The following is a 72,089-nucleotide window of genomic DNA, read 5'->3' on the forward strand; positions in this document are numbered from 1 at the left end:
CACCATTGTGTAGAGAATGAAAAAGAACTTAGAAGAATTAATACGATGAGACATGATAACAAACAACATTGGTCAGAAAGCAATCATGAGCCTACATGATGTAAACATTAATCTTAAATTCTCAAATTAAAATTTCTCATTGGTTCCATTTTAATAAGAGACATAAAATAATTTTCTTAGTGCAAAATACATCAGTATTAGACAACATTAATTAAAACAATATTGAAAATGGAATTAAACATTAGAAAAAACTGAAAAATATTAAAGCCTATTATTTTAAATCGGCTCAGCCAAAAACCCACCCAACAGCCTACAACTTCCGCGCACCAGCCCACAAGCGTGAAGGCGGCACACTACGCGTGCAGCAACCCGCGACATGTCCCCCCCCCCTCACGCTGGCCCGAGCGAATGTGAGCGTGGCCAACGACGCTCGCCTAGCCTGTAGACGCGCTCGACGATGGCAGTCGCCTGATCCGGATCCAACGGTGTACGATGATCTCCCTGGAACAAAACGCCGTCACCATAAAAAACGCTAACCCTTGCCTTATTTGCTTCCTCCACCTTTAGAAAACCGCGCAGCCACAGGAGAGAATGAGAGTGACTATGGGAGATGTGCGGCGGAGCGGCACTGCCGTGGACCTTCTCTCCGGCGCACACGTGCGACTTCTTTTGATAGGATCCATGGTGGCGCCTTTACGGCGGTACGCGAGGGGCAAAATGGAAGGTCCACAACACCGTGCGCACGGGAAGAAGAAGGCAACCCGGGGCGGCGCACACGGAGCATTAGAGGATCCCGCGCGTGGCTGACACGTAGCGGTGGGCAAGAAAACCCGAGAGGCGGATCCGCTAGGGTGGGAACACGGTGGGTCTTGCAAGCTCAATAGGTGACAAGAACGGTAAGTAAGGGTATGTTTGTTTCAGCTTTGGATTGTGGCTTTCAGCTTTTACAATTCGAAGTTGAAACAAACAAACTGCTTTTGGTTATAGCTTTTTAAAATCTGCTGGTTAGATTGTGTGAATCGGAGAAGCTGGTTTTTCTCAGCTTTTGATAGATTGTGAAAGTTCATTTTACTAAACTATCCATCAAAGGTTTTTAGAATCTACAACCTAAAAGCTTTTTACAATCCAGCTTTTTACAATCCAACTTTTATAAGCTGCTTTTCAGAATCTCCAGCTGAAACAAACAGACCCTAAGCCACCGCCGCTTAGATTTGGGATTTTTGGAGATTTTGCTTAGGTTTCCAAAAAAAAAAGTCTAATTCCCCTCCTTGATGTTGCCCAAGCCTAATTGGTCTTGATCCGAGCCGAAAACACATTTAGTTAGAAGCTAAATCATGAAAAATAGCACTAACAGAGACTAATTAGGGTCGAACTATGATTAATCGACAACTATTGGCACTAAATCGTGAGAAATTAGAGCTTAAACATAACCAATTAGTGTTTAATTGACATTAGTTAGTAATAATAGTTCTGACCTGAGAGTTAATTGGGTTTAATCTAGGGCTAATTGGCTTTGATACCAAATGTTAAGTGCTAATTTCATCTAGAGGACATGATCGCTGGCACTGTGAGTTGAACACCTAGTCCATTGTGGAAGCGTGAGTACTAACCCGAATTGGAGGAAGCCATTTGTTTTTGAAGATCCAAACAGTGACATGGATTGGTATGAGTTGATGAAGCGCAGAGCATACCAGGGGTGGTGATGTCGTCGGCGTCGGTGTAGTAGCGGCGGCCTTCACTCTATTATCAGCACATCTTAGAATCGGTTAGGTATCTAGATGTTTGGGGCGAGGCTAGACCTCACGGGAATGTTAGTCCCATGAGGCGCTGGATGCCCCTTTTATCTTGCGTTGCACGGAATGGGACTGCAACTAATTTGTTGGTTGCGCCTCCGATCAATGCATGTAGGTGAGAGTCATACCCCTCAAATCTTGAATTCAGTTAGCCGAGATCAACACCAACATGACACAGTGTAACCGACAACAACCACTAGAACAGAAACAGTGCAGTTGTAAGAAGCTCCCAAAGAGAGGGCATGCAAGTCCAAGAAACAAAGAGCTGAGTGATGTGGGCTGAAAACGGCAACCGCATTGGAACGAGACTTGGCGCCAAACTTGAGTGCTCCAAACCAACAGTTCTGAAGAGGGCCCTCCATGATTGTTGCTACATTAGACTATATGAAACCAGCGGGATTTCCTGGCCAGTTGGCCCGTCCACGTCGGCAAAAAGGTTCTCGGTCGCCCGATGCGCATCGTGCGGCTCTCAGCGTGGGCGGAGGGTTACGGCTCGTGCGGCCGTGCCGGGCCCGCGCCTCAGTTGCTTGCGTTCCGCCGATCTGTCTGGATGGGGCATCGCTCATCACGCGCCGGTTGGCTCTTGTGTTGCTCAACGCTGGTATCCGGTCTCTTGCGTTGCATCGGCTCATCGGTGCGCGTGCCTTCCGGTGGGCGCTTTCTTGGCCTCGACGCCGGCGGATAGAGCTGGACACTCCGCCTCGTTGCTTTTTCCTTCTCCCTTTTGGTTCTTCTGCTGTGCTTAGGTTCTTGCGTGAGCATTGTTCTCCCTTCTGGTCAGTGTCTGCTTTGTTGTCTTTGCTCAATGCCTGCTCTTGCATTTCGGATCCTTTGCCATGCCGATTTTTGGCTTGCTTTTGCTGTCGCTCCCCCCCTGGATTGGGTCGCTGCGCTGGTTTTCTCCGCTCTGGATTGGGTCGCTGTGCTGATTTTCTTCGCCGCTACAAGATCCATGACCTTTTCAGTTTGGTTTCGGTTTTTGGTTGTGCCTTTGTATAGCGATGTGGTCGGAAGATGGTTTTGCTCGTTCTTCTATGCCCTTCTTTGCCCTTTTCGCGTTGCTATCTGGCGCTCTCTTGATGTGGGTATCGATTGCTTTTTGTTTCTTTGCGCGGTTCCTCTGCTCTCGCTTTCTCCCGTATCGTCCGATTTTTTTGCCTTTCCAGGGTTCCTGGATTCTGACAGCTCTTTTCGCGCAACTCCATTATTTCAATCACTGCTTTATGGTCCGTTGTTCGTCTTCCGCTTCTCCCATTGCCTCTCGTGTTTTCTTCCAATGAGAGAGAGAAAGGGAAAAAGTTTAAATTCCCCTTTTATGTCTAGATGCATTTTTCTTGTTTGTCTCTTTTTGTTCTGAGTGCCTGCTTATTTTTTTGCCATTTTGGTCTGATGTATTTGCTCTGACGTTGCTTTCTGCTTGCTGCTTGGTGGTCCTGTGCAAAGACTTGGCCTCCTCAGTCGCTCCAGGTTGTTCTCGTCTGCAAGGAATAGAGAGCAGAAGGAGGTAAGGAAACAAGATGGAAAGGATGGCGCTTTTCGTTGCTAATATTGTTGATATATTAATTTATTTAAGATAGGCGCACAGAGAGCAATTGAAAATGACTTGCTGATATTGTTGATATATTGGTATGTCGTTATTAGAGTAGAGGGTATTCTTTCTTACATGTGGATTTATCATCTCTTGCAGCTCTTCGTCTCATTTGTTTTGGGATAGGCTTGCCACTGGATTGAAAAGCTGGAGTTTGGTAAGATATACAGCTCTCTCCCATTTTATTATCTCTCGGTAATATGTTGTGTCTGTATCATCTGAACTTCTAATTGACACTTAGTCTATGGTTGATATTACTACCTCTATCTAAATGCCTCAGATTCTTTTTTAGACATTGCTTCTTATCTCTTCCAGCTCTATATGCTGTTTGGGCCATTTCTAAGCTGTCTCAGGATTGAAGTCAACTTTTCTGGTGAGATGTGGCTCTCCACCCTTCTCCTGCTTTGTTGCTCTTGAAATAATTCATCCGTAGTTACCTTGTGTATTAGTCAAGTCTATTGCATCATGTGCTTATGCATACTATATCATCTGACGTGCTGGTTTCACGTTTTGTAGCCCTATCCGTTGTTTGCTCAGCAGCTTAGTTGTCATAGGATTGAATTTATCTTTCCTGGTAAGATGTGCTTCTCCTTCTCACTCTCCATTCCCATGCACCCCGTCCCTCCTAAATTGTGAAAGACATAAACAATGAAGATTAGTAAACTGTGCTTACTTTTTCGTTGTCATACTCTGTTACACGATTCGCTTATGCATAATATACTGTCTAGCATACTGCTCCCATATATTACATTATGTTCTATCTTTTAATGCCTGCACATGGTGGATATAATGGTGTTTGTTAAATTAACAGGTACTTTTGATTAACATGGTGGTTTTTATAGGTTGAAGCTCTTTCTGTTTTTTAATCCACAGCGAAGTGCCCCTGAGCTGAATTTGCTGCTTTCCGGTAAGATATATCCCCGCAAAATGTCCTTGATTGGTTTATCTGTGTCCCTATCATGTGAACATATTATTATCGATTGCATTACACATAAAGTTATTAGCCGTATTTACATTATGCATGTTACATTATACCACTATGGAGAATACAGCAACTGACACATTGCCCTTTTGTTTTTTATTTTTTTTTGTTCCCTTCTCCTCCATTCTCATATTACGTTTTCCTTCTTCTTCTTTTTTTGCTGCTTTTGTTTCACATTCTGCCTTTCCCCCTACACGATAGGAAAATATATATAGCGTACTCAAAACAGCGTTAGTAACCTCATGTTTACTATTGGAACCTCTTACATCTCCCTCTTGCAAACTGTCGCGGCTAGATGTCGCTTGCCCTACGTTTCATTGATCTGCGAGGTTGTTGACGATGGAAGTATTCTTTGTGGAGTAGAAATTGAATTACCTTTGCTAAGCTTCTAGACTACCCCACGGCGACTTTTTTTCTGGTCATCTTGTGAGGCAGGCTGCATGTCTGCTTATGAGCAAGCTGCACTACAGGCTGTCGTTTGTCTTCAAAGTATATATGGTTTCGTTGTGGTTGATTACAATTTTGGAAGGTTAGTGGTATGCAAAAATATATGCCCGTCCTTCGGTTGCTAATCTACACGTTCAATAAGCATACATCTGCATATTATGTCGCTTTATTATTAGCATGTCGATGATTCCTATCTTTTTCTTTATTTTGAAAAAAAAATCAACCTTACACCACCAAGATTTTCTTCTTTGGTTACTCTCTTGATTATATCATTTCCTTGGTTTGGTTCTGCAACTGTATACGCCTTTTCTTTCTTCACGTTTCAGCTACTACTTAACAAATGCATATCAGCATCACTATGCGCTATCGTTTTTCCCTTTTAAAAAAAATGAGTGGGCACCAGAAAAAGAAGAGAGGGAGCGAAAGTAGAAGCCGCATTTCGCCCTGTATGATTATTCTCAAAAAAAAAAAATTGCTGCTTCTCCTTTTCGTTGTTATTTGTTTCCTTGTCCCATTGGCCCTGTGTAGACCCATGTTTTTTGCATTGGTAGCCAATGGAGCCGCAGCCATCCCGGTCCCAGGATACCACTAATGCTGTACCATGTGCGTCCACCAACTTTTCCCTTCCAATTTGTATCTTGCTCCCTGTATTTACAATGTGCCAATGCCAAACTCACCCGATCAACACGTTTCTGCGCTTTTTTTTGGCTTCTTTATCTTCTTCTGGGTTCTGTACCCATCACTTTGATGCCACTCAGCATCTTCGTCTACCGAGCATGCATGCCCTAGGACTGAAACTCGCAGAAGACAAAGTATGTTTCTTTTCCATCTGTTCCTAAACTTAAAACACACACTCTCAAAGCACTAAATATATTTGTTCGTTATTGGTAAATAGGAAACTGTCGACAAGACGCTGCATATCACTGCCCTTTAACTCTTAGTCCAGCTGAGTGCCGTCGTAGGCGGCGGAGAGTAATAGATCAACAGAGATTGAGATTGGCAGGTGATTGGTAGCAATCTGTGGCATTGATGATACATACTTCTTTCCATTGATGATAATCTTTGCCTGTCGTGCCTAAGCCATGTTTATTACCACATTTTCCTAGGACCATTCAATAATAACAGTCCATCCATAGAATTTGGTCACTTCAATCAGGATTACATTGATGTGCTGAAAGGTACGTGTGCCTGCGATGCTATACCAATATTTTTCATAATGTCGCCATCTCTTCTGATCTTCTGCTACTCTTCCCTTTTCTTCGCTCTTTTGCTCATTCTGTTGCCCGCTCTCCACTTAATACAAATAAATACTAAACATATACATTTACAATGTCTTCATATCCTAACTAACTATTCCTTTTCTGTGTTTGTGCCTTACTATGGCAAATCTCTTTGCTGTTGTGACATATGCAATATTCTAATTCAAATATGTCACTATATAGCTTCTTATCCGCACCGCTCCTATTTTGGCTCACCCGACTATGAGTGCAGGCATTGCCATGCTGTATTTTGGCTTGCAGAGAGAGTTAAATATGATTCATCAATCAGGAATAATAGAATTATTTACAATTCTTGCTGTAAGGGAGGCAAGATTTCCATACCGCCTTTTAGAGCCCGCCCTGAACCTCTTAATACCCTACTTAAATTCGATGGCGATGCTCGTTCCAAAAAATTCCTAAAGCATATTCGCCAATATAACTGTTTATTTTCCTTCACATCAATGGGAGCCAACATAGACCGCTCTATCAATGATGGCCGAGGCCCCCCGGTTTTCAAAATTAGTGGCCAGGTTCATCACCGCATTGGATCTTTACTTCTGCACAATGGAATGCCTCCTAAATTCATTCAGCTATACATATATGATACTGCTAATGAAATTAGAAACAGATTGCATGCTTTAGATCCAAACGAGGCTCCTGCAGATCCTTTAGATGCAGAAGTAATTGAAAATCTAATACAGATTCTCGATAACCACAATCCATTTGTAAGAGAATTTAGACTCGCAAGAGATAGATTAAGAGACGATGGCAGCGAAGAATTTACCATTAGAATTATAGGCGCAAGAGAGGGTGATCCAGTGCAATACAATTTACCCACTACTGATCAGCTTGCCATGCTTGTTGTTGGTGACTTCACATTAGACACTTTCAACCGAGACATAATAATAGAGACACATGCTGGCCAACTGCAACAGATATCTGCATTACATCCTGCCTACATGGCACTTCAATACCCACTTCTCTTTCCATATGGTGAGCGTGGTTTCCAGATTGGAGTACCCTATAGTGATACAAACCCAGCGCATAATACAACCCGTACCAAAATGACAATGCAAGACTACTACCGCTACATGTTACACTACAGAAAAAATCAGCCAAATCCCTACCTATGTTACGGTACTTTATCAAGCCAGGCCAAGGTTGACGCTCGCGCTTGTATAGACGAAGGAAGGTTATGGTTCGTGCTTAAAAATCAAGCTAAATTGAGAGTGGAGAATTTGCAAGGCATAACTGATGCTGTCAGCCGCGGTTGTATAGATGGCAATGAGCTTGGCAAAACGGTGTTGCCGGCTTCACACACAGGTGGTAGACGATACATGATCCAAAATTATCATGATAGCATAGCAATATGTAGAGTATATGGCCCACCAGACTTCTTTGTAACATTTACATGTGATTCCAAGTGGCCAGAAATTACTGAAGCGCTAAGTACCGAGCCAGGTCAGAAAGCAGCAAATAGAGCTGACATTGTTGTACGAGTATACAACATGAAACTTGAAGAACTTTTACAAGATATTAAAAGCGGCGTCGTTTTTGGCCCCATTGTCGCAGGTACGTTGGACTAATTAAAATGCCTTTTCGCATCAAATATTTTCCCATACTAGACGAACCTGCAACGATACTAACATCAATCTTTTTGTTTTTACTGTGTCTCTGCATTCCTCCACGCTATACCAGTCCTACATACCGTTGAGTTCCAAAAACGTGGTCTCCCTCATGCGCACATCATAGTGTGGGTTTCTCAAGACACCTCACAACCAACAGCTGCACTCATTGATTCATTCATTAGTGCAGAGATCCCTGATCCAAACACTGATCCTCTAGGATATGCACTGGTCGTCGAGCACATGACACATGGCCCATGTGGGCAAAATTACCATGATAGTCCTTGCATGAAAAATGGCAAATGTTCTAAAAGGTACCCTAAAAACTTGCAGCCTGAAACTACGATTGAAGAAAATGGCTTCGCAGTGTATAAAAGGCCTATCAACGACAGATACATCCAAAAAGGGAACACAAGGCTAAATAATCAATGGATAGTTCCCTACAATATGTGCTTGCTAAAAAAATTCCAAGCTCATATAAATGTAGAATGGTGCAACAAGAGCATTTTCATCAAATATTTATTCAAATACGTAACAAAGGGTCCAGATTGTGGCAAGGTTTATATTGAGAGAATAAGAAATGGGCACGATGCACCATACGATGCTGAGACTCAAACCATAAATGAAGTTAAGGAATACTTAGATTGCCGCTACATCTGCGAACAAGATGCGTGTTGGCGAATATATGGATTTGATATTCATAGACATTTCCCGGCGGTTGAATGACTCCCTGTCCATTTGCCACATGAAAATAACATAACATATAATGCTAATGCTAATTTATCCGCAATAATCTCACAAGAATTTCTGCGCAGAACAATGTTAACTGAATGGTTCGTCGCTAATCAAACATATCCTCAAGCTAGAAATTTAACATATTGTGAATTCCCTTCAAAATGGCGTTGGAATGAAACACTAAGAATATGGCAACCTAGACAAATAGGATCAAAAATAGGCCGTTTATATTATGTGCACCCATCTGTTGGTGAACGTTATTACCTCAGAATGCTGCTAATGATAGTTAAAGGAGCGCAAAGTTATAATGATGTCAAAACATACAACACCATTACATATCCAACGTTCAAAGACGCATACAATTCCCGTGGGCTACTTGGCAATGATCAAGAATGGTACAATGCTTTTGACGAAGCAGCAGCCTGGGCTACCTCCCCACAACTAAGGCAGCTATTTGTTACAATGTTGCTTTTCTGTGAGGTCAATGACGAATACACACTCTTTGAAAAAGTATGGCGGATGTTAGCCGACGATATTCAATACAAATTTAGACAAGCCATCAACAATCAAAATTACCAAATGCCTGATTCTGAGCTTCGCAATTATTTATTACATGATCTTTCAACTCTATTTGCAAAAAATGGAGGCAGAATTAGAGATTACAACTTACCATAAAGATCTGAAAACTTTGAAATAACGTGTGCTAATCGATTTATAGTCGAAGAATTATCATATAATATCGAAGAACTAATACTTGAATCAGATCATTTAGTTTCAAATCTTAATGACCAACAGCACCATGCCTTCAAATGCATAACAAATGCAGTCCTAAATAACACTCCTGGATTCTTTTTTGTTTCTGGTTGTGGAGGTACTGGTAAGACCTATCTATGGAATGCTATAGTCGCATACCTACGAGCACGCAGAAAAATAGTGCTTACTGTTGCTTCTTCTGGTGTCGCATCATTATTGTTGCCAGGCGGTAGGACAGCACATTCTCGATTCAAAATCCCTTGCGACATAGATACCACCAGTGTTTGTGATATCAAACGCGGCACAATGCTTGCTGAGCTTATTGAGGCAACTTCGCTGGTCATTTGGGATGAGGCCCTAATGACACATAGAACAGCGTTTGAAACCCTCGATAGAACATATCGTGATTTATTATCGTCTCAATCACCGCAAATCCAAGATGTTCCCTTCGGTGGCAAGATTGTTGTCTTGGGAGGTGATTTCAGACAAATTCTACCGGTCATCGAGGGTGGTTCCAGAGCACAAATCGTAAATGCAACAATAGTAAATTCTCCTCTTTGGAATAGCATATCGATTTTAACATTAAACAAAAATATGAGGCTCCTTTCACCAGGTTTAAATCCACAAACTCAACACGAGATTGCTGACTTTAGCAAATGGGTGCTAGATTTAGGTGAAGGCAAACTAGAGGCGATTGCACATGAAGATGAATTAGAGCCCACGTGGATACAAATACCTCATGACCTGTTACTTATGCCCAGCGATGACAAAGTCGCTTGTTTAGTTGATGCTATATACTCAGATCTGAACATAAACTTTTCTGACATTTCATACCTTCGTGCAAGAGCTATACTAACTCCAACACATAGTATCTCTTATTCCTGGCGATGAAAAAGAATACCTCAGTTATGACAGAATATCAAAAGCGCAGAGTGTTCATCATTCATATGACTTACTATATCCCGTTGAATTCTTAAATTCGTTAAATGGAAATAATTTCCCACCTCATAAACTCCACCTTAAAAAAGGAGTTCCAATAATGTTACTTCGCAATTTGAACCAGTCCGGTGGCTTATGCAATGGAACATGCTTAATAGTTACAACTATGGGCGATATGATTATTGAAGCACAAATAATCACTGGTACTCATACATCGCAAACTGTATATATTCCACGTATTTGCTTAATGCTAAAGAATTCCAAATTACCATTTATACTCGAACGCCGTCAATTCCCTATAAAAGTGTGCTATGCTATGACCATTAATAAAAGTCAAGGGCAAACGCTAGATAAAATAGGCGTGTACTTAAGAAAACCTGTTTTCAGCCATGGGCAACTATATGTCGCAGTATCCCGTGTTACCTCAAAAAAAGGCCTAAAAATATTAATAGAGGATGACAATGGAAACTGCACCGATACAACGCGTAACATAGTTTATAAAGAAATATTGCGATTTATTTTACCTCCATCTACTTCATCATAGAATAAATGTGCATTCCTTGACAAGGCAACAAAAAATTAAAAAAGAAAAAAGCCACATGCAAGGGGGGGGGGGGGGGAAACCGCCCCTCCTATACTGCACATAACTGAACATGCATGTTGCAGCATCACAAATTAAGCACGGAATTTATTCTTTCATTCGAACACTCAGATATCACAAATAAGCTCCATCAGTTATTTCTAAAAATCAAAGGTACACCTAAACAATTATTTATAATCATCTCTTTTTCATCTGCATACATTATTTATATCCGCTTCACACAAGTAATTTATATTCATTAGTCGATTCAACACTTCTATTACCATCTAACATTTTGAATAAGTGTACAACTTCCAGGTTTCCAAGATGCCATTCGATTTGCTCCCCACTCTGCACCCAAAATCTAAACACTGGGTGATTTGTGTTCGTGCTTCACGCAAATGGGAGTACCGTGGTGGCACCGACGATGGACCAATAGCACATGTCGATCTCGTCCTCGCAGATGAAAAGGTGACAAGCCTCTTCTCAATGCATCCTGCGAATTCTCCTGTCATACATCTTATTAAACACTCTGTTTAAAAACTTCCTAGATTTTCCCACACAATCTGAAATAGTTGCTTCGTAACACAAATTGCTAACCTTCTCTTTGGAAAACGCAACCTCATATCACATACACTGAAGCAACCAATTTTCACAAAGAAATTAAACCTACTCCATAAATACCCACCTTATGCTTTCGTTTATATAATTCGTGGTGAAATATTCAGTAGGCTTGCTTTCAAAAAAACACAAGAGCATACGCATATACTAAAATATTGAATTTTCAAATTAAATATTAGAACTACTTTGTAGGTGTTCATCTTATTCTTGTGCATACAAATATAGCAACACACCTCTTCACATATGCTGCGCATTACACAACCATACATCTTACCATATCTTTCATTCATATAATTCATACTAAATTTACACCCATATTACCAAAGCAATCACTTCCTGTCAAAAGATGCTACGCCGCTTTTGCATCCACTTTTCCATAATTTTTTTTATCATCCATGCCACTGGATCTACCGTTTAAGATCTTTGCAAATTTTTCCCCATGCTCTAAAATACTTCCTCGATGATACACAATACTGGCTTCCAATTTCAGAAACACAGCAGCATATCGCATATACTAAAATACCCAGCTTTCAAATTCACATTAAAAATACTTTGCGCATGTGGGCTTTATTCTTACACATATAGATATACTAACGTTGCTAGATTTTCACACCAGGTCTAAAATAGTTACTTGACAATACGAAACACTAACCTTCGCCACAAAAAAATACAAGCCCGTACCGCACATGCTAAATTTCTAAATATATACCTTATTGTTAGACGCGCAGACATCCTAGCACATTCCTTTACATGCTTTCCACTCTATACCGTTGCACATCCTAACATATCTTCCAATCATATAGTTATTACTGAATTTACACACATAGCTTTGCGTCTTACTACCCATTGCATTTAAAGCCTAATTGAATTTTCACGTATCCTCTAGAATTCTAATCCCGTAACACAAATTCCTAACCCTCAATTTCAGACACGCAAAGATACACCAAATATATTAAAATATCCAATTTTCAAATTCACATTAAAGCTACTTCACAGATGCCCATCTTATACTTCCACATATAAATATCCTAGCACTCCCAAATTCCTGCACACGCTCTAAAATCCTTACTTCATAGTGAAGAACACAGCTGTTTGATTCAAAAAGCGCAAGAACATACACATATAACAAAATGCTCAATAGTGACATCAAAACTAAAACTGCTTCGCACATGTACATCGTGTTATTATGCATACAGATTCATAATGGAAAACACAGCTGTTCAATTGAAAAAACACAAAAGCATACACATATACCAAAATACTCACCTTTCAAATAAACACTAAAACTGCTTTGCAGATATACATTTTATTCTTGCACATACAAATATTTTAGTGCAGTTTCTTGCATACTTTGCACGCTATACCACCGTGCAACTTAGCATATATTGCGACTATATAATCCTTCTTAAATCCGCACACACAGCTCTAAAATAGCTGCCTACTATAAAAGGTTACTAGGCCACTTTTCCATCTGTATTACACTTTTCTTCAATACATCTCACAAGACCTTCCATTTAAAACCTTATCAAATTTTCAAGCATACTCTAAAATATTTGCTTCATAGCAAAAAACACTAGCCTCTGATTTTAAAAAACATAAGAATATACCCCGTATACTCAAATACCCAATTTTCAAACACACACTAGAATTACTTTATAGATGTCCACCCCGTTCTTCCACATATAGATACCCAGACACTGTTGCATTTCACACAGCCTCTAAAATACTCGCTTCGCAATACAAAACACTAAACGTCAGTTCAAAAAACATATACGCATATTGCACATACTGAAATACCCAACTTTAAAATCAACACTTAAAACTGCTCCGCAGATATACACCTTCTTCTTGCACATACAAATATACTAATACACTTCTTTACATGCCTTGCGTATTATACTACTACACATCTTCAGATATCTTCCATCATATAGTTCCCACTGAATTTGCACACATAGCTCTAAAATACTTACTACATGATTCCAAACACTTACCTTCAATTTCAAATTGCAGGGGAATGCCATCTATGCTGAAATACCGAGTTCTGAGATAGACACGAAAAGTCCGCTAATCCAAGAGGGTACCATCTACATCATCAGCCGCTTTAGAGTCTCAAGAGCTAAATCCCTCTACAGACCGGTTGATGGGCCTTACATGGTGGAGTTCACTTGCTACACAAAAGTGGCTCCAGCAAAGGATATACCAGAAACATTCCCAGCATACATTTACAACCTTACATCTTTTGTTGATCTCCCCAAGCACGCTGGCGAAAATAAAAATTTCCTAGGTTAATACTACCCATACCTGTACCCTAATATTAATATATTTCTACTTCCGAATCAAACACTTAACACATATTGGTTTAATCGCTGCAGATGTTCTTGGCATCCTCATCGAGGTTTCTGACACGCGTTCGGTGCAGCTCCCAAATCAACCAGCGCCCACCCAAAACAAAGATATTGTCCTTAGGGACGTCAGGTAATCAACCTATCTTTTCAATGATACCTACTAACATTTTCTACACTACAGCATCCAGTCATTTCGATACTATATAAATATTACATGCTTCCCTCTCTTTTAAAAAAAAACAATCACTAACTATTCACCTACCTAAACAAACTGCACAAAACACCAACAAAGAAAACTTTTACATAAAATTCAAACAACTCACATCAAATATGATAGCTCCCCTGCTCCACATTGTCACCATACACAATTAGCCAATACACTGAAATATTATATACTCTTCAACAAATTTCTATTTTCCATGATTTAAAAGACAGTTCCACAGTGTATTTCATATCTCTAAAAACACTTTATTTAACAATAATCACCGCTTTTAATACTTTACTTGAGAGTTACAGCATCTGTCTCCACAGTTACTTTCTAATATCCCATCCTGATTACCTTCTAGACAGCACAAAACAAGCCCAAAACTTCTCTATAAAGTAAATCGCAAACAGCAATTCTGCATCTTTCCAATTTAGCACGAGTTGATAAACATACACCATTATGAATTCGAATCTAAACAACAACTTATGCATCTTTCTCATCCAAAATTTATTCCGCTAATTACACATTCTAGAAACCACTACCCTTACCTATCAATTCTACAACCCTGCAAATAGTATACCTACCTCTTTCTAAAATAATGCATCTCAAAATGATTCTCGCATACCACAGATCAGCCCATATATTCACATTTTCCACCTATCCTATTCCCCAAAACATACTTGCCTCAATGACTTCACCTCCTTCCATAATACTTCTCCAAAAATACAAAATTCCGCTTCATTATTCAACTCCTACAAATTTTTTATTTCCAAACTATTTCCCTCCAAAACATTTCAACATAGAGAAAAGAGATTTTAAAGGATTCTCTAACTTTGTCTTGCCGGCCACTCTTTTTTGTCTTCATTACATTCTCCCAAGTAACCCATCACATTTTATTTTCTTATATTAATTTGACTTCACCAACACCAACCTGTCATGGACCTTATATCATCACAAAAGGATTTAACAACATCAAAACATGCCATCATGCAAACAAAAATACCATTCTTCATGACCGCAACTTCTTCAGCTTTTAGTAACAATTTTCCTTTCCAACAATATATTTAATTCCAAACTCTTTCTTTTACATAATAAAAAACTTCTCGTTTGAATTTACTAATGTATATTCGCAATTCCAAATATTTCAGAAAAGCTTCTATACAAATCCTGAACTAAAACATTATTTCCTCTTCTTCAAAACTTGACTTCTTCCTCATAAAGATAACTGCTTCGTCTCTATTCATACCTTCACCTAAAAAAAGCTTCATAAACAATAGGAGCGCAATCAGTCTCTGTGGCATTTCTAATATTTGCTTCAAGAAGAGCAAGAGATTCATCCGCAAACAAAAGATCGCTTATACTTATAACTACATTACAGATTTTTACACCTTTTAAACAACCGTTGAATGCAACATTATGAAGGATACTGCACGTTTTCAATATTATATGCCAATATTTGCAACACCTCAACACAAATATAGCCAATAATATTTTATATAAAACTAACTATCTTTGTCGGTAGCAATGCTGAAATCAGATTAACTTTATGGGGGCAGCGATCCATTGAGTTCACCATCGACGACATTTATGATGAAGCACAACCTAAGCCAATTGTTATCCTCGTTGTTGGCACCCTCATGAAAACTTATTCAGGTAATCATTACCCTACACACAGAAACAACAACTGTTTCATAATCCGACACCAGCAGCTCTAATTGCTTTTTTTTGACCAGGTGAGCAATACCTAAGCGGAAATACTGCATGTCGCTGGTACTTCAATCCCACAATCCCAGAAGCTGAGCAGTTTTACACCACGTACGCAATACTAGAACTCCTTTGCATCAATCCATCGTAGTCCCATGACAATCTACATTTCATTCTTTCTTACACTCTAATTACATATTTATTCACAAATATTCATATACAGCCTTCACAATGAGCGCCTGCCAATAAAACATATCACTACTTCTATACAACAAACACCACCACTGCGAACGCCGCTTTCTCTCGAAGACAAGTATCTTAGCGACTTAGAGACAATGGATCCATATGAGTTTCCGGTATATAACATCTATTTTATCATTACTGCTGCCTATCCATGCATTTACTCTTCCCACCATAACTTTATTCACTATCTCTAAACAATGAAACACTACTGATTATTCTTGCATTATTAATCACAACTCTAAACAACCACTCAACAATCCAATGATAGGATGGTGGATGCCGCTGCACTGTTACTATAACCCGTCTTGTCCTAACCACCCTATGGTGGTTCCCATCGTGTAATAGATGCAGCAGAACCTGTATACCGCATGGTGATGGCTACAAGTGCAATACATGCTCTTGCACAGGATACCGCTTCAAGTAAGAACCACTTCTCCCCCCATTACCACACAACTGAAACAATACTGATGAATGCTCTATTCAAACTCAACTATGTAGATACAAATTGTGCTTCATTGCAAGTGACGGAACTGCTGAAGTTGAAATGATAGCCTTTGGTGAGGTTGCTCGACGTATTGTCGGTAAACCTGTCCAACAAATCCTACGGACATCAAGATTCACAAACGACACACCACCTGACATTGCAACTATAGTATCCTTAAAATTCGCTCTTGCAATCACCTTGACAGAGCAAAGTTATTATAATCCTCAAAAATCCTATCAAGTCAATTATGTTATTACTGCTTATGGCAGACAGCATGCACTTCCGCATATAACTCATTACCAGCATAAACATGTAGGAACTTCCCAGATCACAGGTCATGCACTCACATATCCAATATCATCAACCACTCACCTAGCATCACAAGCAATCGACTATCCTATGCATCCCTATACGACTCCACCCAACCCTACCACACCATATGGATCGACAAACACCTCACCATCAGCACAAGCAGAAATTCAAACAATACCCCTCAAAAACAGGCCGACAGATATTGTAAGAATGCATTTTATCTTCTATTCTATTCGATAAAACATAAACACACACATCATCTTTTCACTGTGACCGCATACTAATATTGCAAGTTTATATTGCAGACTCCTCCACCTACACTACAACAAGATGAAACACCATTGAAGAAACTTGGACTCACGTAATTTTTTACTAGTATTGCAAACAAAAATAGATATTATTACCATTATACTCTATGATATGATAAATCTCTACGTTTGTGACATACAGGCATGATGTTACTTCATCTAAACGCTCAACTCTTCAAAAAAGGCTATTCGAAGATACAATAGATACGTCAAAGGCAAGGACACTTTATCCACTTCACTTCATAATCACCTCTCCATATAAATCATCATCCTAAAAGTTCAATAATACACATATACTTTCCTGTTTACCTAGGAGGACATCACAGTCCACAAAAAAGCCAAAAATGACTCCCCTGCAACAGCAACCAGTGCGGCACTCCACTTGGCAACCCAGCAGTATGAAAATCGCCTTCCAACTACCTTCCAATTTACATATCACCTTTTATCATTACCTTTAGTGCTTATTCAGTTACAATATTGTATACCACACAGGCCCACTCCTCAGCAAGACACAGGTGGATCCACAAAAAAGCCTGACATCAAGACACCTCACACTCAAAAAAACAAATGATGAAGGTTATTCGAGCCGCATAGCACATATCTATCTATTACCACTGCAACCATTATGCAGACATACTAACTGCTACCTTGTCTTCCACGTACAGGCAACCAAAACAATGGCCACATTTTCATCTTGCAACGTTGCTTCTCTTTTGCCGCAGCAAAGTCTCTGATCTTTCCCTCCTTTTTTTTTTGGAACTTGCTTTTGGAATTCTCATACGCAGCCTCTCTAACGTGCCACCCATAACTGAACAACAAAGGACCAGCTCCACCTTTTTTTTTCTTGAAGTTTGCTTTTGGAACTGTGATAGACACCTACTTAGCACATCACCCATAACTTCAGCTACTATCAGTGCCTTTCCTGTAACATTATATGTACATATATGTCCTACTTAAACAATGCAAACAACGTTTAATTTGTAGCTTTCCGCATGTGCATTTTTCTTCCCGTGCAGCCATTTGCTACCCTGAAAGCATATGTTTCTCTATTAAAAGAAGAACAGATGTGTGAGCCTACCCTTATTTAAAAATCTCACCCTATTGTTTTCAGTCATTGCTATCTGAAAGTCTTAAAAGAACTTATAAAACTAATTTAGACCAAACATGTGACCATACCATGATCCAAGAAACTCATGTGTGATCGTTTCCGTTTCTGATACCTGCTGGTTTTATTCTTGACTATCATCAATTGAAGACATAAACCTTTTAGTTTGTTCATTTCAGTTATTGATATTGCAGCTGGATAGCATAATCACAGTTAACAAGGTATTATACTCTTACAACATTTAGTTTTTAGACGTTTAACTGACAATACATTTCTTCTTGCTCTCCAACCAAAGATTGATCCAGCAGATTACTATCATTGTGGCACTCAAAACCCATTCTGATTTTTTGCTCAATAAATATATCCTATCATACCTTCAACTTCAATGACTTGAAGAAACAAACTTGATTCAACTTTCCACAAATAGCATATGTACATAACATTATCTTTTCTAATAACTTCGCCAGCATTTCCCTATTTTGTTTGCGGCTATCATCTTTCTTCCCTGCATTCGCTGCTCTCTGAAAATTCAGTAAGCTTCTAGACCTGTTGAGAGCCATCACCGAGCCATCATCCTCTCAGGTAAACAACAAGGTACAGATCTATCTCTTTCTATTGTTAAACTTCAAAAAGACTATGTCCCATGATTGATGATGCAAGCCTATATCTTATAGCATCATTTTTTCAGAGTTACTGACCATCCTCCCGAAAGCAACACTTAGAAATCTTTTTTTGTCTCCCAGTGCTTTATCCACAAACCTAGAGCATCTGATTCATAGCACCTGTATTTTATTGCAAAAGACATCTTTTTATTGCTGAAACCAAAACACTTCTTGTTCTATATTTAAGCCCCTTATACAGTTTTTGATTATATTTACTTGATTCACCTCTCTATTTAACTCCAGCAATATCCTTCTGGAATCATTACTTCAATGTTACATATCATACCACTTATTACCTCATCATGCCCCTTACCTTGCTTCTGCAATAATTACTCGCATGCTACCAATTCAGAGACCATCCCTAGGCATCCAAATGCCAATTGCATAGCCAATGTTTTTAGCCAAACCATGAATGAGCATAGTGCTAAAAGAAGCTATTATACACAACCAGTGCAAAAATGATCGTTCATCATCAATCTGTTTATCCTTTTTACAGCTTCTTCCATTGATTAAACACATCCTATATTATTCTTATCAGATCTAATTTACCTTCTACAATTTCTTTGCCCTTTTCTCTTTATTATATTTTTTTCTTTCTTCCACATGACTCACCTGCCTCATCCAATACTCCAACAAATGTCTTTTTCTCTAAATTACAAAACAAATATAGCACAGAACAATTCCATGACAAATATCAACTCTTTCTATTCTCCTCTTTTGATTAATCACTTACTGCATTACCTGTATCATATAAGCTCTTTATTCCTACTCCAAATATGCCATCTTTCAAAAAAAAAAAACCTTTATCCAAACCTGCGAATTTTCATTCTTCTCCCCAAAGCAACGATTACAAATATATTTTTTTGTCTCCCACTGTCTTATGCAAAAACCTACACCATCTAATTCATAGTAGCTACATTTTATTGGAAAAAACATCTTCTAATTGCTACAACCAAAACACTTTTTGTTCTATATTTAAGTCCCTTATACAGTTTCTGATTCAATTTGCTTGATTCAACTCTCTATTTAACTCCAACAATATCCTTCTGGAATCATTACTTTGATGTTACATATCATACCACTTATTGCCTCATCATGCCGCTTATCTTGCTTCTCCAATAATTACTCGCATGTTACCAATTCAGACAACATCCTTCAGCATGGAAATGCCAATTGAATAGCCAGTGTTTTCACCCAAACCATAAACGAGCATGGTGCTAGAAGAACTTATTCTGCACAATCAAGGGAAAACTGATGATTCATCATCAATCTACTTATCCTTTTTACATCTTCTTCCATTCATTAAACACAACCTATATTATTCTTAGCATATGTAATTTACCTTTTACAATTTCTTTGCCTTTTTCTCTTTATTATAATTCTTCCTTTCTTCCATATAATTCACCTATCTCATTCAATACTGCAACAAATATCGTCTTCTCTAAATTACAAAACAAATATAACACAAAACAATTGCATGACAAATATCAACTCTATCTATTCTCCTCTTTTAATTAACCACTTACTGCATTACCTGTATCATATAAACTCTTTATCCCTACTCCAAAAATGTCCTCTTTCAAAAAAAAGAAGCTTTATCTAAGCCTGCAGATTTTCACTCTTCTCCTCAGAGCAACACTTACAATTTTTTTTTTACCAAAATTTTTTTGTCTCTCACTCCTTTATGCAAAAATCTAGAGCATCTGATTCATAGTACCTACATTTTTCTGCAAAAAATATCGTTTTATTGCCGAAACCAAAGCACTTTTTGCTCTATATTTGAGCCCCTTATACAATTTTTAATTATATTTCCTTGATTCAGCTCTCTATTCAACTGCAACGATATCCTTCTAGAATCATTACTTCGATGTTACATGTCATACCACTTATTACCTTATTATGCTGCTTGCCTTCCTTCTCAAATGACTACTCGCATGTTACCAATTCACACATTATCCTTCAGCATGCAAATGCCAATTGGATAGCCAATGTTTTCAAGCAAACCACGAATGGGCATGGTGCTAAACGAAGCTATTGTGCACAATCACTGAAAAACCAACCATCCATCATCCATCTGCTTATCTTTTTTACGTCTTCTTCCATTCATTAAACACAACCTATATTATTCTTATCAGATGTCATTTACCTTCTACAATCTCTTCACCTTTTTCTCTTTATTATAATTTTTTCTTTCCTCCATATAATTCACCTATCTCATCCACTGCTCCAACAAATATCTTTTTCTCTAAATTACAAAACAAATATAACACAAAACAATAGCATGACAAATATCAACTCTTTCTATTCTCCTCTTTTAACTAATCACTTACTGCATTACCTATATCATATAAACTCTTTATTCCCACCCCAAAAATTCCTCTTGCCAAAAAAAAAAAAAAACTTTATACAGCTTGCACCACTGCTTTCACTTTACACCAATACCATCTAACATACTTTTCATATATAATGTGATACTCTACTTCAATATAATTCATTTTACTACACCATATATCGATTATATGTAACATCGAACCAATATAATCAATATATGTGAGCTTTACAAACGCTATATATCAACCACAATTTTTCCCCCCGCGCGGCGAGCCGCGCGCAAGTCACTAGTATATATGGATTACCTTCTCATCATTACACATGCAGCCAAGCATGTATGTGGACTTCGTTCCACAAATGAACTGCTATGACATTGCAGCACTAGGCAGGGAACTGAGATGGGTATGAATCATCCGTACTGTTAGAGTGATGTATTGGATTGGGTATGAGTATGGTTCAGCCTACCTGATTTGATTCATAGTTCCCCATTTCAAACTCACGATAAAAGACAGACGTTTCCACATGTGAAACTTTGTTTTTTTTTCCAGCTATTTGTATTTCAATTCAAATCCTATATAGCGTGATTAGTACATTGTTACACAAGTTGCACGCATATCGAAATCAGTTTGAGTTGAGTAGATACATCTATAAAGCATATCCAAAGTAATTTGTATATCCAAAACTTTATTCGTATATGTTAAAAAAATTATGCATGTGGTTCGAAAACTATTTGATAGGAATCTCATTCTTTTCACCCAAGTATATGAATATAGCCAGAATCGCGATTTCTCAAATGGTCCATTGTGGAACCAGTCCACCAAACGATCGATTAGAAGCAGATACCAGTTGTTTGACTTTTTTTTTAATAATATTATATTATTAGAAAATTACAAAAAGAATAGCTAAACTCACAAAATTGCAAGAATAATATAATGTCCTCAGACCGGTCAACGACTAATGACATGTCACCATATCGCCTAGCAACATGTCCAAGTCGTGTACGGTGATATGATGCGGGCCATGACAATAAATATGGTGGTGGATGTGATAAGTCCCTTGTCGCCACACCATATGGCACATGTTCCTCTCGCCAAACCATTAGATGCTTTTAAGGCATCGAACCGCATGACCTAAGCACGCCGCACCGCTCTCGCACCGCACCACCGCCCACTTGCAGCCACGTGTCGATGTTGTGTCGCCGCTCAACGGCGGGCCGGGCAACAATAGAGTAGGAGGAGAAGAGGAGGAGGAAGGAAGGAGGAGGGAGGAAGAAGGAGGAGATGTAATTCTTTTTTGTTTGTTATTTATGTTTGTAGAAACTTTAGAATAGTTTAGAAATTATTTTAGAATAGTATAGGAAATTTAGAATAGATTAGAAATTTTAGAAATTAGTTTAGAATAGTATAGGAAATTCAGAGTAGTTTAGAAAATTTAGAAATTAGTATAGTTGTAGTAAAATATGTAGTATGATTTATGAAATAATATAGATATTTTAGCAATGTTCTTTTTAAACGGTAGTAATATTTTTACTAATATATTAGCGTGATTATGATTGATTTGTGCGTTATTTACGAATGAGCGTGACTAATTTTAGCAATTATAGTTCCAATAAATATTTGAATTGAAGCGTGTTGTAGGTATAAGTGTAGTGTGATTTAGGAATAATTTTTTTAAAAAAATATTAGCAATAATTCTTGGAATGTAAGCGTGATGTATGAATAATTATAGCTTGATTTAGGAATTTTTTTAACAATATTAGTAGCAATAAATCTTGGAATTTAAGCGTGATTTACGAACAAGTTTACCATAAATTAGGAATAATTTTATGAATGTCAACGATTTAATAGACAATTATATGATTTTGGATTAGGGATGTTGGGAAGAGTATTTTTTAGTGTGTATTATGGTGAAGGGTATGTTGAACAATGCAATGCGACAGTTGAGTAGATGTAAGCAATTTCTCGGGTTTGACTATTACTCTGAATAACCTGGGTGAAATGCGGCGAAGTCAAGTGATAGGGATGTTGCATGATGTGTTGGGAATTAGCACGTTGGACTAGGGTCTGTAGTTTTAGGTTATGTTGCCTAAGTTATTTGAGACCGGGTGAAAGTGAACTTTACAGGAATGTCAAAATACACCTGTAGTTCTACTGATGTTGTGGTTGTTCGAGCGGTTCGATATCGGTCGACCCCACCTGTCATCGTTGGCGCCTTACAGAGCAGAGTTCTACCAATTGGCGGAGTATGGCATGCCTGACCTAGAGGGTGGACCGACTATGGGCTTGCTTTGGTACAGGCACAATGTAAGTATTTCAAATTGTGTTTTAGTTGCAAATATGTTTTCGTACTATTTATGTATTTATGCTGACATGTTTGTGTGTAACCGAGGTGGATTTCTGGTACTGAACGTGGCATCTACCCTTTCTTCGTCATGTAAATTGACCATCTCACAAATGACCGCATGTGGTGGACACCATACACGGTCGCTGACGTTGCCACGTGTACCCCCATCGGACTAACCTTACTTTGCAATAGAGACATAGCCTTCTAGATGGCAAGGAGGAACCTCGTATTTGACATCCACGTCAAGCCCTACAGCCCGGACCGGGTTCTCCAGTAGTTCAGGAGGTCGCAGGAGTTTCCTCTACCGAGGGTGGAGCGTGTGCCACAGTCAATCCACAAGTAAGATTTCTTTTGTACTATACTTTGATTAGTCTTTATTTACTTAACTACACTTGTATAGTATTTCTGTTTTCATGTTATCGAGGAAAGGGTTTGGGGTGACCCATGGTGTCACATTCGTCACAAAGCTGGAGGAGTGGGTGGAGGATTGGCTTGAGGCTGGCACTGACGTATACCCTCCTCCCGGGGATTACGATCCCTCTACACCCGAAGGGCACAAAAATCCCCAACCCGAAACCCTAACCCTAGCCGTCGCCGGAGAAGACGAGCTCCCGGGAACACTTGTGAGGAAGAGGCTGCACGAATCTTGGCGCGGATTGTACGGTAAGAAATCGACAGATTTCGGCTCACTTTTTTTTCACAGATAAATAGCAGTTCTGAATATTTGTTTCTCTCCTGGAAACAAACTTAACATGGTCCCCGAACATAAACTTTGTGTCATGATTCAGACAGAAAAATGTTATTGTAACCTCAAAGTTAAAACAAATTAACAATTTAACATAGTATTTTTCAATGGATAGACCTATTTGATGTGGAATAGATCGATGCAGGAACACTCTGAAAATGTTATTGTCACTTCGGACAAACATATCCTTTCCTTTGGATAGATCACCTATTCGTTCCAAACAAGATACATGATCATGACCATGATAACATCTTCTAATTGATTGTCTGCTTCGTTATGCGCTCTAGAAAAGAAAACTAACATATTGTGATTTATGCGAGTTCACCAGTTCGGGGTTGGACAAGCAAAAGATTATTGTTCATTCAAATGCCACAGCTATAATTCTATTATTGAGGCTCGTTCGCGACCGAGAAATTTTCTGTTCCTTTGGGAACTAAACCATAACCTGTCATTTTTTTGCAAAAACCTTGTGAAACTCCTGTAGGAGTGTTTGCATCAGACATATAGATATGCAGAGCTCTCCCATCATTGTTATACTAAAAGGCACATAAGCAGTTGGGGCCAGGAACAGTGGGAATGCCTTCTCACTTTGTACATGTAACAAATTACTATCACCATCGAAGGTGCCTGGAGACTAACGGAAACTTCCAAAATCGTACTAGAATCACATCTTTTAATCCTTTCAACGATGTTGTAAAAATCTTTGAGGTACTTTAGATGGCTAATACAATACAATTTACAAAGTTTTCTTCTACAACTAACTTCAGTGGGCATCATTTACTGCCTTATTGGTTGTGTTTCTTTGCGTTTTGTTTTTCCAAACCTATAGTGTGTAGTCTGTTTTTTTTAACTTACTGCAAAAATAACTAATCGTGGTATGTTTTGTGCATCATCAATCATGAAGGTGTTTTTTTATAGCTATGTGTTCTCCCTTTTTATTGTCAACATGAACTTCTTTTTAGACTTTCTCCCAATCAAGCCAATGAGATGACATCTAGGAAAGAGAACAAAGCCAAGAGAAGCAAGAAGAGAGAATATAGATATTATGTTATGGATTTAAAAAACAGCTGGGCACCACCAAATAATGCTGTGGTCGCAGCTGGATCTTGAGCTGTCCTGGTGTTGGCATTTGCTGTTTTCTGGTTGTTCACTCACTCTGCCCCACTACCCAATATGGGCTGCATAAAGAAGTCCACGTTTACTTGTTTTGCTACATGTACCACAGCTTTGCTTACTCAAGCTCATTGATATCTCATCCTTGTCTTTCGTTCCACATGAGAATGAAGCTACACTACATCTTTATTATGGGTGAATCATGGAGTAATAAACATATTTTTAGTGTACTAATGTACTCTATTTCTCCTAACATTAGAGTGTATTCTCTTGAATGGCAAGTGGTTGCAAAACTAAACTTTTCGCGCATCTCTGGTTTAAGCATAAACTGCTTGAAGATTATCAAGTAACACCATGCTTCAGTGAGAATTGCAAAGTAAGTCAATAATACAACCATCACACCTTGTTGGAAACGGTCTCGAAGTGTTCTCGGGCAACATGTGGCTTAGGGACATCAATCTCCTGTCCACCACTTCCCAGCTCTAAAAGATGTTGTAGGTCAAAAGATAGGTGATGTCTTAAGAGAGAGTAAATTATGATATTTAAAATTATTTTAAATTTAAAATAATATAAGATAAATCTATATCAATTTCTATCTAAATATGCTCTAGTTTCTGGTGTGTCTAGTTTACCGATTAAAACATTTGCAACTTATCTAAGAAGGTAAATTGCAAGAATATAAATACAAAAATGTAAATAAGTAGAGAGAGTAAACTCGGCACAAGGGATTTTTTTTTTCGTAGTATCGATGGCATGAATACCACACCTAATTAATGTTGGAGCTCCATAAAGAATATGCTCTCGGTCGGCACCCGGTCACAGCTCTTGAGCCACCAAGTCACAAAGACAAGACCTCTACCCAGATGAGTCACCAAGGTAAACTCTCACCACTAGCCTCTCTTCCGGTTCTTTACCACTATAATAACTTCGGAGCTTTAGCCACCAAGGCAAGGGTCTCCGCGTCTCTGCATAATCATCTTGCCGCCGCTTCACACCAAGTCGGAGGGTGAACAAGCTTACCGGCGAGTCACCAAGACTCCAAGGTGCTGATATACCACTTGGTACAAAGTTGGATCACTCCTTGATCTACTCTTAGGCAACAATCACTTAGCAACACTCTCTCTAGACTTATAAACACTAATCACTCTCTAATCTTGTGCTTAATCGCCTTGGATGATCACTTTAAGCACTTTAGTGGCTTGGATGTCTTCTCAGGTGTAAATGAACTTCTCTGAACTTCAGCACATTCAAATGGCTGAGTGAAAGGGTATTTATAGCTTCAAACCCGCACAATAGTCGTTAACCCCATGACTCTGAAAAGCTGTTAACACCGGATGATCTAGCGAGAACAGTAGTACTAACACTGAATCATCCAGTGAGTACACTCTCACAAACTAGTCTTTAGAACCCCACTCAAATCTCTATAAATACCGAACACTCTGATGTATATTTCATCTCCATCACCGGACTATCCGGTGAGTTATCCTGAGCATTCCGAGCTTTTTCTTCTTCTCTATGTAAATCACTCCGGTGTATTCATCAAGTGCACATCACTCAATGACCGGACTATCCGTTGAGTTATCTTTAGCCAACTGAGCCAATGCAACCCTCTCTGAAAATATTGGTCTGGTGTTACATAGTCTTCATCACCGGACCTTCCATTGGGTTGAACTTCGTTCTGCTTCTTTGCACTGTTTATTGTCTGGTGTATTATCCGATGCTCATTTTATTCACACCGGACCATCTAATGTATCATAATTATGGTCTAATGGGGTCATTTTTGCTACAGTGAGAACCCATCCATCTCTTACACCTAACCCCATGCATTTCAGACAGCATCACATGGAAGCACGATGCTCACAATGAATATTCCTCAAAATCTGCATACCTAGCCCAATTTCTTGAGTCAACCATCACTGACCTAGACAAGATGATATGGCGTGTTTGGGCACCCCAAAGTGTAAGTATTTTGCATGGCTAGCAGTTCATAATCACCTATGGACGACGAATAGATTGGAGTCACGAGGATGGCCTAATCCAAGCACATGCCTGTTGTGTTGAGCGACCCTGGAGACATCGGTCCATCTATTTTCTCATTGTTGATATACACGACGTGTCTAGGAGCAATTTGGAGCATGGCTCCTAGCCAATTTACCCGTGCCAGCCAACTAGAGCGGGTTCCAATTGGTCCTCGAGTGGTGTTGGGAAACTGGGGGTTGGAGGGGTACTCAGAAGACTTTTCGTACGATTCTAATCCTTATATTGTGGGAGATTTGGAAAGAGCGAAATACAAGGATTTTTCAATGCACGAAGAAGCCCGAATCTAAGATCAAAGAAGAAGCACAGACCTGGTGCCTAGCAGGAGCAAAGCATTTGGTTGACGTCATGCCAAACTTGTAAGTTAGCTCTTGGTTTTCGTCGATGGCCGAAGTGTGCAGCCTGCCGTGTGTACTTATGATCATGCCCCGTTAGCTCAAAGCTAGACTTGTTTTCAGTACTTTGTACTTTGTTTTCTCTTGCTATATAATTAAAACCAGCAGATCTCCTGTTGATTCCATTTCAAAAACATGTCCGCATACACGAATGTATAGATGTGCACGAGTACTTCAACTGTTTTCTCAAAATTCTTGTTCCGCGCGTGACCACTGGTGTCCAAGTCACGGATGGCTGTAGCATGAGCCCACACAATTTTTTTCTGACATCTATTTCTCAAAACTTTTGAGCAAAATTTTTCTGTTTAAACTTTACTCAAAGCTTTTGAGCATAACTTTTCTTGTACAATTTTTTTCTCAAAACTTTTTAAAGTTAAACTTAACTTTCCCAAATCGGAAAAACACGGGAGGGATTTTTTTTTTCAAAAACGAAAAGAGTGGAGGCTGTTAGGATGGTACGCACGTTCGCTTCCTCATGTGCACACTCCTTAGTACTCATTGCATTTGTCTGGCCACTAGCACGGGCCACTAGCCCTCACTACAGAATATCCGTATCAGCATCATCCACCGTCCGATCGTCAAATCTATCGGTTAATATTTGCCGAAAATTTATGTCGTCCGACATTTCCCGAAACACGATCTTCCCCACAAAAGGAAACGCAATATTTATTGTTTCTCTCCTTCATCTCACCACCACACGATTTCTCTCCGTTCTCCTCCCTCTCCGTCTCTCCCTCCCCTCCCCTCCTCTTGAACCCTCCACGGAAAAAAAAAACCCGAACAATTCGAGATTTGTATTAAGGTCTCGGTTGCTGCTGACCGGGAGGGTGATTGGAGGAGTAGCGGCCTAATTGGTGAGCACTTATTGGGTTTTGGCTAATTTCTCGCATCAAGTTTCCGTCGTGTTTGCTTCTGTTTTTGATCCGCTCCAGTTTTCACTATTCTGTTTCGATTTGTTCTTCTTGCTTCTTTTCTTCGTCCAATTCGCATATCCCAGCTCGTTGGTGGATCTTAACCGTTTTCTCGGTGTGATTTGATGCTTGTGCTTGGAAAAATTGAATCTTTGACGTGAATTCGAACCGTAAATATTCGATTTTTTCCACGCGTTGTTGCTGAGATCTAGAGGTGCTTACGTGTTATTTTTTTGCTCAAATCCGCCTTCCTGGATTGGATGGAAGCTCGTGGTAGTTTGGTGTGAAATTTGCTAAATCTTGGCGTTCAGTTTGAGATGAGCTGTGTGCTCTTCGCAGTTTGGTCCACGGCACGATGATGGTGAACGCGAAGCTCCAGAAGCAGGCGCCGCTGCCGCCGCGCAGCCCGTTCCCGACGGTGGCGGCGGCGCCGTCACAGTACGCGGACCACGGCCTGATCGCCCGGACGCAGGGCGCCTCGCACCACCGGCATGCTCATGGGCACGGGCACGGGCACGGGCATCACCAGCGCACGTCGTCGGAGAGCTTCATAGAGGAACAGCCGTCGTGGCTCGATGACCTTCTCGACGAGCCCGAGACGCCGGTGCGGCAGCACGGTCGGGCCGGGCACCGCAGGTCGTCGAGCGACTCCTTTGCTCTGCTCGATGGAGGTGCTGCCGGTGCCGGTGCTTACGCCAATGGCTTTGAGGCGATGGGTGTAGGAGGTGGGCAGGCTGCGCCATGGGGCGGTGTGCAGGACTACTACGCCAAGCCAGGCCCGTTTGGGAGGCCACAGGGCCGGCCATGGGAGCAAAGCATGCCGAATTTGGTGGGTTACAGGCATGGTGGTTGCCCATCAGTGCCGGCGAAAGAGAAGGTTGGTGGACATCATGGGCCACCGAACGCATTGAGGGATCGTGACCATGGCATGGACAAGAGAGCTCCTGACGAGGCAGGGCATGATCAAAAGGTTGGGGTGAAGGAGGGTGTGCCGCCGAAGTATGCACAGTCAGAGGCGGACACCAAGCGTGCTAAACAGTGAGTTTGATTTCTACTCGTGTTATCACCTTCAAGGGTTATCTTTGGATTCTAGAATTTCACACTTGCACAATACTAATTGTGGTATCTTAACAGAGCTAGCTGATTACTGTAACTCCAAGCAGACATATAAATGGATTACCTGATGCGAATACAATTGTTCAGATGTTACAGAATGCAGATGTTGCATATGCTGTGAATCTGTCATTTCGAATATCCATGAACAATGAACAGTACAGTAGATGCGACCTGTGGCAACATAAAGGCAAAAAAGAAAAAAACTTGACCACGGGGAGATGTCCCCGTGACTTTGTCTTAAGAGAGGGGAGTACCAAACCCTTTAGAGAAGTACTCACACGACCTGCGAGCACTCGGGTTCGAGCCTGGATGAGCGGACTCTCAACTAGAGGCTCTACCAACCAAGCTATTGCCTGGTTCGCCATTAAGGCAAAATAGATTGTCATAGTTTTTCAATTTGCAACTTGATAAGTCTTAAATCAGATGTGTCTTCACTTGTCCGCTTTGAGATTAGCAAAATATTGTCTAATCTATTTTTACATTGTTTGAAAGTAAGATATTCGAAATCTTGTCAAATCTGATTATTAGGATATCATACAATCCGGTATTTAAATAAGGATATCATGCACTTCAATCTTGTCAAATCTGTATGATGAGATAGCCATGATTGGCATTTTTGTAATGTTTTTTATGCTTGTCTTTGTTTCCATATTGGTTGCAGGCAATATGCTCAGAGGTCCCGTGTCCGGAAGCTCCAGTATATTGCAGAGCTTGAGAGAAAAGTCCAGGCATTGCAGGTGAGCTTGCCGCAGCAATATTTTCGACTTGTCTTCCGCAATTTGGTGCCATATGTGACTGAATATTTATGTTTGAATAATGCAGTCAGAAGGGATAGAAGTGTCTGCTGAATTGGAGTTTCTTACCCAACAGAATATTATGCTTGACCTGGAAAATAAAGCCTTGAAGCAAAGGCTGGAGAGTATAGGACAGGAGCAACTAATTAAACGCTGTAAGTATGCTCTGCAGTTATTTGGTTTTCCTTTTCGTCACAGTTCTGTTCTCCACCCTGTTCATTTCAGTAATTGCATTAAGTCTCACTGATCAATTAGTATAACAAGATATTCATATTTGCTTGAGACATGAACTAAAATGAAATTCTTCAGTTTACCGAATACAATTTTCATTATTATTTTTTATTCATAGTTCATCCCCAATGTACTCCTATGATACTAAAGGGGGCATGCAGCAGCAGGTCTTAATTATTTTAAGGATCTAGTAAGCATGAGAATAAATAATTTTCTGAATGATGTCTTCTCAGTTCTCAACCAAAGGAACAAAAACAAACTCTGACATGCAGAGTTGCAGACAATACTCTTAACTCATAAATAACACTTTAATATCATATTGTTTTCTCAGTAGGATTTCTAGATTTCTGTGCCTCTAAGGTTGAACTTTGGGCTGAACTTTTCTAAGAAAACTTTGGTTTCTAACTTCTAGTGAACTTGGTTGACAAACACTCTTCGTCTAATTAATGCAGAGACCTTAGGAACCTTGAACCAAAATAAGAAAACATAACTACCAACTACCTAGCCAAGGGAAGCTTGGCCCAACCCAATTATGCTAGTCTGCCGACCTTAGCCAAGATGTGCAAGGGAACCAAATAATTCCATGTTCCCTTACTATTTCTAGAATTTATTGGACAAAATTAGTGCAGCATATTGTAACCAATAACAAATGAAGTTCTTTGTGGAGTTACTCAATAGGCTTGCTGAAGTTGGGGTCGTAAGTCATGTGGTGTATACATCCTAACAATAGGAGTGAATCTTTTCTATATCCATGTATATTGCTTTTATAGCTCTCCATCACGTTGCCATTCAAATAAATAATCAACATACCAGTGGTTGTATCTCATAAGGTTTGCATATGTTGTTAAATTGTTATAATTCCACTTTACTTAAAATAGTGAATGTTATCTAAGAAATTTAATTAGCTTACAAAACAAAAACTTATGGCTTGTGTTTCTCAAGAGAGAATGAGAAAGTGCTGTCTTAATTGGAAACCATGAGATGATATAACCATCTTCCATGCAATGGTTTTCAGTAGTGTGGATTGCTTTACTGAAGTACTGGATGGAAGCTAAGATTTTTTTTTATTTTTTATTCTTATGTGTTGCAGTTCAACAGGAGATGTTTGAGAGGGAAATTGGTCGTCTCAGATCACTGTATCAGCAGCAGCCACAGCCTCCTGCTCATGTTCGTAGTAACAGCAGAGACCTCGATTCCCAATTTGCTAACTTGTCTCTGAAACACAAAGATCCCAACTCGGGACGAGACACTCTTTCCAGGCCTCTTCGTACTTAGTTCTTTTCAGCCTTTTGTTCTTGTGGATTCCGCACCAGTTGCCACCACACTGGCCGTCATCTGCCTCAAGAAAGGAGAAGTGCACTTGGAATGAGTGAATAACATCGGAAATGCTAGCAACTATGGATCTGATCCTTATTCTTTCGAGATATGCACCTGGCGGTCATCCTCAGCTTGCGTCCATTGTTGATGTCGACCAGTCGGAGGTGTTAGGATTTCTTTTTAGCTAGATGCTTTTCTAGCATCATTGTACCATTTCGGATGCTAGGGTTCTAATTTGTTCCTATTCTCTTTGTTTCCTGCAATGCGTCCTTCATGCATCTTAGCCATGTTTGGATTAGTCTACCGTATCGATGGAATGTGGAGCACTAGTCAGCATTTGATAAGATGCTTTGGAAATGTGCCACATCCTCGACAAGTGTAGGTTGTACTATTTTATTATTTATCGGTACTGAATAAGCTAGTGCAAATGAAGTTTTAGCGTTCTTCAGAGTTCATGATGTGCCTGATGTTGCAAGTATCCTATGAAATTCTGTCAACTGATAAACCATCTCTTTGTGCTCTATGCTTCTTTTTTTTCTTGCAAGTATCCTATGAAATCCTTGTTGATGTCAGTATCAGGGTTCGAAAATGCTATGGTAACAACTCAGTTATTACGGTTACCGGTTAATTCGGTCTGCATCGTATTTAGAAACTGAGTGGTTATTGATTAAACTCAAACTCAAAATTCAAAATAATTCAAAAAATTGACAAAATTTTATGGTTTTTACCGAATTTCACCGAACTACTGTACTGTTACCGACCCCGGGCGCTTTTTTAAGGTCTATCGAATTTGTGAACCCTGATCAGTATGTGGTTTTCTACTATTTAGGACAGGTTGTATGCTCTGAATGCGGTTTGCTAGTAAAGCATCTATGACTCAGAGAAATGTGTGTTCATCTAACACCCCTTCGGATACCGAATTCACCATTTTTCTTGAATATGCAAGAGATCCGCGTATCATTGCATTAAGAAGAAGGAAGACCAAAATAGCCAAGTTGATTTAGTTTATAAGAAAAATCAAGCTCAAAAAACTCACAACAACACGGTTTAAAGAAATCGGCAAATAACTTCGACATGATAATACGACCTCAACTCGAAACAAACCCCTATACCAAAAGGTACAACCCGACAGACAGACAACTCTAACCCAACTCAACTCGTGTGCTAACTAGCCAAACAACCGTGTCCCTCACAACTTGATCGGCGGAGCCCTGCTCCCACACCGCATCTCCCTCATTCGGCCAGCGGAGCCCTGCTCCCACACCGCATCTCCCTATTTCGGCCAACGGAACCATGCTCCCACGCCGGACTTCTCTGACACACAAGTTGGCAGCGCGTCGCTTCGGAGGAGCGCACATCAAACCAAGTTGCTAGCATGAAGCACCAATCCAGCAAGAAGAGCCGTCGTGGAACGAGGATGTAGGGGCAACACCTACAAAATAACAGGTAGACACCGAAGAGCATGGTGGCCATCCGAGACGACGCCTTCAAGAAGGGAGTGACGATGACGCCATCGTCACTCGACTGGAGAATCGGACAGAGTTTTCACCTAAAGTAGCCACGAGGGAGGAGTAATTTCTCTAGTGGCGCCTTAAGGAAGCAAATGATGCCCCAAGGACGTCAACGTCACCAGCACCAGCATGAAGCCGGGCAAGGCTTTTGCCCATGACTCCTTCGCCCGCAAGTCTGCGCAGGGCAGCATAGACCGAGAAAGGCCACGTCTAGCTCGACAGGCAGCAGACGAGCCGCAACAACCTCACAACTCCCAGGAGTTGGAAACCCCGCAACCCCACCAAGCGCCCCCGCGAAGGAGGGGAGAAGCCGAGGGCCACCCAGGCCGAGGGGTGGGTAGGGGGAGGGATGAGTAATGCAACCGTTGCCACACGGCTGGCACTGCACCGACAGCGCAGCAACGTAGCATGGGCAGCGCCGGTGACACGTAGCCGCCGCCAAGCCACCAAGGAGGTCAGCCTAGCCGCCGAACGCCACAGACATCGCGACGCCAAGATGAAGGGTGAGCGCGTCCAACAGGAGGTAGCAACAGAAGCTGTCGACGACGCCGCCCGCCCCATGACGCCTCGGGTATAGGCTGGTACCGCACGTGCCCATGGTGGTGACTGGATTAGATGGCCGACATCGTTGGAGAGCAGCCCGGGGGGATAGAGCTATGGGTAGGACCACCAACACGGCGACACCCTGGAGCCCCCCACCCCCAGCCACAGGCAACCCCCTGTCGAGACAGCCGACCGAGCCCGCCAACCCAAGGCCAACCAAGCAGGACCAACGACATCCAGACCAGAGCTCAAAGGGCAGATCCACCCCTGTTGAGGGCAAATCTGACCCTAGGAAGCCGCCAGAGACGAGGACATTGGGAGTAGCTACGACAGAAGGCTACCTATCGGGAGGAGAGAAAAGAGGGAGGGGAGAAAGAAACACAGCCGCAACGGCCTGGCTTCGAACCCATCGCTGGCCGCTGCCACTAATGTCCGCACGCCAACGGCGACAGCTAGATCTAGCCTTGTTCTCGGGTGCTGACAGAGGGAGGAGTCGCCCCCCGAGTCACCAGACGGGGCGATGCTGGGTCCAATATATTTTTAGGTCAGTATTACTGAATTCACCATAATACGTATTCTTTTTAGAGTCATAACGCTACGCAAAAAACTGCAAGAGTTCAGTACTAGACTAAAGGAAGCCAGTGCATACAACGATTACAACTATATCAGACACTTCAAACAATGATGATGAGCCCCAACTTTCCCCATAGCAGCAACTTTCGTAAGCTAAGGTGATTGCGATAACAGTGTGAATCCCGGATTTTAGCAAAATCGTTTTAAAAGCCATAAAAATAAAGAAATCTGCCCTCCGGTGATAAACTGGTTACACAAAATCGTTCGATTCTATTTCTGATCAACGTCCATTTGTTCTGCAGGTTTGTTTGCTCTATGACAAGCCACTGCGTTGTCAAAAGTCCCTCTGACATGCTGGCACATAACCATCAGATCCTGTAAAGCATCTTTCAATACATCCTTTGCTGGATCTCCTGCCAATAGAATAAACATGCGTCAGGAGTGTGAGCACCTTCAGGGAGTAGGCCAGTAATGAAACCGTCAAATGATCAGTTACTGCATTAACAGTTACTTGAAATATATAACCACTATCACAAAACAAACCATATACTAGATCTATAGTTTTCGGAGAAAAGAAAATTCAACAAGTTATCCAAATACATTTAAGTGTTCTATATGACTTATGATTATAGTAGGAAGTAGCACAACGAATGCGATTCTTGCAAAACAATACAACAGCTTCAGTACATTCCACAATGACCAAAGGAAATGAATGTCAGGATCATATGCCACTTCACGATACCTGTCGTCTGAACTCTTATGTTGACTTTGTTGTCAGCAGGATGAGGGATGCTATATCCACAAAATGCTACCCTTGGGCTGTGAGCACAGAGAAGATCACAAATACAGAATTAATAGTCTTGAATTCCGACAGATAGAATATATCTGGTATCTATATCAAATGGTTTTTGCAAGGTCAAGTTTGTGACGAAAGTAAAAGGAAAGACCTGTTGCACTTCTCTTAAACTCTAATGCAACAAATGGTTTAAGTGCGATATGGTTTGTAAGTATGCATCTTCGGGGTTGACTTGAAAGTTTTACATGTCCTATATTTGCTAAACATGAAATTTGAACGAGTGATCCCTAAACATTGACTTGGGAATCAGTGTGTTAATGCTTAAATGGCCGCAGAAAAGCTGAACGGATGAGCTGGTGAATGTGATAAAAAAGTAAATCCTTAAATGATCTGACTTTATAGACACATTCTCTTGAGATGTCCAGTTATCTATACTTAGGATGCGCAACTTAATGTGGAGCACAACAAAGTATAGTACAAGAGACTCGTGACAAATTGGTCTAAATTGATACAAGCAGAAATTTAAATAAATGATAATTGACATCAACAGGCCAAGATGATAATTTACAAAGCACTACCATATGCACTTTCTTTTTTAATGTTTGTGGTTTTCTAATGATCACAACCTGATGAGGAAGAAATTACAGTATCCCTCTTGCAACCCAGTAAGTTACTAAATGATGATATTATCATCAATAACTGTTCAATAAACACAAGTTCTGAGTTCTAACACATTGCAGAATCATAAAATGCATCCCAAAGTTACTACTACTTTGCTGCTTGCATTATCCACAGAGCATCCTCTGTTATACTGATCATATGCCTGCACCAAAATCCTGTCTAATCGCACTTTGGCAGCAGCACAACCGCAACATTTCACAAAATCACAACCGGATATATACGGATTCTTCGGAACTGGATAAAGAAGGGGAAAAGAAAATGAAAGAAAACCAAGAAACTTCACTTCACTTACTCCTGGTTGAGGACGAATCTGACGGAGTTGGCGAGGGTGTGGTCCTCGTCCACGATGGAGAAGGTCGACGCGCTCGAGTCCGTCACCGACCCGTGCTCCATCGACGCCTACGGCCTCCCTCAGGTCGAGCGAGCTGTTCCCCCCGCGAAACACGAAGGAGAAGCTTAACATTGGAAGAAACAGAAAGAAAAAAAAGGTCGAAAAAACGAAACCAGACGAGAAATCAGCCAGAAAAGCAGAGTCAACTCACCAGAAGTAACTAAGATTGGTTGATTCTTTAGGCAGGAACCGCGCGAGATTCGAAGGAGAAGAAATTTCTCGCGCGGGAGCTGGGACCGGGAGTTGCCGGAAGCAAAGAGTGTGGCTTGTGGCGGCGCAGTGGGTTAGGACGGAAGAAATCAACAAGGGCTCCTAATGGACGAACCTTCCCGGCTGTCAAAACTGCAGCCCTGTGGCCTGGTGAGCAGGATAGCTTCGCTGACGTATTTACGACTTTTATTTTATTCGTATTGAATTGTTACCAAAATCAACCTAATGTTGTGACCGTCAATTAAATATCTAGTGATCCAAATCACTTTCTCACCCTAACCCTAACCCATCTCCAACACCATCCCACTACCACCACCACTCCCCTCCATCTGTCTCGATGACAGATGCCACCCCACGCTTTACCGTTGCTAGACTTGATGCCTTTGTGACCCACCAATGACCGCTTCCTTCACTTCCTTTGAGAACATATTCTTCCCTGCACCGGTCTCCTCCTCTTCTTTTTCAAAGTGATGAGACGTCCCTACGCCACCCTCCTCCGTCTCTTGCCGCCCTCACCATACTAATCTATCTCTGATAGTACGCTGCTTTGCACTACCCACTACCGAACCTCTACCACCGCACCGTAGGCGCCTCGCTGAGTCACCCACCACCGCCGTCACTATTGGGCCGGATTGCCTCCCAAGCTATACCTCCAAAGCCTAAGAGGCCTCCACCCCAAACTCTAATATGGAGGCTCCCTAGAGAAGACAACGCTGACGACCTTGTACCTAAATGGACGCGTATCTTCTGACTTTGTGAAGCAAAGTCACTGGAACGTACAGTAATATGAGTCTGGTGAACAGCATACTGCCATTATTTATTGTAGCAAGTAATCTAATACGTCTGTTCCGGATCTAACGGTTCAGAAAGACTAATGTCATGACACTGTTCATCCTCTAACTTTACTTCAGTAAAATCAGAAGATACAATTCCCACCCAAATATGGTGGCTCGCTGGAGTTCACATAGCTTGCTAGAGTTCACTGGAGATGGAGCTGGAGGTGGCCAAGCACAAATTCCGTTGCACATCTCAAGGTTAGAAATTCAAATGATCTCCACCCTTAGAATCTGTCACACGATGCTTAGCAAATCTCTTTTATTTTGTGGGTAATTTTCCTGCAATTTAATCATGTGATTTAGATTCATAGCATGTTTGCCTTTTATATCCGGTCAACCATTCCAAAGGCGTGATTAAACAATTTAGAAAAAGAAACCTTATTCAACATTTTCGAGGCAGCTTCAACAATTTATAAAACCCGTTTCAACATTTTGCAAGAAAATATTTAACATTTAATTTGAGATTTGTTGTAATTATATTTGAACTGCAGATTTTTTAAATTCATAAATAATAAATTATAAGCAGTATGGATCTTATTTTAGATTGGAGGCCTACAACATGTTTTAATCTTACTGTATGAAAGATAGACCAACTAGGTAAACTATCGATAGGTAATAGTGAGCGTATCTTTGCCAGAGAAAGACATCTATTATGAGGCTTGAAGGTCTCGAAGCCTATGATTAGATTGGGAGAGGTGGTCCTCGACCTTCTTGGCCCTTAGCCGCTGCCTGGTTTCGGAGGTAATCCATTCGGAGCCTGACGACGGTGTGTCGGAGGCAAAGCCGAAGACTAGTCGGGAGAGGTGGTCCTCGACTCCCTCGGCCCTTAGCCGCTGCCCGACTTTGGAGGTAATCCGTCAAGAGCTTGGCGACGGCGTGTCGGAGGCGAAGCCAAAGGCTAGTCGGGAGAGGTGGTCCTCGACCTCCTCGGCCCTTAGCCGTTGCCCGGCTCCAGAGGTAACCTGTCCAGAGCCTGGCGATGGCATGTCGGAGGCAAAGCTGAAGGCTAGTTGGGAGAGGTGGTCCTCGACCCCCTCGGTCCTTAGTCGTTGCTCGGCTCCAGAGGTAATCCGTCCGGAGCCTAGCGACGGCGTGTCGGAAGCGAAGCCAAAGGCTAGTCGGGAGAGGTGATCCTCGACCCCATCGGCCCTTGGCTGTTGTCCGTTTCCGGAGGTAGTCCGTGCAGAGCCTAGCGACGACGTTCTCCGACTCAGTCCTCGTCGCTGGGATATTACACCGTCGGTGGCGGAGTTGGTGGCAACGGAGCGGAGTTAGAGGGCCAGGGATTTGTCTGGGATCTTGCCCCAAGCTTCCGACCCCTGTGTAATCCTTTGTCAGTTCCCTCTGTAGCCAGGTATCCTGCTTATCTTCCGAGGTATTCCTCCTGGAAGGTCCTGAGGGTTTAGCAATTGTCGGTGTTGTGGCCATGCCCCGGTCTATGCAGGATGCACCGTATGCCTCCGGGGGTATCGGAGCTTGTGGTTGACATTGAGGTCGCTGTAAGGGGCCGTGTGCCCTGGAGTCTGTGGTTTCCCTAGGGCCTCCTTCCCTTTGGGGAGACCGTCGATGTCGTCCGATGAACCAGTTTTCAGAGCAGGAGTTCGGCTTCCTTGCGCGCGGTTGGCGTCAGAAGGGATGCATCGTGGTGTTGGCGGGGTCTGCGCACTCCAGATCCCTACGCCTCCTCGGAACCCTCTTTCGCCTGAGGGGCCCAAAGAGGACGATGGGTGGACAGACTCTCCGAAGGTGTTGGCTCGCTCGGGGCATCCCGGGTGTTGTCGAAGGAGATATTTTGGGACCAAGCCAAGTCGGGAACACCCCTGGATTCAATCGCACAGAACCACTGGAAAGCGGCCTGCTTGGCTGCGGCATTGGCCGCGACCTCTCCTGGTGTGGCGAGGTCTTCGCTATGCAAAGGCTGGAAGGCCTCCGTGCTGTCTGAAGTTTTCGTACCGACCCAAGGTTCTGGGTTGGTCAAGGCCGGAGGAACGCCGTCCTACACGACATCGGGACTGGAGGGTTTACGCGGTGTGTATGGCTGAAACATCGATGCATATGGTTGCATGGTTGCAATGGTGGATATGGCGGCTAGAGCTAGCACTTTGGTGGTTTTTCTGGTAGCTTCCTACCTCTCTTTAGCACTTCTGTGTTCGAGTCCCCACGGATGGAACGCTGTTGGAGCAAGAGATCATCTTGCCCCAGCAAGTACGACAAGAGTTTCTTCTAAGGAGGAGAGTCAAGCTTGGAGACGGAGTTTGAGAGGAAGGAACACAAAAAATGTATTGATAGTAGAAAAAATGGATTGGCCTAGGGGAGTATCACAGCGTGACTTTGTGTTTGCGTACCTTTGTGTCCTGTGTATTTCCCTCTGTGTTGTATTGAGCGTTCTCCTTATGACCCATCCCTGCCTAGATGACCACGACCCCCTATTATAAGGTGGTACATAGTTTAGTGTACAAGTTATCACTGATGTACAAATATCTATGACCTAGCCGAATTACTGGGCTTTATCCTGAATAACTACTTTTTACCCTATATAGAAGATAAATATCTATTGTGGTAACTATTATGGTGCATGCCCCCTGAGGGGTGAGCCGGTCGCCAATTGCGGCACGGTGCTGCTCTGCTAGGGGTGTCAGGACGACTTTCATTGCACTGGGGTGTCAGGATAACCACCACTTGCACCGGCATTAATCGCCCATCATCTCACGTCAGGTCGGTTGCAGGGGGTGTCCTTTCTTTCCTAATATTATCTCTGGAGACCTACTGCATCTTAAGGCCTCGAAGGCCGCACGGGCACCGGAGGGGTGGCCCGAAGGGGTCCACAGCTTCCGAGGGCCAAACCTCCTGCTGAGAGTTCAGAGGCTCAAGGCTTTGGAGAGGATTACTGTAGCTCCAAGTTTTAGGAAGGTCACGTACGTACCAGAGAGGTGGCCTGAAGGGGCCCGCAGCCTCCGAAAGTTGGGCATCTTGCTGAGGGTCTGGAGATTGGAGGCTCTGGAGGGACATTTGATAGCAATCTTCAACCATTGTCCTCAAGCTGGTCTATTTTCCCTCAACACTAGTTCTCCAAATCATGTTTCCATTCTTGTAAGCAAGTTAACTGACAAATTGTAGAATAACTGCAGATAAATAAAGAAGTTCATGAGATTTTAAGCCTAACATTAAGCAAGGCCAGTAGGGTAATGTTTTACCTGCAGCACATGATTTATTTGTCATCGTGCCCTTGACTATTCTATACATCTGCATCAAGTAAAGCAAAGAAGAAAAACAAAGAAAGGGAAAGATTAGACTAGACCTTGTGCTGCCATTTGGTTTAGTCTTGCAACGTGCTAGTTAAACTAGTTGTAATTAGTTAAACCAAACAAAGCACAATCAGTCGATGAAGAAATTAATTAAACACTATAGCAATATGGATGCATGGACACGCACAAAGTTACTCTCATGGCTGGCGAGGAGCTTCACTGCATGCACTAAATGCGCTGTCATCCACTGCATCCTCGGAGCTCCTCTTTCCATCGCCACTGCCATTCCCAGATCTGGTTGCACCTCCAGATAATGCCGGGCTAGCACCTAAGCTTCTTCAACCTCTGGGTCTGGCTAGGTTGGTGCAGTCATTGCTCCTGGAGGTCGCAGTGGCCATCCTACTGCACCGACGGAGGGCAGTGCGCAGGGCTAGGGAGAGGGGATGCGATCGGCAGGAGGGTGCCGCTACGCCGGAGGGCGGGCAATACAGGAGCAGGGTGGGTCATGGGAGGCGGGGAGAGTGGGAGATGAGGATGCTGCCGACCCGTCATCGAAATTGGAATTTCTTAGGGCACGCCGCGGGAGGTGGGGGTGATTTGGGGATAAGGATTAGCGACTTTTGGCTGGCGAGTTTTTTGGTGGCTTTTTAATTCAGCCAATTTTTTTTTGACTGGTACGGTTTTTTACCGGACCCCATCAGTAGAACCAAGAAAATCCGATAAATCATTTTTTTCAAACTGGTTTTTGTTTCCTTGGCGGCTACACCCTCACATACTGCTACGGCAGCAGGTACTGGCACAACCCGTGCTACCATCGACAATAATTTCTGCACGGGAGAGAAAGTCCTCTAGTGTCATCTCGCCCATGGTGCAAGCAGTGTCCTTGTCTCCCAAGCATGGAGGGCTCTGGATTGCTGCAGTGGCTACACTGCATCGCCACTGCGTCGGCAACTGGCGATAGAGAGGGAGTAGTGCGGGGCGAGGGTAGCGGCTTGGGAGACAAGAGGGAGCAGTGTGGAGCACGGGCGATGGCTGGGGAGATGAGGTGTTATTTAGGGTTTCTAATGGGCTAGTGAGCGTTGATATTGGACCGGCCCATATATTTGTTTATATGAATCAAACCTGAAGAATCACTGGGGTATATTGGCTCAGGCTTTGTGACAAAACAGATTTTGTCATTGAGGTGTACTAGGCACTGCCTCATATTTTATGAGACGATGATACATAGTAACGTCACAAAATAGTGGACATTCGATGATGACGGTAATAGTTCGTCATAGACACACCTAATGAAGCAACCCCACTACAGACTCATGATAAAATTTCTTGAATCGTCACCAAATAACCCCTATTTTGTGACATTTTTAGGTTTTTCTAAACCATTTTTGTCATACATAATTGAATTTCTTGTAGTGTCTCCTTGGTGAAGACCTTTTTTGTTTGTAAGAATTTTTAGGTTTCATCGTTCACTTTGACTGTTACGCTTCCTCCGAAAATAAAATTCTCAACCTAAAAGCACCATTTAGACTAAAAACCTTTAATCCAGAGGGACCATAGGAGAAATGGCCATTTGACTCTTCCTATCACTATTACAAAAGCTATTTTTCGAGACACCTAGGTTTCATTTCTACAGGCGGTTCATAGGATAAATCGCCTGAGTAAGTGTCAGCGACCCCATGCGATTGTGGACCGCCTGTGAAAACTAATTTCCATAGGTGAAATAGCTCTATTTTCATAGGCGGTTCACATAAGGAACCGCTTGGGGAAATAACTCCATAAATAGTGCATCCAATCGGGTAGCTACATTCTGACAGAGAGCTCTACTATTCGAACAGTAGAGCTCAAGGTGGTGGCGGATTTGAAAAGTAAAGGGGGAAGGTTTTATTTTTGAATTCCTTGGAGGAGCCATCTAAGGTACGGGTATCTCATCCCTAGCTAGCATTTTTTAAGTTTAGATTTAGATTTAAGACTTAGGTTTAGATGTGATCTAGAGATGCTCATGGTTCTTGCTATTTAGATAATCGAATTAGCTAAAATTTATTGCCAATATTGATTTAATTGTATAGATTCACATGATTCTAGCATTATATTTAAAAAATATAGTTAGAATTTGAAGTTTTTTAGTCTTAGGAGGTTTCATCATGAATGGGGATTTTTTTCTAGATCTAGATCTCTAGGGAGAGGCAGAGAGAGAATAATGAATTCACATTATTTTGAGCCATAACTTTGCGCCAATGTAGATTCAATTGCGTAGACATATTATAATTATAACAAGCCCATTTTTCTTTTTTTAAAATCTTTTTTATTCTGATTTTTAAATTAATTAATTAATGCATCTAATTTTGTGGTTGAAGTTAAAGATGGACATAGCATGGATGTACGATACGCCAAGATATGAAGAAATATATATCAAAGGACTCTCTGTTTTTATTGAAGCTGCCGAGAATGACGCTTTGAGTAAGAAGATAAAGGAAATATATTGTCCATGTCTGACTGTAAGAACCAGAAATTGTGGGACAAATCAAATATAATCAAATCACACTTGATCTTGAGAGGTTTTTGTTGAGGATTACACATGTTGGTCCAATCACGGTGAACAACGTACAAGCGAACCAAACGAGGACATCACTGCTAATCAAGTGGATGGTGATGATGAGGGAGTAGTCGAAGGCGACACTGATCTTATGATGGATGATGATACTGATTTTGATCTGAGGAAATGTTCCGCCACGCAGAACCATATTTTTTAAGGGACACGAGAGGTTTAGATAATTTTGAGGCGTTACAAAAAGCACCAAAGGAACTTTTGTATGAGGAATCGAAGGGTTGTGATAAGGAGTTTACGGTATTGCATTCGGTGCTTGAACTTCTAAGGCAGCAATGGATGGTTCGACAAGAGTTCCTCGGATCTATTGAGTCTCTTGGCAAACATGCTTCGAAAGCCTAACTCCTTACCCACCACCACTTATTAGGCGAAAAAGCTTATCTGCCCGTTGTCATTGGATGTGCAAAAAATACACGCGTGTCCGAACCACTGTATCCTCTACCGTAAAGAGTATGAAGCCTTGGATAGATGTCCAGTGTGCAATGCGAGTCGGTACAAGAGGAATGATGATTGTGAGGATGGAGATGGTTCTGCCAATGCGAAGAAGAAGAAGAGTAATGCTAGTCGTGACGAAGAAGACACTTGTTCCAATGCGGAGAAGAAGAGAAGAAGTCCTGCGATGATGATGTGGTACCTATTAGTGATCTCCCGCTTGCAACGTTTGTACTCGAGCCATAAGGACTCTGAACTGATGCGTTGGCATTTCGATAAGCGCAAGAAGGATGAAACTAAGCTTCGACACCCCGCTGATGCTAGCCATTGGAGAAAGTTCGATGCCATGTATCCAGAATTCGCTGAAGAACCAAGGAATGTAAGGTTCGCGTTGAGTACCGATGGAATGAATCCTTTTGGTGACATGAGCACCTCACATAGCACTTGGCTAGTGGTCCTGGCTATCTACAACCTTCCTCCATGGCTATGCATGAAGCGGAAGTACCTTATGCTGTCCATTATTATCCAAGGACCGAAACAAACTGGCAATAATATAGATGTGTTTCTGGAACCATTGATTGAAGATATGGCGAAACTGTGGAATGAGGGGGTCTGGGTGTGGGATGAGTTCCGACGACAGTACTTCACGCTGAAAGCCATGATTTTCGTTACCATCAATGATTATCCCACCCTTTTTTGCCTATCGGGACAGGTTAAAGGGAAGCACGGATGTGTAGTGTGCTTGGATGAAATCGTGTCTGTGTACCTTCTGTACTCACAAAAGGTAGTGTACACGCGACACTGATGGTTCTTACTCAGAACTCACAGATACCGCAAGATGAAGAAACATTTTGATAATATGGTTGAGAAAGGTACTGACCCAAAACCCCGCAGCGGGGCACTAGTGTTTAAAATGGTCAATAGTATCAAGGTTGTTTTTGGAAGCCGCTGAAGGGTAAAAAGAGGAAGAAAAGTGAGACGTTGATAGGCATGCTGTTGAAGAAGATGTCGATTTTCTTTAAGTATTTGCCCTACTGGAAAGATTTGGACGTCCGTCACAGCATCGATGTCATGCACGTTGAGAAGAATGTGTGTGATAGCATCCTTGGCCTCTTACTGAACATACTGGGCATGACAAAGGATAGAATCAAGTCACGTAAGGATTTGGTGCATTTTGAAATCAGGCCAGAGCTACACCCTGAAGACAGACCAAATGGGAAACATTATCTTCCCTCGGCTAGCTACTCTCTGACACCTGAGGAGAAAAATGAATTATGCAAGTGCTTACATGGGGCGAGAGTCCCGACTGGTTACTCATCCAACATTAAGAACCTAGTCTCGATGAAAGATTTGAAGCTAATTGGCATGAAGTCTCACGATTGTTATGTGATGATGACGCATATGCTCCCTATTGCAATCAAGGATATCAAGCCAAGATACATGAAGGTGGTCATCACACAGTTGTGTCACTTCTTCAACGCAAATGCTCAGAAGGTGACCGATGTTGAAAAACTGGGAGCTCTACATAGTTACTTGGTAGAGACTTTGTGCCAACTTGAGATGTGCTTCCCTCCATCCTTTTTCGATATCATGGTACACCTCTTGGTTCACATCGTGAATGAGATAATTGCACTGGGCCCTATATTCTTACACCAGATATATGTGTTTGAGCGGTACATGGGCATTCTCAGGGGCTATATAAGGAATCATGCTGACCCAGGGGGTTCCATGATCGAGGGCTACAACACCGAGGAAGTCGTTGAGTGTTGCATCGATTACAAAAAAGAATTCTAAACCGATTGGTGTACCTGCATCTCGACATGAGGGGAGGTTGTCTGGGAGAGGGATCAAAAGAAAGAAAAGATTCATCGATCATGATTACAAAGCAGTGGAAGAAGCACATTTCACCATCTTGCAGCAGCTCCAGATAGTGGTATCGTATGTTGAGCAACACCTAAATGAGCTTCACACAGAAGATTGCCGCTCATATGATCGGATCTTGAAAGAGCACAAGCGTCGCTTCACCACATGGTTCAAGAACCAAAACCTTCCGGATGGTGAATATGTAGATAACAAAAATGTGAAAATATTGGCTTGTGACCCATCAAGTTTAGTTACGTCATAGCAAATGTATGATATTAATGGGTACATGTTTTATACCAAAGCAAATGACAAGAAGAGCACAACCCAAAATAACGGTGTTCGGATAAAAGCTTATGACACAACAGGGGAAAAGGTCACCTACTATGGGTTCATAGATGAAATATGGGAACTCGACTATGGAGTGAATCTGCAGATAGTCTTTCGGTGCAAATGGGTCAAACACTCAAATGGCGTGGCGGTGGACAACTATGGCTTCATAATTGTCGACCTCAGCATTGTAGGCCACAAAGATGACCCGTGGGTACTCGCTGATCATGTCACACATGTTTTCTTTATAATCGACCCTGCGAATGAAAAGAAGCACGTAGTTGTTGCTGGAAAATAAAGAATTGTCGGAGTTGAGAATGTGGAGGATGAGGAGAATACAATCAATTCGACGACGTGCCGCCTTTCGGAGATAAAGAAAAGATAAAACTTGTAGAAGCAACCCTAGATACATCTATGATTCCCTACATGCGCCTTGATGGTGTAGAGAAAACAGTTCAAGACAAATAGTTAATAGAACATTATATCCAAATATTCAAGTTGTATGCTTTAACAGTCAGAGTAAGTTGTTGAAAACTGTACTGTTTCTGTAAATATCATTGTGACCAAACAAGTTGATGTTTTGCGTTATTTTACTCCAAATGTATCCACAGTCAAGTACCGCCTCTAACATCGTTAGAAAGCTAATAGAATATTGTATCCAAATATAAAATTATATGCTTTAATTTAAGAAGCTTAATATGTAATAGAAGAATATTTTCAAAGAAAAAAATCATTGCTGGTTCTAGGGAAAAAGATACATTTCCACAAGCAGTTGACCTAAGAAACCGCCTGTGGAAATGACCATTATATATAAACCCTAGCCTTTTACTTAGTTTGCCCGCACCGTCAGGCTGCCCAAATTAACCGCGCCTCCCTTTTCACTGCCTCCGTCCACCGTGCCCTCTTTCTCCGTCCGTCGTGCGCTCTCCCCCAACGAGGAGGGCCACCACCCCTCTCCGTCTGCCGCCCCCCGATGAGGAGCCGTGCCCTCTTCGTCCGCCCTCTCCGTTTGCTGCACCAAGGAGGAGCCATCACCGCCTGAGGTACTGAGGAGGACCTCGCCACCGAGGAGGAGCAGCCGCCGCCCGAGGTACCCCTGATCCCGCGCGTGACCCCTAATCCTAACTTCTCAGTGAGTAGCCATCCTCCCTTTCTACCCTACTGAGCAGTTGTAGCCGGTGCTCCGGCCGAGCCATGGTCATTTGTTGTGCTCTGTGATGCCCAGCCATCGTGCCACCATGCTCTATGAATATATGTACTCAGCTCTGTGATGATAGCAGGCTAAGTTCGTTTAGTGTTTCATTTGTGCTCTTGAGCTAGGCTGTAGTCGCTAGTTTATGATCCTGTTATATCTTTGTTAATCAATTTTGCCTTCGCCGTGTTGTGATTTATTGGGGCCCTGTGATCAGTGGCTTGCACTTTGTATTAGTTTTCTTGGAGAGCATTTTTGCTCTCTGTGCTCTGTTGGGTGGACACCCTTGTGCTTGGTCTAGTGAGTGCTGGTGCCCTTGTGGCACCTTGAGCTCTCTGTTTCCTTTGGCCTTGCTGGTAGGCACCTCTGTTGGTGCTCTTGTGCTGGCCGTTTGGGGTGCCCTGCTATACTATGCCGATTGGGCTCCCTCTGTTGAGTGTTGGAGGCCGGTTGGTACTGTGTAGTTGATTTTATCAGAGTTTATACTTGATCATTAACTTGGGTAGCTCGGCGTAGCTCTCATTAATATATGTTCTCAGTTCTGTGATGATAACGGGCTAAGTTCGTTTAATATTTCATTTGTGCTCTTGAGCTAGGCCGTAGTCGCCAGTTTGTGATCCTGTTATATCTCTATTAATCAATTTTGCGTTCATTGTGTTGTGCTTTATTGGTGCCCTATGATCAGTGGCTTGCACTTTGCATTAGTTCTGTTGGAGAGCATTTTTTCTCTCTGTGCTCCGTTGGGTGGGCGCTCTTGTGCTTGGTTTGGTGAGTGCTGGTGCCCTTGTGGTGCCTTGAGCTCTCTGTTGCCTTTGGTCTTGCTGGTAGGCGTCTCTGTTGGTGCTCTTGTGCTGGCCGTTTGGGGCGCTCTATTGTACTGTGTCAATTGAGCTCCCTCTGTTGAGTGTTGGAGGCTGACTGGTACTGTGTAGTTGATTTTATCAGAGTTTTATATTTGATCATTAACTTGGGTAGCTCGGCCTAGCTCTAGAGGTGATTTGTTACACTAATCGGTAAATCTTAGTATGCGTTGGATGGTCATTAATTCGGTAACCCGCACTGAGAGCAATCTCTTTGTTTTAACACTTGTTCAGTTGGTACCTGTTTTAACACTTGTTACTGATCTCGGCTTGATTTGGGAACTGGCTTTAGTTGAGGTTGCACAAATTCAACCCATCTTTAGTATATGACATAGACAATCTTAAGCTTGGTGTGAAACTGCAACATATTTAAGTTCAATATTATGTTTTCTTCCTCTTTGTTTGCTGTGTGGGGATTTTGTTGTTGCATGGTTATCTCTTAATCAATCAACAAGCTTACTACTGCAAGCATGATGAACAAGTGACAAGACAAACTTAACTTGTGAAATTATATTAATTGTTGTCCCTTCTTGCTTGTCTCATGATTGTGTAGACTCTTACACATTCACTAAATAAACAATGAGAGTATTAGATTTACAATCCCCATTATAAAAATAAAATAAAATAACTTGTTTGGCATCTTTAAGGTTTCAGACTATACTTAGCATTATGATGTGGTCTTAAAAGCTGTAAGACATGAAACATATGCCCAACAGCAAAGGCTGTGGTAGTATAATAGGACCAACTTATGAGTGCCTTGAGTTTTGATCCCACACTGAACTAAAATTAGTTGCTGCCAAGTCTCAAAAACAAAGATTATTAATCAAACCAAGCAAGCACACTCTAACTGGGCAATTTGTACAAGCTCATCATTGTGATCTTCAGAAGAAAGAAGAGCCAAGAAATATATAATTGGTTCCGTTTAGTTGATGTTTGAATTTGTCTTTCAAGGCACATATTATAGATGTACGTAACTACTGTGTTAGAATGAGAGAACGAACACATATTTTCCTGTTTAAATTTTAGTGAATTTTAGTGCGGTTTGTTTTTAATGTCTTGGTTGATTAGACAGATTATGCTAATTTGTTTGTTCGTCCTCTAAACATTATTTATTTAATATAATATGAAATTCTCTCATTCCATTTGCTTAGGGTTTGTTTGCGGTTGTTGTGATTTATTTGTAGAATCTAGTTGGTTAGAGGAATATTTGTCATTCCTAGTGTGATTTTTGCTGTTACAGATCCTAAGAAGATGCTTCCAATTAACAATTGCATCTGAAAATAGAAATTAAGAAGCACTTTTAAAAAACCACCGCAATGACAAACGAAGCCTTATTTTGTTGTATAGTCCCGTCTGCTACAAGCCTTACCTTGTACCACCCTACCATTCAACAAGTAAATTGACCGCTATGTCCAGATTGGTATCTTGCGTAAGATTGGTATCTGCTTGATCTCCTACTCTCTAACGAGGGAGTACGAGCTCATGGAGCTAGATGCAGAATAATGGGGAAAAGGCCATGGATTGTCGCGCTGGTGCTGCAAAGAAGGTGAGGACTCCAAGGAAGGCGGCCAAGCACGATGTGCAGGAAGAGGAAAGCGAGACTACCTGATATTCTCCATGGATCCGGCCTAGAATGAGCCGAGCCGACGGGCGCGTGGCCCGCTATGTCCATATTTCCTATTAGTTGCTAGTCACAGTTCCTTCTTAGCATTGAGTAGAGAAGACAACGATGTAGCGAATCTTTTAGGATCTGTCAAAATGTCATCAAACTTTATCAACAATTTGCTTCAAAAAATGTAGACTAAGAAAAGTGAAATAGGTACGCTGCCTAGGGATTGCAATAGTTAGTTGAATTAAGTATGGCTTAATAATGATGCCACTTGATTCATTTTATTTCCTATACGAAAAGTTTAAAACACATACATTGATTCTTTTTCTTTCCTCTAAAATAATATTATTGCATCTTGCTTTACAATGGTATCTTTCAAGGTAACAATAATCTAGTGATCGAGTAAGTACCATAAGGCATAAGAGGACTGTTACCCCTAAGAAACAAGAAGCAAGCAGAAGGTCGGATAGGAGCTCAAGCCCGATCGCAATAGAGGGCGCCCCGGTACAGAGGATGCTCGCAATAGAGGGCTCCCCGGCACAAAGGCCGCTCTCAATAGAGAGTGCCCCGACACAAGATGGGGTGGATGCAAGCAGGAGGTCGGATAGGAGCCCAAGCCCGCACCAGCCGTCCTCCTCCTACAGCAGCTCAGGCTCAGGCTCAGGCTCGTATCACAGCCCGAGCCCTATTCCGTGCGATAGGGAGATCCGACGTCAGGAAAGTGACAACGACTACGATCCCATCGAAGAGGTATTTAGTTGAGTCAATGCATTTTATACTTCTTAAATGGAGGAATATTTTTTTTTATGTCAACTCTCTTTTTTTCTCTCTAGAAGGTGAGGGAGCAAAGATCTTCGCGTCGATCATCTGCGCCACAACATTTTGCACCACAACCTTCCGCTCCCTTTATGCCTCAAACTCCATTTCTGCTATTGTTTCAACTCCAAGAAGGTCCATGGGAGATAAGGAGATTCCATGAATGGTACATGAGGGCATGTCGCGCAGGGTTCTCCATAATCACTGCTTCTGTCCTCGCTAACATTTATCTAAGCAGAGACTCCTATCACATGGTGGATTTTAAGGACATGCACACTTTGTTCCACAATGACAAACTCGACGTCAATCTCATAAGCGCGTGGTGCCTATAAGTGCCAACAATCTACCCTTACTTTCATATATCTACCAATGTATGATATAAAAGCTAATGACTAGTGACTTGTTCTATAGGATGCAATTTAACGATGCAGAAAAGTTGAAGGCACCCATCGGATTTATTAATCCGCAACGAATTTCTCAGCCCAACATGGTTATGAACTTGTAGACTTATGACCCTAAGATTAAGGGGAAGAGTAACAAGGATAAATCAAGGATCATAAGAGAAATGACCAAAACACGCAGACTTGAAATGTCAACCTATATAGCAGGAGCTATACTAGAAATACAAGACAATGACTATATCTTGACTCCCTACAACTTTAAGTAAGTGTGATACGTCATGAACCTAACATAAGTATTCAACTTAATTGATTGATCAAGAATCTAACATAAGTATTCATGTAGTGACCACTATATTTGTATAATGCTAATGTCGAAGTCGAGCAAAATTGTGGTCCTTGACTCAGCCGATTTTCAACAAAAATCCTACCAAGATTTCATTGACGTTATACAGAGATAAAGGAAATCTCCATACATAAAATTCTTATAAATCATTTATGAACTGATAATTACTTATTGGCATTCGAATAGGGCCTATAAGTGGTACGTAGCGAAAGGTTGGATACATGATACGGCCAAGCCAGATGCGATGACGGTCCGTACACACTTTTCGATAATAACACACTTCTAATGCTTGTATGTCACTATTTATAACGAAGAGTCTTATTGAACTAACGAATACGTTGTGTTTTTATTTGAAGTGCCACAAGCAAGGTTTCGATAGCGTTTTTTTTGGATATTATGTTTGCCAATTTCTTAGGGTAAACGGGAGGTATACAACAAACCCTGAGGACGTAAATCATCATTGTACCTGCACATTCTTATTTGCTTATATTTTCGTTGTCAGTAGTGTTTTAACTCTTTTAGTTGCGTTTTCATTCTAGGCACGGATGATCCAATGTACCAACCTCTCTCTTACAGACAAAGATATCCAAAATGTCCAGTATGACATGTGCCGGTTTATTATGCACAAAGTCATCCACAGGAGTGACAAATTCTTTGATCTCGGAGGCAAATTAGCTAGCCATCTGAGGCTTTGTGAGTGGGAGAGGAAAGACTTGTAGCAATATAGGCTTGTGATGTAAAAATACTTATGAATATTATTGTACTTGTGTTAAAATTGAAATACGTGATGCTATTGAAATCTGTGATGTTGAAATCTGTATTGAAACTATGTGAAATCTGGAGGGAATAAAATATATACATATTTTTTTAAAGAAATACATACCACAGGCGGGTCCTTATATCACCCGTGTATAGAAATCTTTATATGTATAGGCAAAAACTAAAGTGGGCCGTCTTGGAAAAGGTTTTCACATGTGGATCCGTAAGAGGACCGTATGTGGAAAACCATTTCCACATGCGGTTAGTAGCGGTCTGTTTTGCATCTATAAAAATCGTTTATTTTTACAGGCCTCCGATCCTAGACAGTTTAACTAAACACCTATAAAAATAGATTACTATCCGTCTCTAAAGATACTTTGGTAGTAGTGTATCATTCAATTCTTTGCTGCTGGAGTTGCGTCCTCCGTGCAGCGTATAGCCAGCAAGCTCGCCTCGCTGCCATCAAGTCCTCGGACTGATTAATTGAGCATAGGACTCCTTTGATCAGTTTAGTTAGTTTCTTGATGACGGATCGACCACTCACTTCATTCGGTTGGCATGGCATTTGATTCAGTTTCTCATGTTGCAGCCGTGGGCTTCTGCCTCCGGCGATGCGTGGATGTAATGTAATCACACGCTGCCGTAAGACTATGTCTAACCATTTCTCTTCAGGGTTCAGATTCCTTTCACGACAAGATTTTCGTTACTTTCAGTGTTCTAATAGTTTCTCTTTATAGTTTCTGTCACGAAAGGATTCCCAGAGTCATTCTCTTTAAGATGTGATTATCTCTCCTTTTCATTCACGATTCACCTTAAAAAGAAGTTGTTGGAGATGAGAGAAAATAAAGAAAATGAAAACGAGAAAAAGAATCAGAAAGGAAATAAAATGAAAGAAATATGATTGAAAATAATCTAAGAATCATGTCTTTTGTGTTCTATCCAATTCTTGAAATGTACGAATGCCTCCAGCCCTGCATGCACTGGTGCACAAAGGGAGGCGATGCCGTCAGCGGCGTCGGCTGTTGTAGAACGCATGAGAAGAGGTTAACGTAAAGGAGTTACGGTATGCGAGGGAATACCCATTGCGATTGGTACGTGAAGAACAGGTTTAAGACCGGATGTCTTTAGGAGATCACATTAGTAAGGGATTAAGGATTAGATGTTTTGCTTTTTTGGGAATTTCTACGCTATTTTCATTTTTCTAGTCACCGTGATGGAAGGATCATCTTCTTTTATTAAATAGATTCGAATGAACTTTATCATGATGTTTTCCATTGTTTAATTTGAAAATTAGACAACTTTACCAGTTTACCCTTTATGAACAACATCATGTTGGTTTTTGATATTTACCTTGGATGGTTGGACGGCGTCAGCTTCCTGTCAGAACAGCGGACTGGTCCTGGGGTTGATCTACATCTACCTGCCTTGCATACTAGTCCGCTTGTAGGTCCGAACTTGATTGTAACACGCTATGTGCTCCACTGTGAACTTGTGCTTTGTTTTGATTTTCTGCAGTTGGTATTCTCTCGGTTGGTTTAGGTCCTCTGTATCTACGTGGACTTAGCCAAGAAATAAAGGCGCATTAGTTCTTAGGTCCAGTAGGTCTGAGTGCAGACTGGTAAAGAGATCACTCAGGTAGGAAGCTGACATCCAGCAGCTTGTATTCACTCGGGTGTCTTATCAACTCGGTAGGAAGGTGTCTGTAAGGTATGTAACTTACACATACCTGTAATCTAGCAAATGCAAATGCCAAAGTAGAAATGCCACAAATGCTAAAGTGTAAATGCCACACATGTCCAGGGATATGGACTAAGACCTTGTCTCCAGAATAACAAAATTGGAAACGCCATACATATATACATGGATATTCAGTGTATTCTTATTTAATTGTGTCGATGATTTATGAACCGTCGATATAACGAATTTGTTGGAGAGGTAGGGGATGTTTTGAATAGATAAATCACAGGAGAACACATAGGGGGTTTTATATAGCTTCAGGTCTTCTTGAGGATAATAACCCTATTGACGGAAGAGAAGATGTCTTCCACGAACAAAGTGTGATGAAAATCTCTTCTAAAGAGGAGATTCAAGATTAGAGAAGAAGTTGAGAGGAGGAAGAACTAAAAACGTGTTAATAGTAAAAAAAAATTGGGTCCCCTGGTCTGGTGGCTAAGGATACATATTTATAGTGCCATTTAAGGTATAAATATACATGTATACCCTTATAGAAATAGTGATACAAGCTATCACTACATCGCGGGGACCTAGGGCCAGCCGAATCGCATAGCTCAGGGCTAGGTAGAATACTTTTACCCTGCTCGAAAGACATTATCTACTATAGCAAATATAGTAGTGCAAGTGGACCTAGGGATGCTGTACCTAGCCGGTTGTGTTAATGCTGGCCGCACTGTCCTAGGTGTCAAAGTGGCCTCCACTTGCATCGAGACGTCAGGATAGCACCGCTTTTTTCCCTTACCGGGCATCCCGTCTGACTCTTGAGGTAATCTTCCCGGAAATCTATGAGGGTTCGACAACCGTCTGATTATGGTCACATCCGGATCCGTGTAGGATGCACCAATACCCTTCTAGTGGTTCCGGAGCTTGTGGTCGGTGCCAAGGTGTAACACCCTAATTTTCATTTTTTGCCAATTCATAAAAGTTTGCTAGATTTTATTTTGAGTTAAACTAATTTTCAAAAGGCTAAATCTATTTTCTAAAAGAAAATCCAAATGGACATAGAAAATATTTGAATATGTGCATCCATGCTGTCCTTAGGCATGTAGGGTTTTTCTTTGTGTGGTGTAGTCCTTGTTTGAGTTGAATTTGCTTCAAATTCAAACTTCAAATGAATTTAGAAAATCAAAACAAAAAGAAAAAGCTCTAAACCTAAACGGGTCGCCTCCTCTCCCTTTCGGCCCATCGTCCCGCGCCAGCCCTCTTTCCCCGCCCCGTCGCTCTACTGGGCCGCGCTGCGCTACCGTGAAGACACCTATCCGGTTGACGCTTTCGCTGGAGTCGCTGATAGGTGGGACCCGCTTGTCAGGATCATCGTCTCTGAAGAGGACTCTGCCGACGCTGCGCCGTTCGAATCCGATTTTGCTACGTTTCTCGAGTCCCAGGCTTCCCCGAGACCTACCGAGCCCCTGTATAGGTAGCCCGTCTCTCCCCAGTCAGATCACATCTAGAAGTCACTGAGTTCCCCGTGAATCCTCTGAGATCCGAAGCTCGCCATCGCCATAGTCGTTGCCGCTCGGTTGCCTTCGCTGTCACGCTGCTCCAGTGCCGCCGAACCCCAACCAAAGCCTCCTTCCGAAGCACCTGCCGTCGCTGAAGCTTTTCCATCGCTCACCGACGTTATTTGGTCACCGGAGACCCTTCTCCGATGAAGATCCGATCCCTCCGCTGCCCTTTGTCGTCGCCAAGCTCCTCTAGGGCCGCATCATCGTCGGAAAGCCCCAAAACAAATTCCCCGCGAGCTTGTCGTCGTGTTTCGCCGCTCGTCGTCGAGACCCGGCACCAGTAACAAGGTTCTCGCTCAGCTCCGGTGACTTCGCCGCCATTAAACCTTCGGCGCCGTCGTTTCCCTTCTTCCCCGACCGCTCGATCTCCGTGCGCCATTAGATCTGAAACCGGCGGACTAGATTAGATCGCCTATATACCCCTTCGGTGTTCAATCCAGTGCTACCACGCGTCATCCCATAGTCCCGGTCAGCCTCGGCCACCTCACTTGCCCTGTCAGCCTGCCAACTCAGCTGCCACCTTAGCCACCCAAGCACACGTGTTAGCTAGGTGTTGCAGAGTCAGCCGTCACGCAATAATCCAAGGATTTTCAATATGAAAATCTAATAATTCCCAAAAATTGTTAATTTTGCAATTTAGCCCCTAAACTTTTCTGTAATTACAAAAAGAGCCCTCTCTTTTTACACTTAGGTCCCTAAACTTTTCCAAAATTACATATAGGTCCTTCCATTTTTACAAAAAGCTCCCTAGACTTTCTATTAATTACAAATAAGTCCTTTTCTTTTATAAAATAAATCCTAATCTTTTTTAATGTATCTTTTTCGTCGTAGCTCCGTTTTAAGCGATGTTTGCGCTGTTAGATTCGTTTCTCTTAGCTCTATATTTCTAGAGAGGTTTTGTCTTGTTGTTATTTTGTTTTGTGTTCTGTTCTTAGTGTAGTCGTGAAGTACCACGATAAGGGGATCATCTGTAGGGCCTAAGTGGGTTGATGTACTTGTTTGCTATGAAATTGATAGCTCATACACTTTTTTACTAACTTGATCGCATCATGGAGAGCCGTAGGCCAATGTAAACTTTGAGGGCTCGAGAGACGGCTTTGAGAGTTTCTCGATGAAAATCCTGAGTTATCCTAGAGATTATGAGGATGCTTGGCAGGCAAGACTATCGGTGAGGCAGTTGGCCTTCATGGGATATACTTGACCTCGAGTTTGATGAATTTCTTTTCTAGCTTCCTCACCTCCGCGAGGTAGTCTGTCATGATCTTATCTGAGGTTTGATACTCCTTGCTAACTTCCTTCACCACCACCTGTGAATCCCCTTTCACATGTAGGTGGCGGATGCCAAGAGCAGAAGCTACTCGGAGTCTAGTGAGCAAACCCTTATATTCAACTACATTATTCATGGCCAAAAAATTGATCTAAAAAGTGTATAGCAGGCTTTCTCTTATTGGAGAGATCATTATAATCCCAGCCCCCGTGCCTTGAAGTGTGAGTGATCCATCAAAGAATATAATCCACATATCCGATAAGTTATCGTGGTCATCCTAGGGTTGATCAGGTTCTGTCCATTTGGCCATAAAGTCAGCGAGTACTTGTGACTTGATTGTTGTTCGAGGCATGAAACGAACGTCGAATTCTCCGAGTTCAACAAACTACTTGGCGATTCGACAGAATACATCTATGTTGTGCAGGATCTCGCCGAGTGGGAATATTGATGGTATGGTAATCTTGTGATCCTTGAAGTAATGTCGCAATTTATGAGAGACCATTAGTATAACATATAGTAGCTTCTTATGTCGATCTAATGAACTTGTAGAGGTAGAGGATGCTTTGAGTAGACAAATCACATGAGAACACACGAGGGTTTTTATATAGGTTCAGACATTCTTAAGGATAATAACCCTACGTCATGTTTATCTTATATTGATCTAAGCCTGTTACAAGAGGGTATGTGGCTAGCCTAGGTGGATCTAAACCTAGTTGGTGACTTCCTTGCTCGGCTTTGTGTGTCTTCTAGTTTGTCCAAAGGTTTGAGTGACTTCTTTAAGTTTTATTGACTCTTGTTCGACCTATCCTCCGTAGGGCCCTCTGGCTATGTATATATATGGGGGTGTCATATATCCTCTGGAGTCTTCCTTCCTGTTCTTAGAGATAACTTTTCTGTTTAAGGGATGCCCTGGGTACCCACGAGTAGTTTCTTTTCATCTAGGGATCCCCTTCATAGAGATAGAGATATGCTCTAAGAATTGTGGGAAACCTAGAGGTGCCCGAATATGGTAAATATCTAGTATTAATCATTACTTATGCACCTGCAGATAGCATTCTTTATGACCGTGGAGCACTTCACTAATGTAGTACTCTGGTCGCTGGCCTTTCTCTCGTTTGTCTCGTGCTTCCCTTTCCACCACTGATACCCCACTTATAGCATGTGGTCAGGCTACGATGTATAAGAGCATATCTTAATTAGGGTTGGGAGCGATTAGCACAGAGGGAGGATAAAGGTACCTCTTCAAATAATCGAATGCCTTATCTGTCTCTCTTGACTATTCAAACTTGTCATGTTGTCTTAGTAGCTTGAAGAAGGGAAGTCCTCAATCTCTAAGTCAAGAAATAAAATGGCTAAGGCCTGCCATGCATCTGGTTAGTCTTTGAACTTCTCGCACTGACTTGGGAGATTGCATCTATTTAATAGCTTTGATTTTCTTGGGATTGACTTTGATTCTCCGATATGATATCAGGTAACCGAGTAGTTTCCCCGTATCGACTCCAAACACGCACTTCTCTAGGTTCAGCATGCCTCAATTCTTGCGTAGATTGTTGAACGTCTCTTAAAGGTCAGAGATGAGGTCTAGTATGAACAAGGGTTCCCGATCTTCCGAAAGGTTCTGGTAACTCTCGATTTTGTGGAAACGAGACACAAGTCGATCCGGCTTCCGAACAACACGATCCGAAACCCCGCAATCGCAGCACCACGTCTCCTCTGGTTATCAACCGGCGTTGCACGGTTGACCTCGCCAAGAAGGCTAAAGTCCTTGCCTGCGAATCGAAGAACACAAGCAAGAACAAGGAAGAATGCAACCAAATTGCAGATGAATGATTAATCTCATGAGTTGGGGTCTCACAAACCGACGAAACGGTGAAACTGTTCTTGACAGAATAATCTAAGCAAAAACCCGCTCTAACGAGAGCGGCAGCGGCTGATAATAAGGGTCTAAGGGTCGTCACACCCCCTGGTCACGCCCCCCTAATGGGCTCAACGACGATACACGGCCCAACGGACCAAAAACGGTGACGCAGCACCGGGACAGATTCTGGACGCTGACTTATTTTGACGTTTCCTGTTGAATCAGAAGGAATTTGGACCTCAAACCAATGCCATTGGTTTCCTTATGAAATTATCTTTCCAACCATATGTGAATCGTCGAAAACAGAGTCCGGATGCGTTCTGGGCGTCCATTTTACTGCTCGCTGGTCCTGGAGGTCGAGGCTGATTCGGACTCGAGTTGGACTGGACCTCCTGCTGTTGTTGGACGTCCTAGCTGCTCCTCCACACCTCCAAGCCTTCCTCTATGTGTCTCCTTGTCCTCTCCATGATTCCTAAGCAACACATAATCATTAGGTAGTAATCTATTCTCAAAATTATATAAAGAGTTGCTTAGGAATGAGCTCACCTCTAAATTTAATTGTCGTGCGCGAGCTCTTGTGATTGGACCTTGAAAGTTCAATGGAGGATCATTGTATGTATCCGAGGGAGTGATGTCCTCATCATCCTCCCCCTCTTGAATTGGAGTCGTCCTCGACTCAAGCTCATCATCGGCTCCCAAGTAAGGTTTCAAATCTGCAATGTTAAAAGAAGGACTAACCCCGAACTCGGGTGGCAACTCAAGTTTATATGCATTATCATTTATTTTCTCAATTATCTTATAAGGACCAGCAGCTCTTGGCATTAATTTAGACTTACGCAGCTCTGGAAACCTATCTTTTCTTAAATGTAACCACACTAAATCACCCGGTTCAAATTTGACTTCTTTCCTACCTTCACTACCAGCAATTCTATACTTTTCATTCATCTTTTCGATATTTATTTTAGTTGTTTCATGAAACTTACGAATAAAATCAGCACGTGCACTAGCATCACTATGTGCACTTACCTTGGTGGTAGAATGTGCTGCTCGATTATAAGCAAACTCCACGTGGGGCAAACATTCTTCTCACATCTTCAAATTTTTCTTCAAAATAGCTCTCAACATGGTACCCAAAGTGCGGTTCACTACCTCCGTTTGGCCATCAGTTTGTGGGTGGCAAGTAGTAGAAAACAATAGTTTTGTACCCAACTTATTCCATAGAGTGCGCCAAAAGTGACTCAAAAATTTAGCGTCGCGATCTGAAACAATAGTAGAAGGCATACCATGCAAGCGAACAATCTCTTTGAAAAAGAGGTCAGCAATATAAACGGCATCATCACTTTTATGACAAGGTATAAAATGTGCCATCTTAGAAAAACGATCCACAACAACAAAAATGCTATCCCTCCCCCTCTTAGTCCTAGGCAATCCCAAAACAAAGTCCATCGAAATATCTGCCCAAGGAATAGAAGGAACAGGAAGAGGCATATACAAACCATGTGGATTCAAGCGAGACTTAGCCTTTTGACATGTGGTACAGCGTGCCACGAACCGCTCAACATCTCTCCTCATCTTTGGCCAAAAGAAATATGTGGCCAACATATCCTCCGTCTTCTTAGCACCAAAATGTCCCATCAATCCTCCTCCATGTGCTTCCTGCAACAACAAAAGACGAACGGAACCAACTGGAATGCATAGACGGTTAGCTCTAAACACAAATCCATCATTGATCACAAACTTGTTCCATGTACGTCCCTCTTTACAGTTCAGCAATACATCTTTAAAAACAGGATCAAGCACATATTGTTCTTTTATTGAGTCAAGTCCAAAAATTCTATAATCAAGTTGGGACAACAAATCATATCGTCTAGACAAAGCATCAGCAATTATATTATCCTTCCCTTTCTTGTGTTTGATAACATAAGGAAAAGATTCAATAAATTCAACCCACTTAGCATGTCTACGATTCAGATTATTTTGAGAACGAAGATACTTAAGCGATTCATGATCTGAATGTATAACAAATTCTTTAGGCCACAAATAATGACGCCACGTCTCTAAAGAACGTACAAGTGCATACAATTCCTTATCATACGTAGAGTAATTAAGAACAGGGCCATGCAATTTTCGCTAAAGTATGCAACGGGCTTACCTTCTTGCATCAAAACACCTCCAATGCCAACTCCACTAGCATCACATTCTAGCTCAAAGGTCTTACCAAAATTTGGAAGTTGCAGCAATGGCACGTGCGTAAGCTTGTCCTTCAAAGTGTCAAAGGACTCCTCTTGTGCCTTACCCCAATGGAACACCACACCTTTCTTTGTCAACTCGTGTAAGGGGGCAGCAATGGCGCTGAAATCCTTCACGAAACGACGATAAAAACCTGCAAGTCCAAGAAAACTTCTCACCTGTTTGATGGTTTGGGGCACCGGCCAACTCTTTATGGCTTCAATTTTCATCTCATCCACCTCAATTCCCTGTGGAGTAATAACATAGCCAAGAAAAGAGACTCGATCCGTGCAAAAGATGCACTTCTCAAGGTTACCAAATAAACGTGCATCACGTAAAGCATTAAAAACAGCACGTAAGTGGTCCATATGTTCATCCAAAGACTTGCTATAAATCAATATATCATCAAAGTAAACCACCACAAATCGTCCAATAAAAGCTCTTAAAACCTCATTCATCAAATGCATGAAAGTGCTAGGTGCATTAGTTAAACCAAAAGGCATTACTAACCACTCATATAATCCGAATTTAGTTTTAAAAGCTGTTTTCCATTCATCTCCAAGTTTCATTCTAATTTGGTGGTAACCACTACGCAAGTCGATCTTTGTAAAAATTACAGAGCCACACAACTCATCAAGCATATCATCAAGTATATCATCAAGTCTAGGAATAGGATGGCGATATCGAATAGTAATGTTATTGATGGCTCTACAATCAACACACATACGCCAAGTACCATCTTTCTTAGGAACCAAAATCACAGGAACAGCACAAGGACTAAGGCTCTCACGTACATACCCGCGGTCCAAAAGCTCTTGGACTTGCCGCTGAATTTCCTTAGTCTCCTCGGGATTGGTTCGATACGCAGCACGATTTGGCAATATTGCTCCCGGGATCAAATTGATTTGATGCTCTATCCCTCTTATAGGTGGCAGTCCCGGGGGTATCTCAGCTGGGAAAACATCCTCATACTCCTGCAAAAGGTTAGTGGCAGCAGGAGGTATCGAACTAATAACATCATCAAGCGAATACAAAACTCGTTTGCAAACCAAGGTGTAGCAAATATCATTATTAGAAATTTCAGCAAGGTCACTTTTTAGTGCAAGCATAACACCACCCTTCAATTTTATGCCCTCTACCTTAGAACTAGGTGTAGACTTATCCTTTTTAGGTGGGTAAAGAGAATTAGCAACTTGCTGATTTTCAGATTTAGTATCACGCAAATTAGCAGCTCGTTCTTTATCAGCTTGTACAATTTCAGCAGGGGTCATAGGAACCAAAGTAATTTTCTTTCCTTTATGCATAAAAGTATATGTATTACTTCTACCATGGTGTATAGCATCATTATCAAATTCCCAAGGTCGACCCAATAAAAGTGAGCAAGCTTCCATAGGTACCACATCACAGTCAACATAATCAGCATAGGAACCAATGGAAAAAGAAACTCTGCAAGTTTGTGTTACCTTAGCTTTTCCAGCATCATTGAACCACTGAAGGTTATAAGGATGGGGGTGTTGGCGTGTGGTCAAGCCAAGCTTCTTGACCAAATCTGAACTCACCAAATTATTACAACTACCTCCATCGATGATGACACGTGCTCGCCGATTTTGGATGACGAAGAAAATCTGGAACAAGTTATGGCGTTGCAGCTTCTCTGGTTGTTGTACCTTTGTGCTGAGCGCCCGCTGCACAATGATGCTCCTATAGGTCGCTGTGTCATCACTGCCCAAGATTTCGTTGCTCTCCTCAACAACTGGTTCTTCTTCTTCTTCTTCTTCCTCAATATCAGAGGCGCTGATGTACCCATCTTCCGTTGCAATGTATATCCCCTGACTTGGGCAATCCTTCTGCACATGACCGAATCCATGGCAGTGACGGCACTGAATGCCAGAGGTGCGTCCCGTTGATGCAACAGAGGAAGCACTCTTGGAAGGTCCCTGCAAAACAGAATTTTTACCTGAGCCTGAAGGTCGTGTAGTGACCGGATTTGGTGCCGTAGCTGCTTGTTGCTTGCTCGCTGGTGAGGGAGCCCTGTAAGTGGATGGTTTGGACAGCCCCAAGGATGGTCCTGTGCGCGGCGTGTATGTGGTGCTGGCCTTGTACTTGCCCTGCTGCTCACACCCCTGCAACTCCCTCTCTGCAAGCATAGCAAACTGAAACAACTGGTTGACATTGTTAAATTCTTTATAATCAATAATATCCTGGATTTCACGTCTCAAACCCGAATAAAATCGACAAATAGAATCTTCGTTTCCCTCTACTATGCCACAACGCATCAAGCCCTTTTGAAGCTCACCATAATAATCCTGCACAGATTTATCTCCCTGTTCTAAGCGCATCAATTTCTTACGCAGGTCTCTATGATAAGGTGGGGGAACAAATCTATCACGCATAGCAACCTTAAGCTCTTCCCATGTACGAGGTGTGGCACCATCTGCAGCTAAACCAGTCCACCAAATAATAGCAAAATCTTTAAACTCACTAGTGGCTTGTCTAACTCTATGTTGTTCAGGTACTTGGTGGGCACTAAATTTTTTCTCTACTGTCATCTCCCAATCAAGATATCCCTCAGCATTATAATGTCCCGAAAAAGAAGGTATAGTAAATTTAACCTTAGCATAAGGATCTTCAGGAGCTCGATTATACATACCTCGATGGTGGTGGTGATGTGGAACGCCACCCATACCTGTGGTGTTAGTGCGAAGACGACGCCGTAATCTGTTTTGCAATGTCGCCGCTGGATCAACATTACCATCGTCATCATACAACTCATCACCGGTGTTGCTTCCATTCACATCTTCGTTGTGCACAGGACGGTTTTCCAAAGCATTTACCCTGTCGGTGAGCTCGGATAACCGTTTGTCCACCTGCTCAACCGCGTTTGCGAGTTTCATCTCAATTATCGCTTCAGTGACAGCCTTGATGACTGTCTCCTTCATCTCTATTTGAGCATTGTCTACAACAGCTTGTAGCTGCTCTTGGCTGACACACTCCTTGAAGTCCTTTGGCGTTTTATCTCCATCAACTGACATTGTGGAAACAAACACAACAACAAACAGTGAAGGTTATCCCTAATAATCGTACTACAAAGGTGGAGTGGTGCCTCTCAATCAAGATCAGCAAAGGTAGACACCTTACCAAGCTCTTACCAGGGTTCTTACCAGCAAAGCAAAGGATACCTGGAAGGTGTGCGAGCGATTGCAGGGATGCAAACCAGTGCTGTCCAGAAGAATCTGTGGAGCTTAGAAGGCGCACAAAGAGAACAAATATGTATATGTGGAACACAAATCAGAAACAGATAGTAATGCTGAATTATAGTCCCAAGTACTTGTTCTCGTTGCTGGCCTAAAGTGTTGCAAGTACCAAGTATGTGTGATAAACAAGGTGGAGAAATAAGTATGATGGATAGCAAGAGCAACAGAAACAAGGAACTAAACAGCACACGCTATCACAGCTCACTTTGCCCTTCTCTATGTGCTCCTCTAGATATTGTTCCTCTTTTGCCCCTCTCTTTTTTCTATTTTTTTGGGCTGTCGTTGTTTTTTTGGGAAAATTCGACTTTTTTTTATTTTTTTGATATTATTTTTTCACTTAGGAGCACACAAGAGGGAACCACAGAAAATTTGAGCTTAAACAAGTGAAAGACGTGGCCTGTAGAATTTTCTGAAGTTCAGCCGAAAAATGAGAAAAATATTTGGAAATTGAAAACTCAAACTTCGGAGGCGAATTTGGGAATTCTGATTTCGCCGAACCCGGCAAAGCGGGGGACGAACGGATCCAAAACGCCGTTTCGATGCGAAAAACTCTGTGACTTTTCTGAAAATGGAGTTCGTACGCAAAAGTTATGCCCAATTTGAGAAACGACTCCGAATTAGAGGACAAAACGGGAAGAAAGTGGGGAAAATATGCGACGGAGGCTAGGGTTTGATGGAAACGGTGGGGGAAAATACACGAACTGGACTCTAACACGACCTAACCAGCAACAAGACCTTGACTAGGACACAAACTCAACACGACGGACTCTGAAACTGAAATATGCAAAAGCTAAAGGCGCGGAAGGGTTGTAGGACAGGAAAAAAAAACGATATGGCAGTGGACTATGGAACGAAGGCAAAAACACTCGAAACTAAGGGTAGATATGAACCTGACGGTATACCTGAAGCTCTGATACCACTTAGTATGAACAAGGGTTCCCGATCTTCCGAAAGGTTCTGGTAACTCTCGATTTGGTGGAAACGAGACACAAGTCGATCCGGCTTCCGAACAACACGATCCGAAACCCCGCAATCGCAGCACCACGTCTCCTCTGGTTATCAATCGGCGTTGCACGGTTGACCTCGCCAAGAAGGCTAAAGTCCTTGCCTGCGAATCGAAGAACACAAGCAAGAACAAGGAAGAATGCAACCAAATTGCAGATGAATGATTAATCTCACGAGTTGGGGTCTCACAAACCGACGAAACGGCGAAACTGTTCTTGACAGAATAATCTAAGCAAAAACCCGCCCTAACGAGAGCGGCGGCGGATGATAATAAGGGTCTAAGGGTCGTCACACCCCCTGGTCACGCCCCCCTAATGGGCTCAACGACGATACACGGCCCAACGGACCAAAAACGGTGACGCAGCACCGGGATAGATTCTGGATGCTGACTTGTTTCGACGTTTCCCGTTGACTCAGAAGGAATTTGGATCTCAAACCAAGCCATTGGTTTCCTTATGAAATTATCTTTCCAACCATATGTGAATCGTCGAAAACGGAGTCCGGATGCGTCCTGGGCGTCTGTTTTACTGCTCGCTGGTCCTGCAGGTCGAGGCTGATTCGGACTCGAGTTGGACTGACCTCCTGCTGTTGTTGGACGTCCTAGCTGCTCCTCCACGCCTCCAAGCCTTCCTCTATGTGTCTCCTTATCCTCTCCATGATTCCTAAGCAACACATAATCATTAGGTAGTAATCTATTCTCAAAATTATATAAAGAGTTGCTTAGGAACGAGCTCACCTCTAAATTTAATTGTCGTGCGCGAGCTCTTGTGATTGGACCTTGAAAGTTCAATGGAGGATCATTGTATGTATCCGAGGGAGTGATGTCCTCATCAAGGTCTTCCTTCTTTTTAGTTTTGATGGTGATGTCATCGACATAAGCCTCGACATTCCAACCAATCTAATCATGGAGTGTCACTTGCATTCCTCTTTGATATGTGGCACCAACATTTTTTAATCCAAAGGGCATCTTGACATAGCAGTAGACTCCAAAACGGAGTGATAAAAGAGATCTTCTCCTCATCCTCTGGATGCATGCTAATCTGGTGATAACCGGAGTAAGCATCTAGAAGGCTTAGATAGTCACAGCCCGAGGTAGATTCAACTATTTGATCTATTCGTGGTAGAGGGAAAGCGTCCATAGGGCAAGCTTTGTTGAGACCGGTGAAGTCAACATACATTCGCCATTTACTGTTTGATTTTTTTGACCATGACAGGATTTGCGAACCACTCGGGGTGATCCACCTCCCGAATAAAACCTGCCTTGGTGAGCCTTTCGATTTCCTCTTTGATGGCTTCTTCCAGTCAGGAGTGAGCCACCGAAGCTTCTGCTCGACTGGCTTTGCATCAGGCCGAATATCTAGTTTGCGCTCAATCACCTCCTTGGGGATCTCAAGCATGTCTGACGGTTGCAATGCGAACACATTGTCATTTGTCTAGAGGAAGGTGATGAGCGCGAGTTCTTATTTAGGGTCCAGTTGAAGATGATCCGAATGTTCTTAGATGGCTCCGTCAGGTCCAAAGGAACCGCTTTGACTTCACCGTGAGATTTCACGACTGCCTTAGGCCTCGAGTTTTTGTCTCCATGTCGAGTTGATGCTGCGTGGCCATGTCCAGACTCCTTTTGTCATAGTGTAGTCCTGCTTTTTGGCAGCCCTAGGCAGTGATGACTCCCTCGGGTTTTGGGATCTTCACGCACTAATAAGCGTAATGTGTGGTTTCCATGGATATGGCAATAATAAGTCTTCCCAAGATGGTATTATATGTCGTCTCAAAGTAGACCACGTTGAACAAAATCTTTTTTATCTGGATGTTGTCATACTTACCGAAGGTAACAGGGAGCGATATCTGGCCAATGGGAGTGGCCAAAGATCCGGGTACTATACCGTGGAAGGTTTGAGTAATCGGCTTGATAGCAGAATGGGAGATCTGTATCCTTTCGAGTGTGTTAGTAAAGAGGATGTTCAGGGAACTCTTCCATCGATAAGAACTTAGGTAACCCTACAGTTATTTATCATAAGCTCAACCACTATCGGAAAGCGGTCTAGCTGTATGAAGTTATTAGGGCAATCTTCTTGGTCAAAGGACATCTCAATGTTTGACCATTTATCAGTGTGACGACTATTGGGATGGCAGCTATGATTTCTTGAGCCATCGTCTTGTACTGACTTTTGGACTTGTAGGTAGAACCACAATACAAGTGGTCTATCATCCTCTTGTTCAGCTAAAAAATCATTGGATCCATGTCATCCTCACTGCCGCTGGAGCTAGAATCCCTACTCTGGCCTATGAACTGGGTCTTCTTTCCTTTGCCCACTTTCTCGACCTCCACTTTGACCATATTCTTCCAGAGGTGGTACTCATGGAGGCTATGGTTGTCGGTTTGGTGGATGTCACACTAAGACTTACCGTCACGTTCGCCGAAAACTAGTGTGGAGCTCTTGCCTTGAGAAAAACTTCCTCAAAATTATTTTTCTTGCCCTTACCTCCCTTGACGTTCTTCTTGTGCTAGGCCTTGACAATGTTGCCCTCGAGCCTGGGTTGGGGTGCTTGATGCCTTGAGTCTTCTCCTTGACAATGAGAAGCGTGTCTTCAGCCTTAGCAGACTTATCAACGAGTTTCATAAGTTTCTTGATCATATCAGGCTCCTGAATGGCAATATCTTCAATGAATCTTCGGCTCCTGATCCCCTGGGTGAATTCTTGTATGATGTTAGTTGTTGACATTGGGGATGTTGTTCCGAATATTGCTAAAGCGACGTACAAACTCATGCAAGGTTTCGTTCCCCGTCTGCTCTCAACGATATAGATCATTTTTCTTGCTAAAGCGAACGTATTTACTCTAGAAGTTGGCTCAGAATACATCGCAAAGTTGTTCCATGAGTAGATTATAACCACTGATAGGTTGGTCAGCCATGTCATGGTTGCCCCTTCAAGGGCGGTAAGGACGTAATTTGCCATTACCTTATTGTCCCCACTAGCCGCTTGGATGGCCGTAGTATAGATCTGGAGAAACTCAATGAAGTTTGTACTTCCATTATATTTCTCGATGGTCTCGGGGTGGAACCTTACTGGCCAGCTTACATTCTAAAGCTAGCAAATGCCAAAGTGGAAATCCCACATAAGGAGAGGATATGGATCCCAAGGCTAGGCACACTATTGCTTGACTTACAAACCGTGGTATCTGCAAGATCACCTTCAACGCTACAACAGAGAAGGTTGTATTGAATGCTTTATCATAGACAAATTTTCTAAAATCCATTAATGTTAAGCTGTACCGTAGTTACCATAGACAGTTTTACTAGTGTGATCATCTATGTTACTGGTGATGGTCAGAACCATCAGTGACAACCTACTTACCATCACATACAGTTCGTAACAAATATTGTCTATGATAATAGACATCCTTCTATTTTAAAGGAAGTTCAAAACGAGACAAAACAAATTTCTAATTCCGTGGGGGTGAGAGTTGAAATATTACTGTAGACTATCACAAACTATTTTTACCTAGGACCATCTATGATAATATTTCAACTTTTTCTCACTCGCCAAATTTGAATTTCCCCCCTCTCTCAATTCGAACTTCCTTCAAAATAGAAAGTTATGGCATTTCTTCTCCCCCTCTCCTCTTATCTCTTCCAACTCCTCCTTTACTCTTCTTCTCTCCTATCTTGACGCCGGTGACCTCGGTTCACTTTATACGCATGTGCGCTCCCCTATCGTCCCATGAAGGAATGTGCACTCATGGATGACCGCCCTCACCACTGTGAGCTCGAGGACGGTGCAACATCTTAGGCACGCGTGGTTCATCGGGTCAGAGTTAATTCTCCTCTCCCTCCACTACTATAAAACCTATTTTTAGAGATGGGTGGTAACTCATTTGTACAGGCGTTTAGCCAACCCGTCTGTGACCGAAGGCATGCAAAAATAAATAATTTTTACATGCGCAAAAGAGGCCTCATGTGTAAACCTATTATCATTGGCGGTTTACTTAAGAAACCGTCTGTAGTAATAGATTTTCACAGACGATTTCTTAAGTGGACCGCCTGTGAAAATTAACTACTACAAGCGGTTTCTTATACATATCGCCTATGAAAATCGATTACTACAGATGGTTCCTTAAGCGAGTATGGTAGTTGATCCCTGAATCGACGTTTTTTAGCTAGAAAAAGCAAAACAAAATTCACCCGAGGAACCCTCGCTGTCATGCCATCGCAAGTCCCTAGCCACACTATTTTTTCTATGTGTTTTCATGCTTTGCGTTCGTTGGGAATCGAACCTGGGACCCTCCGCTCACGCTCGAACCTCCTTACCAGCTCATCTATGAAGTACATAGAATAGGAACCAGATAAAATATCCTTTTAATCTTTTCTACCTCCGCATCACAGTTTTCAATGTGTTTTCACGCTTTGCGTTCGGCGGGAATCGAACCTAGGACCCTCCGCTCACACTCGAACCTCCTTACCAGCTCATCTATGAAGTACATAGAATAGGAACTAGATAAAATATCCTTTTAATCTTTTCTACCTCCGCATTACAGTTTTCGGTGAAACGGACATAACTTTTACATACAGACTCCGATTTTGACAATTTTTTTTGACTCTACGAACATCTACAGAAAACGTTACATCTGTTTCTCCACTCTTCGTCGGGGTCAACGAATTTTTTGAGGTAAAAAACGGCTTGGAAGATTGAGTTCTCGCTCCTAGTAGTTTTTGTACCGTTTTCAGAACGCGCGTTTATATCCATAGCCATCACACTTTACATCAAACTTGAGCAGAAATGTACAATGATTCCTCTTCTAGTGCTTCCGAGGTGAGAAAAAATAAGAAAAAAATAAAAATAAAAATAAATTTTTTTTGACCATGTTGACGCTTAATGACACTTGATGCTATTGTTATCACTAGTAGTTCTGTAAGCTAAGTCTTGTTGTTGATAGTGGGTTTTTTTTATCTTCTTCTTGTTGATCTTGTTGGAGATATTAAAGTTGGTAGTATTTTTTCTCTCTCTCTTGTTCTTGAGTTTATTTGTATTAATAGGACTTGTGGTAGTATATGTGTAATTGAAACTTATGTGTAAAACTTCAATTGATTCTTTGGACACCTAAATGACTTTAAATAAAAAATTTTCAACTACAAAGTTGTAGATCTCATCGAGTGCTACAACTTTCAGATAAAGTTTATCCCTATCCGAGTTCGTATGAAAAAAGTTATGAATTTTTAAGATAAGCTATCATCTATTTTTAGAGGCGGATTCTTATGTGAACCGGTTTTGAAAATAGCTCTTAATTTCTACAGACAGACCATAGGTGATTCCTTATGTGAACTGCCTCTATAAATAAGATTATTAATATAGACAGGTCACATAAGTAACTGTCTGTGGAAATGATATTTTTACACAGATGATTTCTTATGTAAACTGTCTGCGTTAATCATCTTATTTTTATAGGCGGTTCACCTAAAGAACCGTTTGTAAAAACGATATTTTACACATACGGTTCACGTAAGAAATCGTATCTGAAAATCAACCTATTTTTACAAACCGTTTATAAAATCAATTGTATGTGAAAATTTATTTCTAAAACGGTTCGAAACTGAGGGGATTACCGTAGACTGATCAGATAAGTTTTCATATAAACAGCATGTAAAATCACACACTGAGTATCTTGAAAATTAATTTTTTATAGCTCCCAGAAACCATGCTCTTGCTTGTCCTCCTATAGGCTAGTCTCGGTGTCAGCGGTGGCGTTGGCAGCTAGATGGTTCTATTTTCCAACCATCAGTGATGATCGAGCATTTTGAACCGTCTGTCGTGAGTCTTTGTGTGCTAGTACGAGTACGTATCAATGAGTGGAGAATGGGTGCATAACAGTATTATAGAAAATATCATTACTATTAATTTAAAAACTGTATTGTTATTAGTTTTTAAATTGGTAGTGATTAAACGGTTGGTTACAGAATCGATAGTGATTGTGCATATCACTATTAATTCATGAGCTTATTCTGTCGATTTATATATTTAACACTGCAAGTTCTAACTACGAACTGATAGCGATATCCATCTAAGACAAAAATAAAATAAAATTTAAACAAACAGATAATGATTTAACCAAGCTTTATATTATTAATCTTCATAATTAGAGTGTTATATCGCACTAATATATAATTAACTCACTAAATTCATTATTGTAAAAAAACAAAAGACATGCATGATCACTCGCAAAAAACGCTAAGCGTGCATGGCCATGATGATGAAGTAGTAGAAGTCGGTGGCGGCATCACCGGCCTCCTCCTCCTCCTCGGCCTCCTCCTGCTCCTCCTTCTCCTCCTCGTCCGAGCTCGGCTGGGGCATCTTCGCCTTCGGTTAGTTGAGGAAGAAGTTCCATATACCGTCATCCTCGGAGGGGGATCTCGCTGAATTGCCGAAGTTCGAGGTCTTCACCTCCTCCGAGATCGCTAACAAGGCTTCTGCCTCGTCGTCGGACGACGGTGCGGGTGTGGGTGGCATGGCCGGAGAAGGTGGTGGCGGAGGCAGTGGTGGAGTGGCCGGAACGGGAGAAGTATCGATGGAGTGGCCAGAGCGGCGGTGGAGGGGAGAGGGTGAGAGCGAGAGAGAGCGATCGAGTCTGATTTTAAAGGAGCTCGGGAGAAGCTGAGCAAGCGAACATAGGAATTCATACGAGTTTTTGAGATATCACTGTGAGTTCGTAAATACAACTGACAGTGGTAGCCATTATCACTATCGTTTATTAAATGCACATCTTTTAATAAACTAATATCACTGTTAGTTCGTGTTACGAACTGTCACTATCGGTTCTTTGTTAGAACCGACAGTGATAATTTAAATATCGTTGTCGGTTTGTGTTACAAACTGGTAATAATAATCACTATCACTACCGGTTATCGTCATGAACCAGCAATAATAATCACTATTACTGGTTCTTGCTGGCTCGATCTTTTATGTGCGTCTTGAGCTTATAAACTTTACTGTCGATTATTACTGAATCGGCAGTAAAAAGAGACTGTGACGACCTTACCTATAATAATATAAATTATGTAGCGGTAGTAAAAAGAGATCGTGATGACATTATCTATAATAATATAAATTCTATAGTCTACGGTTATTTACTGTTAATTATTACTAAATTGACAACAAAAGAGACTGCGATGACTCTATCTATAATAATATAAATTCTATAACAACAGTAAAAAAAAGACTGTGA

At 41.8% G+C, this 72,089-nt stretch overlaps 2 protein-coding genes across 2 annotated transcripts; one reads left to right on the forward strand and one right to left on the reverse strand.

The window, feature by feature from the left end:
* Positions 1-28,326: 28,326 nt before the first annotated feature.
* On the forward strand, positions 28,327-32,476 carry LOC133900394 (uncharacterized protein At4g06598-like). Its single transcript, XM_062341513.1, has 5 exons — positions 28,327-28,511; positions 28,908-29,606; positions 30,346-30,421; positions 30,507-30,633; positions 31,800-32,476. Exons 2-5 carry the CDS (start codon positions 28,924-28,926, stop codon positions 31,982-31,984), a joined length of 1,071 nt encoding a protein of 356 aa, XP_062197497.1. The 5' UTR covers positions 28,327-28,511; positions 28,908-28,923; the 3' UTR covers positions 31,985-32,476.
* Positions 32,477-34,682: 2,206 nt separating this feature from the next.
* Positions 34,683-36,884, reverse strand: LOC133899899 (DNA-directed RNA polymerases I and III subunit RPAC2-like). The gene is made up of 4 exons (XM_062340932.1): positions 36,673-36,884; positions 36,423-36,555; positions 35,396-35,472; positions 34,683-35,066 (listed from the first exon to the last, which is right to left on the reverse strand). The coding sequence occupies exons 2-4, from the start codon at positions 36,521-36,523 to the stop codon at positions 34,924-34,926; spliced, it is 321 nt and encodes a 106-aa protein (XP_062196916.1). The 5' UTR covers positions 36,524-36,555; positions 36,673-36,884; the 3' UTR covers positions 34,683-34,923.
* Positions 36,885-72,089: the final 35,205 nt, after the last annotated feature.

This window comes from Phragmites australis, chromosome 19 (genome assembly GCF_958298935.1).
Source record: "Phragmites australis chromosome 19, lpPhrAust1.1, whole genome shotgun sequence".
Taxonomy (NCBI): Eukaryota; Viridiplantae; Streptophyta; class Magnoliopsida; order Poales; family Poaceae; genus Phragmites; species Phragmites australis.

Coding starts and splice junctions, on each gene's coding strand:
- LOC133900394 (XM_062341513.1), top strand. CDS start 28,924: ATGATGGTGAACGCGAAGCTCCAGAAGCAGGCGCCGCTGCCGCCGCGC. Junction 30,422..30,506: donor GAAAAGTCCAGGCATTGCAG/GTGAGCTTGCCG, acceptor TGAATAATGCAG/TCAGAAGGGATAGAAGTGTC. Junction 30,634..31,799: donor GGAGCAACTAATTAAACGCT/GTAAGTATGCTC, acceptor TATGTGTTGCAG/TTCAACAGGAGATGTTTGAG.
- LOC133899899 (XM_062340932.1), bottom strand. CDS start 36,523: ATGGAGCACGGGTCGGTGACGGACTCGAGCGCGTCGACCTTCTCCATC. Junction 35,473..36,422: donor AGATTCGTCCTCAACCAGGA/GTAAGTGAAGTG, acceptor CTGTGCTCACAG/CCCAAGGGTAGCATTTTGTG. Junction 35,067..35,395: donor CATAAGAGTTCAGACGACAG/GTATCGTGAAGT, acceptor TTCTATTGGCAG/GAGATCCAGCAAAGGATGTA.